Source organism: Pinus tabuliformis, chromosome 9, assembly GCF_031772625.1.
Source record: "Pinus tabuliformis cultivar Carrire ecotype Pingquan chromosome 9, CPIR1, whole genome shotgun sequence".
Classification (NCBI taxonomy): Eukaryota; Viridiplantae; Streptophyta; class Pinopsida; order Pinales; family Pinaceae; genus Pinus; species Pinus tabuliformis.
This window is the reverse complement of record NC_142307.1, coordinates 590,117,404-590,189,492: the sequence shown is the minus strand read 5'-3', so window position 1 is coordinate 590,189,492 and position 72,089 is coordinate 590,117,404.

Here is a 72,089-nt window from a genome sequence, read left to right as displayed (position 1 = left end):
GGTAGGTTTAGTAGATCTTGGATTATTTTTTGTTTTTCGTGCTTTTGGAATAGGACCGCACCCTCTGCTTGTAACACAGTGTGGACATCTCCGCACTTTTGCTTTACGCACAGAGCGGTACCGCACCTGGGTATACTGGGGGCCTACGGACCTTGTCAAAATTTTGAAAAACTTGAAATTTTCTCATTCAGTCAGCTTAGGATTTGTTTATGTGTTTTTAGCCTCTGCCCAGATCTGCACGTGACTTGTCAGAAACTTTTCATAGGTTAATTTCATTGGCATTTAGGTTTTAGGTGAAAGTCTTAGAAGTTTTGTGTGCCGGGCTTGATTTTCGTTTGGTCTTTGTAGTAACTCGGAGCTTAGAAGCCTTAGAAACCTCATATCACCTTGGTTTTTGCTGGCCTTCTTATAAGTCTGACCGTTTTTTAAAATTTGCCTTTGTTGAGGAATCCATCTTTTTTTTCTCCTTGCGAAGCTTCGAAAGAACTTGTGTTGAAAGTTTTGGATTTCATTTTTAGAAAAGAAAACAAAAGCTGGTTGCTTTTTGATTAATTTGTGATTCTAGACAAATTAGTCCTTAGTTTGCTCATAACTAAGTAAAACATCCTTGAAAGGAAATCTTGTAAGCTTTTACTTCAATTAGCTTTTTAGAATTTATAGATCTCAAGATTAGATTTTTCAATAGTTTAAGTGTTTTATAAAATAAAATAAAAAAATCTCTTTTGAAAAAGTTTGTTTTTGTAGTATTTGAGTGTTTGAAAAGAAAGGGAAATTTTCGTGAGCATAACTAGTTGTCTCATTTTTGAGTGTATTGAAAAAGACAAAAAGTTCTTCTTTTTATTTGTTTGTTAAGGAAAGATTTGTTTTTACAAGCATTTGCATTCTCAACTCTTTCTTTAGCTAGAAATTCATTGAATAAAAAGGATTGTTTTTCATCTTAAGTGCATTTTTAGTGATTTGGAGTCGAGTCTTCACACCATAAAGTTTCATCTCCGCACCTTTTGACTTAAGAAAAAACCAATAAAAATAACGCTTAAAGTAAAATCTATCTAGTAATCTTTTTATTTCTAGGGCTCTTTATCACCAACATAGCTTAGGCTAGTATCTTGGAGTAGGGAGTAATTAACTCTCCAAGATAGCAAAACAAACAAGTAGTTGTATCTTACAATAGGAGATAAATTCCAATTGTTACATCTATGTTCTGGGAAGCTCCTTTTATAGGAGTCAAGCACGAGATCGTGTCCGAACCAGTGGGGTAATCAATCCTTCCTCATTGGGAACGATACAAGATATACACGTATTAAAAACGGTAAACCTCGGATTAACCATTGTCGAGGAGCCTGGGGTCACTTGTTGGTAAACCTTGGATTATGTCAAGGAGCCTTCAAGGGGATTGAGCTTGCTACTCTGCCCTTGCGTGTGTATTAGATCACAGACTGTTCCCCCAGGTATATTTGCTTCCGTTGGTAACCATAGTGACCATATTATATAGGATTCTTTCCTAAGGTGACAGTGGAGGGAAGATCCCACTGTACCTAGAGCAGACGTCTGCTAGACTCACTTGGATTTTCTGGGGGGTTCTCTTCACTCGAGACAGTTTAGTGGAGAAACTTGTGCCAGTCTATTCATTAAGCAGGTTACTTGGGTAACTGTTCCAACCGCCATTTCTGTATTGAATTCTACAACATTGGATTTCATCACCAACTAGTGTTTTCGGTATGGAAAGTTACTGTTTGTGTGTGGTTTGACCTCCTAGATTCTTTAGGCGTGTGATTCAAAATTGTTTGGTTCTTTAGAGACTTTAGGTGGTTTTCATTGAGATTTTTCTTTGTTTGCGTGTGAAGTAGTTAAAATATTTAATCATGGATGAATTACTGAGGAAGTCCTGTAGACTTCGGGGCCAACCTCCTGAGTTTTCATCGAGCCAGCTTGGAGGGCTTGGAGCCCTTGTAACTCCTAGTGACAGTAGAGTTGGGTCACCTGAAGAAGGAGAGTCTTCTTTGGTTGTGCATCCTGATTACCAAGTGCAAGCACCAGAGTATATTTTAGAACCTGTTTCTTTTTCCGAAGTTACTGGTAGTTTTTCTTCTACTAGTGAATTAGCCGAGGAACCTGAAATATCTAAACCTGAAACTGAACTTGCCGCTACTCCAACATTAGGATTTGCCTCTCCAACTTCCAGTGGTCCTGGTTCACCCAGGGTAGAAAGAGTCATTACCCAAAATCTTCCTTCTGGACTTATTGGTATTGAAGAACTTGTTACTCCAGAAGAAGGTATACCTATCCCTGAAAATCAACTAGCTATAGAACTTAGGGAGCGTGAAGCGATCGTTTACAGTCCACCTAGGAGGGACACTTGGTATATTTCATTGACCAATTTTTTGGAAAACCCGGGATTAAGTTTTTCACCACCTCACATTCCTTTTCACCCAACACCTAGGGGTTATTATCCTCCTTTAAATATGTCAAGACAGTCGTCCATGTTTTCTCAATCTCCAGAAACCTTTTTATATGGCGGTCCTTCTGTTCCCTTTGGGTATCACTCTCTTACTGGTACTTTTTTGGGAGCATCTCGTCAACCTATTGAACAAGGGTTATTAACTGGTAATAACGAAACTAAGTTATTGAGTGTAGAATATATTCTTATGATGTCAGGTACCATTCCAAATCTGAAACCTCAAGGTGTCCAGTTACCACCTGGGGGGTAGCCTCAAGGTCCTCAATTATTGCCTGGGGGTCAACCTCAAGGTACCCAGTTACCGCCCGGGGGGCAACCTCAAGGACAGTACATACCTATGGGATAGTACATTCCTCAAGGTCAACCCCAGACTCAATATGTACCTCAAGGTCAACCCCAGTATCAATATGTACCTCAAGGTCAACCCCAGTATCAGTACGTGCCTCAAGGTTATCAACCTCAAGGTCAGTACCCAACCCAAGGTTTCCAACCACCTTCTGGTCAGTCCTTTGTCCAAGGAGCTGGAAATGTACCTTTGAATTATCAACCCTACCCTCAACCTGGTTATGGTCCTCAATTCACTCACCCTTCTATGGGTTCGTACCCCGGAATGAACTTAGTGTGGGATCCATCTCAATCACAATAGATCTTGCAACCGAATGTGGAGTTGTCATCTCAGTCTGGACAACCCTTGGTTTCTGGTTCAACCCAGCAACCTGTCCAGCCTACTATTCAAACTTCTGCACCTTCTGTAGTTTCTCAGCCTGGGCCTAGTTCACCTTGAAATCCACCTCAAATGACTACTACAACTACTACAACATCTGTTCCTTCTACCCCACCTACTTCTGGCGTATCGATAGCTCCGGTTTCTACTGTTCCTGTATCAATTCCTCAAGCATCTTTACATTAGTCTGGACCCATAATTCAAACCTTGGTTCAAATGCCTGTATGACAACTTGGTCCAAGTACGGTTGTCACAAGTCAGCCTCAATTTACTTATCTACCATACCAGGGATAGTACCAATTCGGTCCTGCTGTGCAGTAGCCATTCTATCAGTATCAACCGTACCCTGGATATACTTATCAGAAACAACCCTAGTACGGTCCGGTTAATCCTGGTTTTCCAAGAGGATATAATCTCCCAAATGCATTTCCAATTCCTAGTTATCCTGGATATCCTCCTCCTGGGGCTAGTCTCATGACCCAGGGTTTTAGGGACCCTAATTGTCAGTTACTGTTCATTGAAACTTTGGACTTTCCTAATTTGTCGCGCCTTACGAACAATCCAATTAATTATCTTCCGTTTTGGCCGCCAATGCCGAATAAGTTTCCTAGTGACATTCCTAAGTTTGAAGGTAAATCAGGAGAGGATCCGTTGAACCATGTGATGACTTATCACCTCTGGTGTGCATCTAACTCCATTTCAGATGATTCAATTCAGTTACGGCTTTTTCAATGCACTCTAATTGGTCTTGTGGCCAAATGGTACATTGAGTTACCGCAAGCCACTTTTTATAACTTTAGTCAGTTAGCTACTTCGTTTTTAACTCATTTTTAGTTTCCAGTCAGATATGACAATGGCATGGAATTATTAACTTCATTAAAACAGTCAATTTCCACTTACATTTCAGATCACATTCATGAATGGAGATGTCGACGGCGTTTAGTGAAAGTTTTTATTCCGGATCAGATCTTAGCTGAATGATTTGTCAAATCTTTATTACCGAAAATCACTGAGGATGTAGCTAAGGCAGGAGTCGTTACTGAAGAGAAAGTAATTGCTCAAGCTCAGTACCTTGACCTAGTTTATACGCAGTCAGGTACGTTACACGAGAAAATCCCCAACCTTCCTAAACAAAATCAAATAACTGCAGCTCCTTCAGGGTCTCATGCCGCTGATGGTATGATTGGTACAGTTAATACCAAAAGTAAGAAGAAATCTTTCAAGAATTCTTCTCCTATCATAACTTTACCAGATTCCCCGACAGGAGATTCTTCCGCGGAAATTTCTACCGATATTCATGTTGTAGAGTCATCTACAGCCAAATCAAAATCCAGCGGTAAAAAGAAAGGGAAGAAGAAAAATAAAACAGATAAAAATTCAAAAGAGAAACTAGAAAAAACGGAATCTACTGATGAGAAACGCAAACGTCATTATCCTTGTCTCATTTGTGACGAAGAGCATTTTACAAGAGACTGCCCTCATTGCGCTGAGGTTGCGAAAATCATCAAAGGTTCCCAAACGCCTGTTGTTTTGAAGGATCCTTTTCCTAGTCAAGACAGTAGGATGATAGGTTCTTCCTCAAATGCCTCCGAAGAACCCATAATGATGATGTCCCATGTTAGGATTGCGACACGATCGCAAGATTATGGAAATAAAAGTCCTGTTAGTGGTAAGGAAGCAGAATCTTCTAATTCGAACCCATCAACTTCAACTCCTAGTTCCGATCCACTACAGATCGAGAAACCTAACCCAGACTTAGAAATCAAACACCCCGCCAAGGGTATACTTCGAAAGTCAGCATTCAATCCACATGCGAGAGCTGCTCAGAACTATAACATTGTTGAAGATTTTGCTATTTCACCTTCAGCAATGTTGGCTTTGGAGGTGCTACAATCATGTCCAGCATAGCGTAAATTGCTATTGTCGGCTATAAGAGCTGTTGACATTCAGGACTCGAACCTTATAATTTTTGATCTAGAAAATAGTACACCTCGCTTACCTCATCAAATGGCTTTCCAGATTCCAGTGTTAGTCAAAAATAGACCTTGCTATAGGATTGTGATTGATGAGGGAGCCTCAACGTGTATTATCTCAATTGAATGTTGTAGATCACTTGGTTCTCCTACACTTAATCAATCCTCGACAATTCTAAAGGCCTTTGATGGCCATGGGTTCCATCCTTTTGGAATTCTACAGGATTTACCTATAGGGGTTGAAGGAAAAACAGTTAATCTAGATGTGGAGGTGGTTGATGCCGCTCTAGATTACAACCTTCTCTTGGGTCGTAGTTGGTCTTAGGCTATGAAAGTTGTTGTTTTATCGGTCTTTCAGCTTATAAAGTTCCCTCATAATGGAAAGATCATAACTATAGACCAGCTAACTTACTTTTCATCCGACCCAACCTCTTCTGAAAGTATCCAGCATGACGGCAAATCAACTATCCCTTATAAGGATGTTGGAGTAGGACTAGTTAAATATTCTGGTTTACCGAGAACTTTTTCTTTTCCTCCTCCTAACGTATCGCCTTCTACTGCAACCATTCATATGATTTCATCAGACACTGTTGTTTATGATGATCCTTGGATCGTACCTTCCGAATCTAAGATAGATTCATTTGGTGATGCTATACCTTTGAGTCCATATGAAATTGCGTATCAGGCCGTACAGTCGTTTTCCGACCCTTCTTCAACCGAAATTGACTTAATGAATGTGGTCCATGATGAATCAATTTCAACATCAAACTCAGATTCAACAACGTTTTCCGAACTTGTTCACACTGATGAGCAAATTCGTGAAATCTTGTGTGTTGATGATTTACCATGGGAAGATCTTCATCATAGATCTTCGTTTTTACCTGAGATTGATCGTTTTGAAAATCATTTTTCATCTATTTTTACGACTGATTATGTCAAGGAACCTCAGAATCCAAAGAAAAATCCTGATTCTAAGTTAAATTTGGGAAATATTTCTCGAACTATTCCTATTGATATTTTGGTTAAGCCTGGAATTGTTGAAAACATTCATATAGGTGCCTCTTGTATAGAAGATGAAATTCAAACATATAAGGTCCTATTTCAAGAATTATGTGACGTGTTTTCCTAGTTATATGAGGAAATGCCAGGAATTGACCCAGCGATTGTTGTTCATGAAATCAAAACTTACCTGGATGCTAAACCCGTCCGGCAACGTTTGTGTCAGATCCACCCGCGAAAAGTTGTTGCTATTAAAGCAGAAGTTGAAAAATTACTTAAAGCAGGTTTCATTTATCCAATTCCCTTAACGGATTGGGTATCGAATATTGTTCCTGTTAACAAAAAGCAAGGAACAATAAGAATATGTATCGATTATAGGGATATTAATCGAGCCTGTCCAAAAGACAATTACCCAACTCCTTATATCGATCAAATCATTGATGATTGTGCCGGCAGTGAAATATTCTCCTTCATGGATGGCTTTTCCGAATACAATCAAATAAATATTCTACTTGCTGATCAACCAAAAACGGCTTTCATTTGTCCATGGGGGACATTTGCTTACTGCAAATTACCTTTTGGGCTCAAGAATGCCGGTGCAACTTTTCAAAGAGCCATGTCTTACGCATTTCATGACATCAAGCACATTGTGCAACCCTATCTCGATGATTTACCTGCTCATTCATTACATCGAGCCGATCATCTCATCCGTTTACAAGCAATCTTTATGAGGTGTAGGCATTATCGAATTAGGTTGAATCCACATAAGTGTGTTTTCTGTATAGAAATGGGTTGGTTACTGGTGTTTGTTGTTTCGAAAGCCGGCATTCGCGTCGATCCCTCGAAGGTTGAAGCTATTGTCAAATTTCCTCCTCCTTCGAGTTTTCACCAACTCCAAAGTTTGCAAGGGAAAGCAAACTTTTTACGTCGATTCATTCCTAACTACGTCGAGATCACAAAGGGTTTTACCCGGTTGTTGAAGTAGAATACTTCGTTCTTTTGGGATGAGATAGCTGACAAATCTTTTGATGCATTAAAACACGTGTTGACCCATGCACCGTTATTGCATCCTCCCAACTACAACCAGGACTGCTTCTTATATCTTGCCGCCTTGTATTCCACCATCGGAATGGTGTTAGTTTAGGAAGATGAATTCGGTAGTGAACATGTGATATATTACCTTAGTCGAACCTTAAATCCAACTGAGCTAAAATATTCACATGTGGAGAAATTGGCTTTGGCAGCTGTTCAAGCTGTCCAACGTTTTCATCATTACATTTTACTACGCAAAACTACAGTAATTTCCAATTTCAACCCTATGATCTTGTTGTGGTCACCAACAACCCCCCCTCCTTGCTCGATATTAGCAATAACGTCGAGCAAAGGGGGGACCTTGAAAGAAAAATCCCAAAAATATTTTTTAAATTTTTGTATTTTTCTCCCTAAGGCTTAAATCGCATCGCAAGGGAAGGCTGAAGCATTACCCAAGCACGGAAAACAAAACTGCGAAAGAGCGATGCAAAATTCATCGCATCGCATGCATCCCAAGCGCTCTCTAAAAAAGAAGATCTTCAAGAAATGCCGATCGCCGATATGCGACATCGCACATCGCAAACGTCGCACTAGGCGGCATAAACCATTGAATAAAATCTGCGATCAGCGATCTGCGATGACAGCGATCTGTGATTTGCGATATCGGCGAACCACGATCTGCGATCTGCGATCTGCGATATGAAAAGACTCATCGCACGAATTCTCCGACATACCCGATAGACCCAAGATTAAGCGCGCGCCTTAAAGGAAATTAATGACCGCATGCTTGAGTATCAAGGAATGATTGCATCGCATTTTTCGAAGAGTCAAGTCATGATGAATGTCAGGATTATGCATTCATTAGAGTTTAATGCTTTCATGTCAATCTTTTCATTTCCCTTCTTCTTTGCGTAGACTGCAAGACACGCAACTAATATAAATCTATATGCAGGAAATATCTAAAGGAAAAGGGAAAGTGCCAATCAGACAGCAGAGAGAAGATGCCTCCACAAATGGATGCCGCATGCAGCAGGACCGCGGATTCCAGACTATAAGCCAACCGACACTGATGAAATTAGACTATCCAGGACTCAGAGTCAAAGGCACACAAAAGCAGCGTGTTCACAAAAGATCCTGAAGCTCAGACTTGGTAAAGCAGAGGAAGAAGCGCATGAGAAGGAAGACGCTCCAGAAAAGCCTGGAACAAAGAGTGGAAACAATTCTCGAAACAGGGGATTGTCCATACAGCACGACTCCTAACCCACTCAGTCATTCGCACGACCGGAAACCGGAATAGCAACAGCAAAATCAGTTCGAGAAGAACCTGGGTTGTGCTAAGTATACACGCGGCGAATACACCTAGCTAGAGAAAGGCTTTCAAAAATATCTTTTGGTCTGTCAGAAGGAAGTGACAGCTCTTGTTATTTCCACTTTTATCTCCCGAGCAAAAGAAGAAGGCGGCCGGCCGACTGTTCCCAGGAAAACGTTGCGTTGTTGACAGCACTAAAGAGAATATACAGAAACGGTCAGAAATTAGATTTAAAGTTTTAGAAATAAATTTGCTTTTAGTAAAGGGCGGTCATTTGAAGCCGATTCCCTAATTTCGTGTAATTAAGATTAATTAGTTAGTAGTATTTAACCCTTATCATGTCATTTGGAGAAGGGTCCGGAAATCTGTCAAAAAACTTGTCCTCAGAACATGCACTTCTGCACCCTCAGAGGAGGTTTTTGATGAATGGATGGATCGAGATTTATTTATGTTTGCATTTTAATGTTTGTTACTGATGTTGCACTTCTGTACTCTTAGCAGATATTAGAACAAGTACGAATAAACCATTATTGCTTGAAGCTTATTAGTGAAATCAGTCATAAATGGTACTTTTATCTCTTGACTAAATTCTGCTAGTATCCCTAAAGTAATACACAGCTAAGTTCTTTATATGTTACTGTATGAATGTCTGTATTACCATTTGGCACTTCTGTACGGTGGGGTCATTTATTTATGCTTGACATATAGAAAACTGATTATGCGATATGTTGTTCACAACTACTCTGCCTAACTTCTTATGCAGAATGGTTTATCTTTATCGATTTATATTCTGATAATAGTTGAATGATCTTTATTACCAGCTGTTGTTTGAAATCTTTCTAGATCGCATAACAAAAGAAAACACCCCGGGTTAGCGTAGACTAGATGTACTGTTTCTCTTCATTAGATTATATTAGCATAGAGTTAGTTTAGCAGTTAAGATTAAGACTAGTTTAGAGAAACCTTTAGATTAATACCATCAAACTCTACACACACACGCACACCCTTCACATTGGGAAACTGGTCCCATTACCCCCAGTCGGACCTGCTACTCCAAATGGGCAATGAGCCGCCAACCAGGTTCCAGACCGGGTGGGTATCCCCCTTGTTGTCGACCCGACTTCGGGGCCCTCAACATTTCTGGCGCTAGAAGGAGGGCCGAGCTATGAATGGCGCATAATTCAAAATCCAAGTACCATTCTGAGAGCAAATCACCCTCACCAACTTCCCCGACTTCCCCGGTACGACTAATCTCAGAACTAGAAGTCGCTCGGACATCTACCGCTGCTATACATACTGACACATCAGACCAACTTATTATCGATCCCCTTGAAGTTCAAACTTTGATCCGTAAACTCCAGGGATTCTCTATTTTTACCCAGAAGTCTGATAAATCTAAAGGCAACCTGACTTCGCAGTACAATCCTGCTCATCCCCTGACCCGATTGAAGAGTTAAAAGTTTGGCGTCCAGCCAATTGAAATCCCTCTCCCCACTAGGAAAAGAGCAAGGAAAACACTCCCAGAGTCTGACAGAGAGACTCTTTCATCCACTTCGTCCATTTCAACTCCCTCTCCGCGAAGTCAACCACCCACATCTCCACCTCAAGTCACTCATCCATCTTCCACAACCCTTCCTCCGCAATCGTCGAAGATCATAACATCTCCATCTTCTCAACATCAAAGACCATCTCCTACACTTTTGTTGACTAGCAACTCAGCGATGGCCCAATCTCCATGGAACAATCCTGGGGCGGTTTTAATGCCTCCACCCCTAAGTCCAATACCTGCCCATCCCGAGAAATGGCTACCAAAGTTCAATCCAGAAACAAGAATGCTAGCTGAAGAACATATCAATAATTTCATGCTTTCTGTTAATCTCAATGGAGTTACCAACGAAGATGCCGTGGTCCGACTTTTCCCCTATACAATGCAAGGAACAGTCGGGTCATGGTACCTTTCGCTGCCCTCCGGATCTATCACCAGCTGGGACATTTTTCAAAATTAATTTCTCACCAAATTCGGCGATGATAGATCGACAGCGACACTGATCAACGATTTATCCAATCTTAAAGCTGCGGATAGGGAACCCATTAAGGATTTTAACTTACGATTCAACAAGATCCTCAACAAAATCCCCGCTGCTTCTCAACCCAGCGAGGAAGTAAGATGTGAGTGGTACATCACGGCCTTACCTTCAAACTTGGCCATCTCCGTAGATAGGGCGAGCAAGACAACCTTAGTCGAAAATTTGGCTGAGGCGTTAGCAGTTGAAAGACGCGTAGTAGCCCTAGAAAAGAGATCTACAATCGAAGAGCGTAAATCTAAGAAAATCTCTTTCAAAGAAGACACCAAGAAGAAGCAAACGAAAGATCCTTTCGACATGGAAGGACTACAAAAGGTATTAAAGGCCATGTCTAACGAGATGATTGACATAAGAAAACAAGTAGCAGAATCTTCCCCAAGAAAGCCTTTTAGGAATTTCAAAAGAAACCCTCCCATGGAGATGAAGCCACCCAACGTGGTCTCAAATGTGGAATCTGAAGAAGAAGAAGAGGAGAGCACCATCGAAACGCAGACCGACGATGAAGAAGTGGTGGAACTGCAAGTAATGTGGGATTTCATCCTCCCACAAGAGGAAGATCAAGAAGCACTTCCGGTTAGCACACGAAGCAGAAATCAACTTGATCCTCCCCAGAATACCCCAAAACAGAAGGGCGCAAGCCTTGCAGCAAAAGAAAAGGTTGCACCAAAGAAAACAATTGCTAAAACGACCTCATTTAGCCCTGTCCAATCAGAGCAACCACCTCCATCAAAGACACTAATAGTGTCGGATGAAATGGAGTATAACATCATCGATGACATGAAAAAGACTAGGGCTAATATCACTCTGTACGAGTTGAGCAAATTGAAACACCAACAGAAAATCATGATGAAAGAGTTACACGCCGTACCTACTACACCTTTACCTACAGCTGTAGCTTCCCATAATATAGGAAGACCTCCAATCAACACGATCAATAAAATCAATCCAAATGACATCGCTCTGATTGGAGGGAGATCTAGATCTCATACTCCTCCTTTCCTCCTCACTTATGAAATCTTTAACAGAAACGTGCACAACTGCTTGGTCGATTCTGGTGCTTCAACCAATATTCTACCCAAGTCAATATGTGCCAAACTTAATGTTCAACCGCAAAAATCCGCAGTGCGCATAGTTCAACTTGATCGATCGCAAGCCGAAGTGATAGGCAAACTTAATCAAGTGACCATAAGACTGTCGTCTAACCCCAAGGTATGTCAGGTTATCGACATTCTAGTGGCTGACATCCTTGAATTTTATGGTCTAATTCTTTGCAGGGACTGGTCCGAGAAACTCCACGGATACTTTTCAACCGACTGGTCGCACATGTGGTTACCCTTCAACGGGAAACCAAATCAAATAAAGATTGAACGGGAATTGCACCAAAAATACATAGTGACGGATTTGGAAGGAGAGAACGAAGCCATAGCATACAACAACAGCATCATAGGCAACTACTCGGTAGACTCTTTCCTCGGAAATTTCAATGCTCACATATCACCATATTTAGAAAATTCAGTTTTGTCCCAAGTTGAAAACTTTTCCCAGACTGATGATTCAAAATGTGTTAGTTTCTTAGATAACCCTGTAAATACTTCTTTATTTTGGAAATTATATTTTGATGGCTCTAAATCCAACGAGGGAGCGGGAGCAGGATGCGTTTTGATCAGCCCAAACGGAAATAAGACCATGCTCACATGCAGACTAGAGTTCAATTGCACGAACAACACAGCGGAATACGAAGCCTTGGTGCAAGGCCTATACAAAGCAATCGGCTGCAACGTCAAATATCTTCAAGTCTTTGGAGATTCTGAGATCGTTGTCAAACAGGTACGTAACACCATACACTGCCTGTCTAATCATTTAAAGCACTATCAATCTTTAGTACAAGATCTCACTGCACATTTTATAGCGTTCAATATTTCATCAATCCCGACACTTCACAATGCAAATGCAGACTTGTTAGCTAACGTAGCCTCCAGACTCATCCTCTCCGAAGACTTTAGTCTAGATAGGTTTTCGATAGAATTGATTTTTAAACCATCTATCCCTGACAACATCACCAACTGGAGAGTATTCAACGACGACCCAGACATCGTAAGTTTCCTCACCTCCGAAGGATCCTACTCAAACCAGATAATCGACGAAGACTGTCATGATCACCAGATACAACAAAATAGCACTGATAATGCTATACCCAAATCGGTGGTCAAACTAGAAGACTTATACCACTTGAAAAGTCGGTTCAAAAGGTCAGCTAACGCCAAACTCTATAGTTCAAATCTGAACTACGAATCAGTGAACCTAGGAACCGATGAGAAGCCGCAAAACGTTAATCTAGGTCAAGGCCCAGCTCCTGAAGAAAAATCAGCATATACCCGTCTCCTACGACAGTACAAAAACGTCTTTGCCTGGAATTACGATGAGCTGAAGACTTACAACACTTCTATCATTCAACACACTATCCCTATGATTGACAATGAGAAACCTGTCCAACAGAAGCTCAGAAAAATCCACCCCAACTTGGAAAATCAGATAAAAACTGAGCTGAATAAATTGTTGAGAGCCAGAATAATCTTCCCGGTCAGACATTCCAAATGGGTATCCAACATGGTACCTGTTAGGAAGAAAAACAGAGATATTAGAATTTGCATCGACTTCCGGAATCTCAACAAAGCCTGTCAGAAAGACAATTTTCCCCTCCCACCTATGGAGCAAATATTACAGGCAGCCGCAGGCTCAGAGTTAATGTCTTTCCTGGACGGATTTTCAGGATATAATCAAGTGTTGGTACACCTAGATGATCAGTTAAAAACCACCTTCCGAACTAAATGGGGTACCTACGCGTATCGGAAAATGCCGTTCGGTCTGATCAACGCCGGCGCCACTTTTCAGAGAGCCATGGACATTGCGTTTAAAGGTTTAGTCAATAAATCGGTAGTGATCTACCTGGATGATATAACTGTATACTCCAAGAACCGAAACGACCACCTCAAAGATTTGAAGCAAATCTTTCAAAGATGTTTAAGGTATGGGATCTCGCTTAACCCGAAGAAATCTTTTTTCGCGTTAAGTGAAGGAAAATTGCTAGGATTCATAGTGTCCAAATCTGGCATTCACATTGAACCTGACAGAATCAAAGAAATTTCCGAGATATCCATGCCTCATAACAAAAAGACCATTCAATCTTTCCTAGGACAGATCAATTTTGTGAAAAGATTTCTTCCAGATTTTTCACGTATTATTTCTCCTTTACAAAAAATGATAAAAAAGAATTCAAACTTTAAATGGGGTCTAGACGAGCACGAAGCATTTAACTTAATCAAACAAGCCATCATCAATGCTCCATCTCTAGCAACCCCAAATTTTTCAGAGCCCTTTGTCTTATACACGTTTGCCTCAGAGAATTCTTATGCTGCGATCTTGACTCAAGCGAATAAAGAAAAGGTAGAAGCTCCGATCGCATTCTTTATCTCAAACTTACAAGGTGCTGAGCTGAAATATTCGGACATAGAGAAACAGACATACGCCGTTTTCAAAGCAATTAAATATTTCAGACCTTTCTTGCTAAAGGCCCATACCAAGGTCATAGTACCATTCCCAGCGGTAAGAAACCTCCTAATACAGAAAGATGTGGGCGAAAAGAGAGCGAATTGGATCACCGCCTTGCAAGAATACGACCTGGAGATCAAGCCGGCACACATCATAAGAGGCCAAGGCTTCTGCAAGATGTTAGCTGGAGCATCGCAATTCCCCGAAAAATCATCTGAAGGGGTACACACGTATGAGGTAAGCCTAAACGACGCACAATCATTATATGCTGACACCATTTATTTCCTGAAAAACGGGCATGCTCCATTTCACCTGGATCACATCAAGAAGAGAGCCCTGAGATTAAAAGCTAAACAATACCAGCTCGTAAATGATGTCCTGTTTAAAAGGAATTATGATTCTGTGCTTCTTAGATGTCTTGAGAAAACTGAAGCCGAAAAGGTTTTTCAGGAACTCCACGATGGACCAGCAGGTGGACACTATGCTGGAGAAGCCACCGCACACAAAATCTTACGTGCAGGATACTACTGGCCCACGCTGTTCAAAGACTCGTACCATCACGTAAGGAAATGCCAAGTCTGCCAAACTGCTGCAGGAAAACAAAAGAAGTCATCCATGCCACTGCAGCCGGTTAACATCGAACAGCCGTTCAGCCAATGGGGCCTGGACATAATAGGTGAGATCGTTCCTCACTCCTCTAAACAGCATAGGTATATCCTCACGGCAACTGACTATTTTACTAAATGGGTAGAGGCAGTTCCTCTCAAGGCAGCTAATTCTGAAAACATTATTGAATTCATAGATCAGTTTATCATTACTAGGTTTGGATTGCCAACGGCCTTAATATTTGATAATGCTTCATATTTTTCTGGAAATACCATGAGTGAGTTCGTGCTCAAAAGAGGGTTCAAACTGAAGTATTCTGCCAACTACTATCCGCAAGGTAATGGGCTGGCTGAATCAACGAACAAGAACCTAATCAGGATTATCAAAAAGACAGTCGACCAAAACCAAAAGAATTGGCATAAAGCGCTGGTAAACGCCTTATGGGCAGACAAAATTACAAAGAAAGCCTCTATCGGCACTTCTCCCTTTAATTTAGTTTACGGGAGAGAAGCAGTTCTTCCTACTCACTTAGTCATTCCCTCCTTGTCCTTAGTACAATACATTGATGAAGTATCTACTTCTGCCTTACAGCTAAGGCAAATGGAAATAATCAAGCTAGAAGAACAACGAGAACAGGCCAAGAAAACCCATGCTCACCACCAAGCACTGATAAAATCCTCTTTTGATTCGAACATAATGACCAGAAAAAACTTTCAGATGGGAGATTTAGTTTTGAAATGGGATAAGGCTCACGAAGAAAAGGGCAAACATACGAAATTCCAGAAGCTATGGCTTGGTCCTTTTCAGATCGTAGAGGTCATAGGCCCGTCGACTTTTGTGTTGCAGGACTTGACAGGCAGGAGAGATTCTCTGCCTGTGAATGGACAAATCCTCAAAATGTATTTTCCATAGAAGGTCATCCTTCTATTTTTGTAGGATAATTTTAGTTTTTTTTTTTTTTTTTTTTTTTTTTTTTTAGTTTTTATTTCTTATAAATAAGGTTGGTTGTGAATGATCATAAATTATATTCATGAAGAAACATACCATTTCTCTATCATATTTTGATTTCACTTGTATAAATAGTAAAACTTTTCGGAAAAAATCTGACTTTTATTATTGACAGATAGAGTTAACTTTAGCCTGAATATGATGTTAGTTTCAACTTCACAAAGAAATCTGGGATGAAAGTAACTTTTGGCAAAAAATTGTTTTATGCCAACGCAATGAAAAGTATCATCAATAGCAAAATAATTATTCTCTGCAAAACTGCTGTTCTTAAACTCTATTATTGTCGTCCAGAGCTTTCTTAAGGAAAAACAATGACTTCCTCCCTGTTAAGGAAATCGCAGCATCCAGAGAAAAAATCCAAGAAAACACTATATCTCAAAGAATGAGAGGTCTCATCACGAGCCGGCTTATCATGATCACAGATATTATAACTTGCTGACTTTGCCACTACTGTCTACCAAAACAGGGCAACGACTCAAGATTGTTGCAATCAAAAGACAAGGGGTATCATCACGAGCCAGCGTGTTCAGCAAAAGTGTAAATCAAGTGAATGACTGTGTCATAATTTGGCCACTAAACCAAGACACTGTTCTTTAGAGAATAAAAAATAAAAAAATAAAAAAGAAAGAAAAAGTGTCAAAAGGATTTTTCTCTGCTATGTTGTAAATAACCTTAAACAGGAAAAAGGATCATTGCTGGATAACATGGTAACCCTGTCGAGGCTATGGACGCTTGCGGGCATCAGAGGCTCTACCTACGACAAATGAGCATATTTTACAAAGCCAGTACGCAGAGAAGACCTTATTTTGTCTTTGAAAAGCACTGAGTAATGTCTAGGTGTGAATACAAGAAATAACCCAGAGGGGGCAAACAATCGGAATGAAATAAAAGTTGTGACGAAACATCATTGACGGGATAAGGGGTAACACTCTATCTGTCCATAACAAAATTTAGGCATAAGAAAATTTTTTCTGTTTTGGAAGTGAAAATGCAATAGAACAAGCAGAGATAACTGGTTCTTCACAGTGAATCGCCATTGTTGTGGTCACCAACAACCCCCCCTCCTTGCTCGATATTAGCAATAACATCGAGCAAAGGGGGGACCCTGAAAGAAAAATCCCAAAAATATTTTTTAAATTTTTGTATTTTTCTCCCTAAGGCTTAAATCGCATCGCAAGGGAAGGCTGAAGCATTACCCAAGCGCGGAAAACAAAACTGTGAAAGAGCGATGCGAAATTCATCGCATCGCATGCATCCCAAGCGCTCTCTAAAAAAGAAGATCTTCAAGAAATGCCGATCGCCGATATGCGACATCGCTCATCGCAAACGTCGCACTAGGCGGCATAAACCATTGAATAAGATCTGCAATCAACGATCTACGATTTGCGATATCGGCGAACCGCGATCTGCGATATGAAAAGACTCATCGCACGAATTCTCCGACATACCCGATAGACCCAAGATTAAGCGCGCGCCTCAAAGGAAATTAATGACCGCATGCTTGAGTATCAAGGAATGATTGCATCACATTTTTCGAAGAGTCAAGTCATGATGAATGTTAGGATTATGCATTCATTAGAGTTTAATGCTTTCATGTCAATCTTTTCATTTCCCTTCTTCTTTGCGTAGACTGTAAGACACGCAACTAATATAAATCTATATGCAGGAAATATCTAAAGGAAAAGGGAAAGCGCCAATCAGACAGCAGAGAGAAGATGCCTCCACAAATGGATGCCGCATGCAGCAGGAACGTGGATTCCAGACTATAAGCCAACTGGCACTGATGAAATTAGACTATCCAGGATTCAGAGTCAAAGGCGCACAAAAGCAGTGTGTTCACAAAAGATCCTGAAGCTCAGACTTGGTAAAGCAGAGGAAGAAGCGAATGAGAAGGAAGACGCTCCAGAAAAGCCTGGAACAAAGAGCGGAAACAATTCTCGAAACAGGGGATTGTCCATACAACACGACTCCTAACCCACTCAGTCATTCGCATGACCGGAAACCAGAATAGCAACAACAAAATCAGTTCGAGAAGAACCTGGGTTGTGCTAAGTATACACGCGGCGAATACACCTAGCTAGAGAAAGGTTTTCGAAAATATCTTCGGGTCTGTCAGAAGGAAGTGCCAGCTCTTGTTATTTCCACTTTTATCTCCCGAGCAAAAGAAGAAGGCGGCCAGCCAACTGTTCCCAGGAAAACGTTGCACCATTGACAGCACTAAAGAGAATATACAGAAACGGTCAGAAATTAGATTTAAAGTTTTAGAAATAAATTTGCTTTTAGTAAAGGGCGGTCATTTGAAGCCGATTCCCTAATTTCGTGTAATTAAGATTAATTAGTTAGTAGTATTTAACCCTTCTCATGGCATTTGGAGGAGGGTCCAGAAATCTGTCAAAAAACTTGTCCTCAGAACATGCACTTCTGCACCCTCAGAGGAGGTTTTTGATGAATGGATGGATCAAGATTTATTTATGTTTGCATTTTAATGTTTGTTACTGATGTTTCACTTCTGTACTCTTAGCAGATATTAGAACAAGTACGAATAAATCATTATTGCTTGAAGTTTATTAGTGAAATCAGTCATAAATGGTACTTTTATCTCTTGACTAAATTCTGCTAGTATCCCTAAAGTAATACACAGCTGAGTTCTTTATATGTTACTGTATGAATGTCTGTATTACCATTTGGCACTTCTGTACGGTGGGGTCATTTATTTATGCTTGACATATAGAAAACTAATTATGCGATATGTTGTTCACAACTACTCTGCCTAACTTCTTATGCAGAATGGTTTATCTTTATCGATTTATATTCTGATAACAGTTGAATGATCTTTATTACCAGCTGTTGTTTGAAATCTTTCTAGATCGCATAACAAAAGAAAACACCCCAGGTTAGGGTAGACTAGATGTACTGTTTCTCTTCATTAGATTATATTAGCATAGAGTTAGTTTAGCAGTTAAGATTAAGACTAGTTTAGAGAAACCTTTAGATTAATACCATCAAACTCTACACACACACGCACACCCTTCACATTGGGAAACTGGTCCCATTACCCCCAGTCGGACCCGCTACTCCAAACGGGCAAGGAGCCGCCAACCAGGTTCCGGACCGGGTGGGTATCCCCCTTGTTGTCGACCCGACCTCGGGGCCCTCAACAGATCTATATTTTGACCAAAAAATTGCTAGGGGGCAAGTACTCCAAATGGATTGTGATCCTACAGGAGTTTGACTTAGAATTTGAAAATTCTAAGTCAAAGAAATCTTTAGTTTTTGTGGAGTTGATGTGTGACTTCCCGCGTGCCGATACTGAAACTGTGGCGGAAGAGCCCATTGCGGACGAATCTTTGTTTCTAATCAGCACTTTAGATCCATGATATGGGGATATCATAGTTTCTCTCCAAACCCAATCCTTTCGGCCTGAGACTTCAAGATTAGAGAATCAAAAAATACAATTCCAGTCCCAACAATTCAAAATTATTGGAGATACACTTTATCGTCGTGGGGCGGACTCTATTTTCCGACGTTGTTTAATTCATGAAGAAGCTGAAAGGGTTCTAAATGACTGTCACTCTGGAGCATGTGGCGGCCATATGTCTGGGTTTTCCACAGCCCAAAAGATATTGCGCGCTGGCTATTTCTGGCCGTCTTTGTTTAAAGACTGTATTAGCGCGGTCCGAAAATGCCACAACTGCCAAATTTTTGATCGAAAGATGCACGCTCCACCTGCTCCTCTCCACCCTATAATTGTCGTTGGTCCTTTTGCGAAATCATCCTTGCAGTAGATTATTTTACCAAGTGGGCCAAGGCGATGCCTACATTTGAGGCAGACAGCAAAACTGCTGTGATTTTCGTGTTCAATCATATGATTGCTAGGTTTGGTGTTCCATAAGCGATTATCACTAATCATGGGTGTTATTTTCGAAACATTATGATGACTGAAATTACAGACCAACTTGGCTTGCGTCACGATAGTTCAACTCCATATTATCCATAGGCTAATGGTCTGGTTGAAGCCATCAACAAAGTTCTAGTCATCATGATCCGACGAATCATTGGGATTCATAGGTCGAATTGGCATAACATGCTATTTTCAGTGCTTCGGGCATATCGAACCTTAGTAAAAACGTCAACTGGTTTCACTCCTTTCCAACTAGTTTATGGTTTGGAAGATGTGTTACCCATTGAATGCGAAATCCCGTCATTGCAAATGGCCATAGAATTACTTCCAGCCACTTCCGAAGAGGAAAAACGTTTGTTGTACTTGGCTCAGCTAGATGAGAATCGATGTAATGCTGCACTAGCAATCGAAGCTCATGCCAAATGTATTAAAGCTCAGTATGATCAAAATGTTACACCTCGTAATTTTTTAGAAGGAGACCTAGTCTTACTATACGATCAAGCAAATGATAAATTAGGCGCTGCAACCATTCATATGATTTCATCAGACACTGTTGTTTATGATGATCCTTGGATCGTACCTTCCAAATCTGAGATAGATTCATTTGGTGATGCTATGCCTTTAAGTCCATATGAAATTGCGTATCAGGCTGTATAGTCGTTTTCTGAACTCCCTAGTATCTAATGATATCTAGCGACAAGCAAACCAAATAAATTCCATCTTTCTGTAAATATGCAATTTATAAATAAAGGCAAACAGGTGTTTTAGGCCTACCTGGGGTGCAGTGCTAGTTTGTGGAAGCCACGCTCCATTGATTCAAATGAGCTCCCTTGTAAGGAATCTGCAAACACAAACAAGCACACACATCAAATAGCATCTAAAAAGCCAATATAATAAACCATATTTATCATGACGATCAAGGAATTCATGAAATAGATCATCCAAGACAATTTATTGAGAAAAATGAATCTGATTGTATAAACTTTAATCAAAGAAGAACTTTAAAACCTTGGTGCCTTGATGCTGTACAAGCTCCTCCCAGGGTCCAGCAAGAATCTCCTCTACTTTGACAAGTTTCACTTTCTTCCCAAAGAAGCCAAAAGGTATGTAATCTCTCCTCTCAAGCTTAACTAGGAAGTCTCAATTCCAACAACATTTACCCTAAAAAATGTTCAGCTTCTAACCTCCCTAGCAACCAGCCCAATGCCTTAATTTATAGTGCAATGGAGGGAAGTTACTAGGTCCACCTTCAAAGGGATAAAGCCTTCCTTCAAAGGGATAAGCTCCTCTCATCAAGGGATTAGCTCCTTTAGTTATGGGATGCATGAACCACCTAGGAGCTAACCATCCACATCAAGATTCCTTCTAGAAGCATCCAAAATTAATAGAAAGTGAGTTTTTAATAATAAACTTGCGCCTTTTTGACTTTCACAAGGGTCCGCACCTACTCCTTTAGAGACAGAGCGGGAAGTTCCGTGGGTAACATGAAGAAGGGGTGAGGGACCGCAAGTAATGGTAAGAGAAAGTGTGGAACCAAAGCTTTATTGATTTTCAAGGACTTTCTCTCATTGTTAAAGCTTGACATGAAGAGCTAATGTTTGAGACTTGCAAAGGAGGATAGTATGAGTGGTGATAGACTCACACTGACTGCAGAAAGTCACGGTGACAATATTTTGTGTAACAGATTGCCCCCTAAAGTGCGAAGTCTATAGTAGATGAGGATTTCATTTATCATCTAAGAAGAGTGAAGTACTTTATCATTTCAAGGATCATCTTGTGGAGAGCCCGGTTGGAACCTTTAAAAACATTCAATACAAAATATATATATGAGATCATATCATCGCTAAGGTAGGCATTCCCATACTCAGATCAAAACTGACTATAAAACTAACTAAACTGCTCTGATATAGTAATGATCTTGTAATACATCACAAGTATAGATACATGTAGACATAGTATGGACGCAGCCATCTGTTTATGAATAGTCTACTGTATAATGAATACAAAATTCCTCGCAGCCTGGATGGTGGAAACTAGATCCAAGGTCTTGATTTCTACTTCTCGAAATAGTACGATTCTATCCATGTGAATGAATGTGTTGAAGTCGAACATGGTAGAAACCACTTGATTACTAGTCAATGATGTAAACTATTAACAAGTGTGAGAGAAACCACCAGTAATGTCAATGGCTCTCAAAGTACTCAATACAATCCATGAGATGTGAATAGATGCGTTGATGTCGAACATGTCACGGAATCCTTTGATCAAAGGTCAATGATGCAACCTATCATCGAAGGCGAGAAACCTGCCATTGAGGCATGCAGATCACAAGGTACTGACGATTTCTAGATCATCTTTCTAGATAATGAGCTGAGGTCGATAGAAAGCGATCCGTCGTATGCAAGCCCACAACACGAAATCATAGATCAAGTTTGAAGAAATATAGTTGCAAGGACTGACTCAAGGATGGTCAAGATGGGTGACAGATATTTTGCAGATGAATGGTTTATTTGCACTGACCTCTTGAACACATAACGACACAACATATGGCTTGGTGACAATTGATCCAAAGTTAATACCCAGAAACCGGCTGAAGACATTCAATATGGTTTGATCAACTGTTAGGAAAAGGATTTCCCAACCCAGGTGAATAAAAAGTGTCATGTTCAAGAGTGGTTAAATGTTTTTCTGAGACACAAAGTATGACAAACAGGTTCATTTTTCTCTCTTTTCCCCCACCATTTCTGGCAAGTACCTCTTTATTTTTAACAAGCTTGAGGAGGATAACATTTGCTTGATTATAAGCTCATCCTTCGGATGAGTCCAACTTAGTTTAAATTCGAACCCTAAGAAGGAGTGGTCCGTTCATGTTTGTAATTGAACAGGTCCTTTACTGTTAAATTTTAACGAGTCAAGTATAGGAGAAACTCGGCGTTTTTCAATTTTAGGGAGTCTGAAAAAACTTAAGAAAACTCCATGGTTGTCATTTTTCATAAATTTGTGTCTCCCAAGCCCGAAAAAGTATAAAATAATACTTGAGAGAACCGCTTAATCATTACAACCAAGGAGTACTTTTCATAATTAGTGCCTCTTATCCGAAAAAGTAAAAAAGCGACCAATGACACATCATTTTATAACCAATATCGAATTTGAAACGATAAAAATCCAGCAATCTTTTCATGTTTTTACGGTCAGAAAAGGGCTGTAAGTGGACCGTCTTTTTAGTTCTGTTTTAACGAGCTTAAAAAGAAAAACTCGACAATCTTCTCATATTTTAGGAGTCATAAAAGAGCTTAAAGGTGACTCTAATGTTTTTTGTCAAAAATGACCAGTTTTGCCTGAAAAATCCGTTATCCTGCACAAAAACTCAAACATTACTCATACCTGTTTAAAATAGATAAAAATGCTTCAAAAATTACCTCTTTAAAGTGAAAAATAAACAAATTAAAAATTCATTTATTCAAAAAAGCTTATAAAAAGGGCTTTTGTAAATTCATTTTTACCGTTTGACTTCAGAGTGAGAAAAGAGATCTTTTGGTAAGAAAATTCCCATGAAGATTGCGGAAAATCCATCCGTTGGAATCGAATCCACATCATCTTACTCTTTCATTTCATCCGTTTGAAAATTGTTTTTGGGGTTTTATTTTGATTTTTAGGAAAGATTTAGGTTAAAAACCCGCGCGCGGGGGTCCGCAGGCGTAGTATAGGAAACCTGCGGACCCCGAATTTTTCGTAAAAGGAAAAAAGTCAGGGGCCCGCACCTACCATTAAGGGAGAGTGTGGACTTGTGCATTGTCTCTAACATAGAGGGTGCGGTCCCCAAAGCATAGGTTTTCAAATTTCACCCCAAAAACTTTCATTTAAATGTTTTAATTCGCCTTTTTATTGAATGTAGGGTATACATCATGCTTGACTGGCGGGAATAGGAGCACAAGGATGTGGATCTTGCCATGATTAATCATCAACCTTCGATTGATGCATTGAAGGCATGCGGTTTATTCAAATTCTGGGCCATACCTGGCATGAGGGCCCAGGTGGAATTTTTGCAGTGGCTGGTAGACAGGTGGAATATACAGGACCAATGTTTCTTTATTGGTGGCCACCAGCTCGAAATGGAGCTGGAAGAAATTTACTTTTTGACTAGTTTGCCTAAGAGAGGTGAACATTTGACTCTATTCGGGACTAGGCCAGGTGGCCAGTCTGTTGATAGCCTCCGGCTAGAGTTTTGAAACGACCAAACTAGAGACAAAGGGATTGATATCAAAACCATCTCCCATCCTGAACTCAAAGTGATTTCATTTACTATTACCAAGCTCTGTGGAAGCGCAACACTACATGTGGCCACTGGATCCCAAATGCGAATGGCAGTAGACTGCTTTCGAGGCACCATCTTCAACTGGTGCGAGGCTGTGTTGGCTAATGTAAAAGGTAAACTGATTAGAGCAAAGAACGGAAAACTGAAGAACTTTGGATACGGTGCTTTAGTTGTGAGCTTTGGTCTAGAGAGGGTCCCAATGTTGGTCCCACAGCATCTTACCATTGGAGCTGGACTTCCCCGAGAGCCCAAACTGATGCGTTGGGTTGTAGTTATGGCCCGTCATCCTGAGGAGGGAACAGAAGTCATTCGATTTCCTCCTGAGTATTTTCATTAGTTGGAGAACCAAGTTTTTGCTACTCAGGATTTGCCTTATGCTGGGATGGATTATCGTGGTGACCCAGACATGGATATTCCACCAGGAGAGCAATGGGATGACTCAGGTAAAATCATTTTCAACATTTTCTATTTAATTTTTTATTTTTTTTTAAATCGTCCCAAAATTGATAGTAAAAGTTTCAAATGCAGATGTAGGTCCACTGCGACCAGCCACTCTCCGGCCCTATGAGAGGAAACAGCCAGCTGCAGCAGCACCAGCCCCACAGGATGAATCTACAGAGACCTTGGCCGAATTGGAAAACCATCTAGACCATTTGACAGCAGACATTCTAGAGACCAGCATAGATGACATTTCTCTTAGGCTACAACGCTATGTGATTGGGGTCCCAGGACCTTTCAGGAGGTTCCTTTGTAGGGTGGCCTGTAAAGTGGTTTCTTATCGTGATCATCACCAGTGATAGGATGATCGCCTGTTGCAGACTCATATGACATTTTTGCTTTTTGTACTATCATTTTTGCTGATCATCAGGTGTTTTTCAACCTATGATCGAAGACGATGTATATATGACACACTTCTATGCTATGCTATATCACTATTACCGGCTATCTTGTAAAACATGTTATGGAATGTTTTTAAATTTACTTTCTTGATTACTGCAAATGTCTACTTAACATTCGAGAAGCAATTGCATCTGCTAATGTATTTAAATATCTTGGAATATGCTGATATTCAATATAATCAAATTCACGTTCCAAGAGATGAACTCTCAAAAATAATCTCAATAACACTGGATTTCTAATGGCATACACTCTATTAAGCTGTAATACAACGAGTTCGGAATCTAACCTCACAATCAAACTCCGAATCCCAAATGAGATGGATTCAGATAATAACTCAATCACTACACTATACTCTGCAATGTTGTTCATTGTTTGACCGAGGCTTACCCCATGCATAGATACCAACTCATCAGAGGGCGAATAGATGACCCAAGCTGCGGAAGAAATGTTCTGTGTATTATGACAAGCACCATCAGCAAAACCAATGTATGTTTGGAGAAACGTCGACATCTGCAATATCAAGAGTAAAATCAAGATAAGCAAGAATAATGACAAAAACACTCTCTAAGCTAAGCACACTTTTTAATCTAAAACACACCAACTAGAAAGAAAACTAAGCTAACTAAAATCTCCACACCCTGATTTAAGCATAATATCTCTTCAGGTAAAGACCATTTCTGGGCTTACCTAAAGAGACTCCGTCAAAGTCTACCAATTCATAGGCCCCTTTTGCCAGCTTTTTCTTAACAACATAAGGACCATGCCACATGGGTACGAATTTTCCAGCACCTAATTTATCATTTGCTTGATCGTACAGTAAGATTAGGTATCCTTCCGAAAAATTACGAGGTCTAACATTTCGATCATACTGAGCTTTAATACGTTTGGCATGAGCTTTGATTGCTGGTGCAGCATTATGTCGATTCTCATCTAGCTAAGCCAAGTACAACAAACGTTTTTCCTCTTCGGAAGTGGTTGGAAGTAATTCTATGGCCATTTGGAATGATAGGATTTCGCATTCAATGGGTAACATAGCTTCCAAACCATAAACTAGTTGGAAAGGAGTGAAACCGGTTGACGTTTTTACTGAGGTTCGATATGCCCAAAGCACTGAAAATAGCATGTTATGCCAATTCGACCTATGAATCTCAATGATTCATCGGATCATGATGACTAGAACTTTGTTCATGGCTTCAACCAGACCATTAGCCTGTGGATAATATGGAGTTGAACTATCATGACGCAAGCCAAGTTGGTCTGTAAGTTCAATCATCATAATGTTTTGAAAATGACGCCCATGATCAGTGATAATCACTTGTGGAACACCAGGCCTAGCAATTATATGATTGAACATGAAAATCGCAGCAGTTTTTCCATCTGCCTCAAATGTAGGCATCACCTCGGCCCACTTGGTAAAATAATCTTCCGCAAGGATGATATATGCATCCCCCCCGGCCGAGTTAGGGTTACATGTAATAAAATCGATACCCCATTTCGCAAAAGGACCGACGACAATTATAGGGTGGAGAGGAGCAGGTGGAGCGCGCATCTTTCGATCAAATATTTGGTAGTTGTGGCATTTTCAGACCGCGTTAATACAGTCTTTAAAAAAAGACGGCCAAAAATAGCCAACACGCAATATCTTTTGGACTGTGGCAAACCCAAACATATGACCGCCACATGCTCCAAAGTGACAGTCATTTAGAACCCTTTCAGCTTCCTCGTGAATTAAACAACGTCGAAAAACAGAGTCCGCCCCACGACGATAAAGTGTATCTCCAATAATTTTGAATTGTTGGGACTGGAATCGTATTTTTCGATTCTCTGACCTTGAAGTTTCAGGCCGAAAGGATTGGGTTTGGAGATAAACTATGATATCCCCATACCATGGATCTAAAGTGCTGATTAGAAACAAAGATTCGTCTGCAATGGGCTCTTCTGCCACAGTTTCAGTATCAGCACGTGGGAAGTCACACATCAACTCTGCAAAAACTAAAGATTTCTTTGACTTAGACTTTTCAAATTCCAAGTCAAACTCTTGCAAGATAACAATCCATTTGGAGTACTTGCCCCCTAGCAATTGTTTGGTCAAAATATAGATCATAGGCTTGCAATCGGAAATTACGGTAGCTTTGCGTAGTAAAATGTAATGACGAAAATGTTGGATAGCTTGAACAGCTACTAGAGCCAATTTCTCCACATGTGAATATTTTAGTTCAATTGGATTTAAGGTTCGACTAAGGTAATATGTCACAGATGCCTACGAAAATAATTTCACTTACTCTAGAATGGATAAAATGGTAAGAAATTATTGCTAGAATATATTTATTAATTATCAACATCTAGTACAATGTCTGGAAGAAAATGGTAACTTGGTAATCAAGTTAGATCCTTGGGCACTCTGATGCAAGAAGGAAAATTTGAATGGAGATGGATCATGAGGATGTTGATGATGAGAAAGTTGTCATGATGAGGTAAGTTTGATGTTAATATTTTGTTGGTTATCTAGTCAACATAGTATTTTTCTACCTTGAAAGATGTTGCAAGAATACATGATAACAATTGAGGCAAGTTCAACAGTATGGATAATGTTGAGGGAAGATCAATATCTGATACTTGGAAACTATAAAGGATATACTCATATTGGGATTGAAAGTTAGTAGTGCAAGAAGATAACCAGAAGGTCAAATAAGATCACTTTCATGAGGAAGCTATAATCAGCTTGAAGTATGGGAAGGCTCAATATAATGTCTTCATTTATGATGACAAGATGAAAGTGATGTGCAAGACTGATGACTTGGAACCTGTCACAGATTAAGGAGGAAGATGGCTCCATGATACCCAGAAAGGAAGAAAGCTCGATATAATGAGATGTGAAGGAAAGAGGGAGCCATTCAACTATCACAAACATGTAGTTGATACTCTGATGGAAGAAAGATTGAAATCTTGTATGACTTATCAAGTAGTAAAGGAAGTCAAGAATCTCCTTTGGATTTGAGAGGGAGCAAAGGAGTCTCCTTGACTAGGAGCATGGATCTATTATCTGATTAAAAGGAGAATAGGTAATATCCTTTATGGGAGAGAGGGAGTGATGTTTTTTTTTCCAAAGAAAAAATCGAACTTTTTATTAAAATAAAAAGTTACAAAGTATATGCTTTAAGCATTCAATTTGGCTGTGTGTGTTAGCACCTAAATCTGCCTTAGGCTGAAGAAGGAAAAAATTAGGGTAACCACAAACCACGCTCAGTCTCGTAGCTAGCCCTACGGGAGCAGGAGAGGGCTCTCTCCGAGTCACACTCAGCGAATGGACAAGCAAAATGGTCTGAGATGACTTACAATGCGATGTTTACCTTAGGCTAGTAAGTGAAAAAGGATTTTGGAAAAGATTTTTGAAGTTACTAAACTTCTGAGATGTATATGGGATTAGCGCTTAGCGAAGAGATAAAGAATTGAGAATGAAGGCACATATTATTCCGTGAGGCAAGGTAGGCGGGAAGTGCAGAAATTTTAGTTTTAAGATATGGTGGAATGGAGAGATTGATTAAGGAAGTGAAAAGGGCATGGACAACATGAATCCTTTTCAATAGAAGAATGAACACTGTACATGAAATTTTCCCACAGGTAGAGCAATAAAATTGAATTCTACCTAATCTCATTCGAAAAATTTCACCAGAAATGAATATGAAATGAAATATGGAACATAAAAAGATACATATGAAACATAATAGACACACTTGTTACACTCACAACCACAAGAATCTCATGAAACAGAGCCGCTGCCTTTCATTAATTCTCTGTAAAAATATACAATGCAGAGACAAAGTTTCTTTCCCACAGTCTCAGAAAAGTTACAAGCCAGCCAACCCTTTGCAAATAAAAATGTATACAATATATAGAATGTGTGGAGAAGAGGTGGAACACCCATGGGTTGGGAAGTTACTCAAATAATTTTGAAATGGAAATGGAGAGCCAACCATCAGCTACAGGTGCAGCGCTCTCAATCATGACATTTGGCGTGTGGTGACCCTTTGCATTCTTTGCCACTTGGATAGATGCCCATCTAGGGAGGAAACTCTTTAAAAGCCACCTTTGGTGCCAAAAAACCGAAGAGTGGATGACCGGGCCCACTTGAAGAAGTCGCGACCCGAAATTTCGCGAAACAGGAGCAAACTGGGCAAAATTTCCTCTGTGCGCCGCGCGCTTTTCTCTGTGCATTGCGCTACTTTGGGGCCTGTTTTGGGGCATTTTCAGGTGTCCAAAATGTTCCCAACTGGTCTAGTTGGAAATCTCGGCCTGTATACTTTCTAACCCCACTAGAATTTCTGAATTTTAAGCTCATTTGCCGCTCCAAAACATCATTCTCCCAAGACTGCTTCCTGTGTGTCCAAAACGTGGCAGAGAGGCCATTTTTGGGTGTTTTTTTACCTTTCAGAGACCCAAAACCTATCAAAATTTCTTGCCCAGACACGAGTAGATGTATTTTTTGATTCTAAATCCAAATATGTAAGCCGTTTGTCGATCTGAGGTCTAGAATTTTACCGCCGCGCAGGGTGCGCGGTGCACAGGGAGAAAATCCCTATTTTTCGCCCAAAAAATTTCCCTGTGACCAAGATTTACCCAAATTTTTTGAGATTTGGGCTAGAAGTCCTCTATGGGGTGCCTTTTTGAGCGAAGGAAGCCTCAGCCAAGATTCTGAGCCTATCTTGCTCTTTTTCCCTTTTTGCCCTTTTTGCCCTTTTTGTGGCTTTCCTCAGTTTTCCTTTCAAACTCCTTATTTGGGCTCTCAAACTCAAGTTCCGTGCCCTGTAATGACGAGGCATGTGTTGTCGTCATCGGCCTTGTTCATCATGTTGTCCAGGTGCATGTTAACTCTCTCAAGAACAGACTCACGATTCTCCATAACCTGTTTCTCCAATGAAGTGAATTTAATCCTCCTTTGCTGGGCAGTTAGGTGATCCTCACAGATGTTCTGCAGCTCCATGATCACATGCTGGTCTTCCAGCTATTTGTTCCTCTGCTCCAAATACCTGATGTTACATTTGGTCATCTCCAACTTGAGTGTCAAGGAGTGAATCTCTGCCTCTTGTTCCTAGAAGATCTCTTTCAGGTGTGCATTTTGTGGACGTGTATCTGTATCATCATCATCACGAAGAAGAATGAGTCTGGTCTTTCATTCACCTGGTGGCACACCTGAAGGCCCCTCCTCATGCTTGGGTTTCTTGCCCTTGTCCCGTACCTATGCCTGTACTGCCGATGTAGGAAGCGAGGCCCCTTCCACCCCGGGTGGAGATAACACTCGCTTTGCTGCCGCAAACAAAGGCCTGGTGCCTTTCGGATAGCCTCTCTGATATGTGATGGAAAATGGCACCACAATGGTCTCATGGCACTCATGCTGATGAGAAGGACCACCTACCTCATGCTTGACCTCTGATACTACCTGTGGAGCGCTGAAGAAGTCACGGGAGATGAAGTCCTCCCAAGCAATGCACTGCAATCCCAAATGATGGTCCACCAAAATTTGGATAAGGGCAAAGTGATATACATTGTTGAGCTGCTGTCGAGGGGTCTTGTGCTGCATGAACTTCCTCATCCTCTCTATGTTCCCGCAAATGAAAAATGGGAGGTTCATCATATGCACCCTGGTAAAGTGCATGAGCAACCTAATGTGATATGCATAAAGGCGAGAAAACCTCCCCTCACAAATGAAGTATTTCATGATCAATCTCATGAGCGGGGCATAATCATCTCTCAAAAATCTGAATGGGAAAACTCTCGTGACCTGACTCAAACAACTGGCCTTTATGTAAGGCTCATAAAGTTCCCTCTCCACCTTTGTCTTCTTGTGCCACTTTTCTCCAACATTCGGTATGCCTGTTGCCACTGATATGGTTTCAGGTGTCAATGTGAAAGTGACCCCTGCCAAGATTGACTGTCCTCCATGTAGGTGAAGTGCAAAAATATGGGCCAACTCATGATGAATTCTGACTTTTGCCACCCTCTGACAAAATTCGAAACATGCTAAGTGCTGGAAACAAGACATAGCGAGAGGGCATGCCTGCAACTCAGTGAGGGTGTTTGGTTCATCCCTGACATGTCTGCCATTCCTAGGCCTCCGGGGAGCCTGTTCTCCTGAAGCTGCGTCACTGTGAGTTTCCCCCTCATAGTCTGATGAAGTTCTAGATGCCATTTCTGTTGCTTGTACTCTGAATTTGTTCGCCGCCCTCTGAACCCACTGAACTGATAGATGCCCTGCAAATCTATCACCAAGGGGACAATAAAATAGGGAGTATCAGGAGGGGAATGATGAAATAGGGATAGGGATTAAGAGGAGAAAGTTATCAGGGATTTAGGAATATTTTGGGTATAGGGTTGATGGGGTAGGTTTTGAATTCTGAGCCATAGAAATGTAGGGGGAAAAGGAATATGATTATAGTGATGTTAGGGTGATGATTAGGGGAAAATGCTATAGGGGAATTAGATGATAGGGGTGTGGTAGAAAGATACTTTGGCAACACTTGTTACTGTAGCAAAACCCTACTTTCTCGATTTTCTTTGTGTCTCCCTTTGTTTATTTTCAAAATTTTTTGCATTCGGTTCACAGCCTCGAAATCATGGTGTTCTTCTCAAGATTTATGCCAAGAGTGAAGGTAGTTTGGTCTACCTCTTAAGTTTGATAGGCATTCATACAATTTTAGGCAAATTGGTACATTTTCAGTCTTGTAAGTCTGTGCACCGTGTGCACTGCCCAGTGCGCCATGCGCTCTAAGTGTGCCGCGCCAGTGGCAAATTTAGACTGAGAAACGGCTTCTAGTGCGCCGCGCACAATGACTGCGCCGCGCCACCATGTGTGTGCGTTGCGCACTGTCAAAGTCACCCAAGTTTGCTTGAGAAACAGGAAAGAGGGTTTAGGGAAGTTTTAGGGTGGTTCTCTTCGGGAGGCAAGGTGGAATAAAGGTGACTATGACGAGGAGTGAGGGGACAAGGGGGAGGGGAAACAAAACCTTGGTGGCATCATTGCAAACTTGCAATCACATTCATTGTTTTTCTTGGTGATTGTTTTCATGGATGGCCAAATGCGCCTTGGATATTATTCCACCTCTTCACAAATAGCTAAACATAGACCAAATTGATGGAGAAGAGGGGTCATAAAGCCTACCTTTTGTTCTACTAGCCTTCCCCAAGAGTTGAAGCGGTTTGCAATGTTTTTTATGCTTCTGGACTGTGTGCATCGCTCGCTCTTCCCAGTGCACCGCGCGACTTGTATGAGTCGCGCCTGTGGTGATTTTACATTGCGGGTTGGCTGCCAGTGTGCCGCGCGACCTGGTGTATGTGCCGCGCTTACCAAATCGCCTCCCAACTCACTCAAATGCTCACCAATCTCACTCTCCTACCTTTTTCACTGTCCTTCCAAGTCTTCAATGGCACAATGGCTTTGCCTTGGGCCACAATATGTATTTATAGGCTTGAGAGAAAATGGATTGATTTTTTCTTCTATGAAAACCCACTTTATAATGTTTTTGTTTTGCACTTTTTTATTGACATTTAATCACACTGATTTTCACTTTTTCCTTGAAATTTTGGCTCAAATTATGAAATATTTGGCACAAATTTGCAGGGACTATATGACGGAGCATCTGGATTTGAAATCCTTGACTGCATTTGAAAATGTCAATTGTCGATTTTTTGGAAAAATTTTCATAGTTGACCTTGTTTGACTTTTATGTCTCTTGCGGTGATGATGACGCTTTCTGCACTGTAGGTGTATAAGATCTCCCTCTAGCCTGCATGGCTTGTTTCTGGACATGTTTTTCAAAGACTGAACTGATGAATTTCTAGATCCAAACCATAAAAATGACTTTGTCCTGTAACAGGACCAGACCTTGACTATCATGAATTTGATTGATTTTGGACCAAGACCTGAACCAGCAGAGGCCCAACATGAGGGGAAATGAGTAGCATGAATTTCTCCGTCAGATCATGACATGTCCCTAGCGAAATGCAACTGAGTGAATGAAGCGGGACACCTAAAATTGAAATGCACAAAGAGCTTTGATCTCTGACGGAGGGCTGACCAGACCGACTCTAACATTGGCTCCAATGGGGGATGGTAGCTCCTTGGAGGTGCCAAGAACAACAGATCTCTGGAGGAGCTAGACAGTGCCTCTTGGTCCATTGGGCTATGGAGTCATCATTTGATAAACAGCACAAGACTCTGACTTATTTACAAAACTGAAGTAACCAAGAAATTGACTCAAACTTGACAATTGGAATAACTCAAAAACTGACTGTACATACTGAAACCAAACTGAAAATAAAAATGGTATTTACAATGACAGTGGAAGCAGCGTTGATAGATCAACAATGATACCGCTTGAGCAACCGACCATTGATCGGCCCTCCAGGACAGTCTTCCCCGTTCATTTCCTTCAGAAGAAAGGCATTTTGACCGCTATATGCTGCAATTTTGAAAGGACCCTTCCACAGATTTTCGAACTTTCCGTGCTTGCCTTTCTCTTCATTCCTTGCATCCCACTTCAGCACCACATCATCCAACTGAAATTTGTCCGCTTTAGCTTTTCTGTCATAGATTTTCTTTATCTTCTCCTGCAACTTGGATATGTTTTGGAAAACTTCTTCTCTTGTTTGCTGCAAGTGGATCATTTGATTCAGCCTTCTCTGCACGGGATCTTCCTCACTGCCTACCTCCTGAAGAAGTTTGACCACCGGGGCAGCAAGGGTGGCTGGGAATGCTGCGTCTACTCCATAAACCAGCTCAAACGGTGACATACCAATAGACCTTTTCTGATTGATTCGATCTGCCCAAAGTGCATGAACCAACCTCTTGTTCCAGCTCTTCTTGTTAATTTCCAGCAGCTTCTTGATGATTTTAACCAAAGATTTATTCGAAGATTCAGCCAATCCATTGCCTTGTGGATGATAGGCAGTTGAATGACCTAAAATGATGTGATATTGGTGACAAAATTCTACCATCCTTTTCGATTTGAAAGCTGCTGCATTATCGGTGATTATTTTGTTTGGACAACCAAAGCGAGACAAGATGTTATTTTCGAGAAATGAGATGATTACCGTGTCCATCGCTTGTCTGGTAGGTGCTGCCTCAATCCATTTTGTGAAGTAGTTCATGGCTGTAAGGATCCATCTATGCTATCCAGAAGATGTGGGATGAATTTCCCCAATGAAATCCAACCCCCACTGCTGAAAAGGAGCGCTCACTTCGATAGGCTTGAGTGGCAAAGGCTGTAATTTCTATTTCCCCTCGAAAATTTGACACTTATGACAGCGCTTTACCATCTTATGCACATCAGCAAACAACGTAGGCCAGTAGTACCCTGCTCTAAAAATTTTGTTAGCTGTTGATTTCCAAAAAAGATGACCACCACACTCTCCTCCGTGGAAATCTTCCATGGCTTTCTTTGGCTCCTCTTCCACCAGACAGTTTGACAAAATTACATTGGGATCTTTCCAATACAATGCAGAATTCAAGATACAAAACTTGGAAGCTTTCAATTTAAGTGTTCTCGCTTTGTTTCTAGCCATGCCGGGCGCTGGTGACAGATTTTTCAGCACATATATTATATCAGAATACCATGGGGACAAAACGAACATTTCAGATACCTGAACTGAAGTTCCTTCCTCATTCTCATCGGACATGGCATTGATCAGATTTATGTCTAATGCATGCAACTTTGATTCAGCCATTAGTTTCGCCAACCCCTGTCCTTTGACCAGCTTTGTAGGCTTTATCTCCACATCGTATTCTAGCAAGGCCATGATCCATTTGCCTCTTCTCCCTTTCGGATCAGTCTGCACCAAAACATCTTTTACAACAGTATTAGGAACATAGGCCAGAATGTGAGAGTGTAGAATGTATACCCAGAAATCCTTCAATGCTTTCACCAATGTTAGAGCTTGTTTTTCAATGATGTTGTACTTTAACGTTGCATCCCTTATAGCTCTTCTGAAGAATGCAATGGGTATTTCATGATCATCCCTTTTCTGCAATAATACTACTGCCATAGTGTGTTCAGAAGCGAATGAAAACAAGATGAAATCTTGAATGTAATCCGGGCTGACTAGAACTGGAGCTGAAGAAAGGGCCAATTTGACCATGTTGAAAGATTTTAAAGCCTCATCCGTCCATTTTAATTGGCTGTCCTTCTTAAGCATGTTGGTCATTTCTTTCAAGTGTTCCACGAGATTAGGTACAAAGAGACGCAGAAAATTCATCTTACCATTGAATGACTGTATCTCCTTTTTGTTCCTAGGCAGATCGATTTGCTGAATTGCTTGGACACGTGCTGGATCTATGCGGATGCCATCTTTTGAAATGATATGCCCAAGTAATTTTCCTTCCTTCATGGTGAACAAGATCTTCTTAGGATTCAGCGATAAACCATATTTCCTGCATTTTTGAAAGACAATTTTTAGGTGATGCATGTGCTCTTCATCTGATTTTGAAAACACCGTCAAGTCATCCAAGTACACCACCAAAAACACATCCTTCTCATTTACAAATGCCAAGTCCATTGCACGCTGAAATGTGGCACCTGCATTTTTCAAACCGAATGGCATTTTGGCATAGTGAAATGTTCCCCATGGAGTTGTGAACGTTGTCTTATCTCTATCATCTTCATGGACAGAAATTTGGTTATATCCGGAATAACCATCAAGCAGCAACATACGAGATGCCCCCACTACTCACTGAAGTATATGGTCCATCTTGGGCAGCGGATAGTTTTCCTTCAATGAGACGTTGTTTAGATTTCTGAAATCGATGCATAGGCGGATCTCACCGGTCTTCTTTCTTACGGGTACCAAATTAGAAATCCAATTTCAAAATTTGATGGGCACAATGATACTTGACTTGTACAACCTATTTACCTCCTTTTCAATGGATGGCAGCATCTTTGGATTGATCCTTCTCAGCTTTTGTCTAAATGGTTTTTGATTGGGCTTGATAGGTATTGTGTGCTGAATGATATTTGTATCATAGGTCTTCAAATCTGAACAATCCCAAGAAAATACATCTGCAAATGAAGCCATCAAATTGATATATTTGTCCTTGATTTTTGGTGGTAGTGTCTTGGACAATTTTACCAATTTTGGATTTGTTGTTGTACCAATGTTGACTTCTTCTACACCTTTCTCCGTGGGCTGCAAAGTTGGCTTGCGGGCAACATCATCCTGATCGAAAAGTTCTTCAAGGGGTGTCAAGCCTTTAGGAATGATGTTATTCTTCAGCTGTAATACGTCCATTTGATTGATATTCACTTCTTCTGTACCATTACCTTTGATTTCATCATTTTCCACATCAATTAAGGTTTCTTTAAACTTGCCTCGATTGAGCAGAAAATCCTTAATCTCTTCATCATCTTGGAACACTTGCCAATGTCGTTGATTGTCAGGAATGGTTGGACGGTGCTTGACATGGATCTCAAATTTGTTGTTGGAGTTCATGGGGCTCTTCAAGCTGCTTGCTACCTTGGCAAGATCATCAACAATACTATTTTGGATTCTTGGCACACATGTTAAGGTGTATTCGGAAAATAGTTTCAATATGTCCAAAACTGCATTTCGATAGGCCCGCATCCTAGGATGTGTTGCTTGATATTCACCTCTGACCTATTTTATTACTAAATCGGAGTTGCCATATATTGAAATCTTCTTTGCATTCAGCTTTCTAAGAATTTTCAGGCCAGCAATCAGAGCTTCATATTCAGCCTCATTATTGGAACATTCGAAGGCTAGCTTGTAGGAGCAAACTCTCACGCTGCTAGGTACTTTGTTTGGGGCGGAGAAAGGACTGCATACCCAAATGCCAATACCAGCTCCATCATTCCCTACTGCTCCATGAAAATCCATGGTCCATAAGCCTTCTTCTTCTTCTTACAAGTGCTGAAAATCCTTTTGCTGTCCATTGTTTGTTTTCCGTCCATTGTTTTCAACTGATTGCCCAAGCTTTTGTTGCTTTTCTTGTCTTTCTTTTTTCAAAATCTCTCTAAAATTTTCTGTTATCTCTGGAATGTCATCTACTTCTACTATCTGACTATCTATTTCATTTAAACTATCTGAAAACAAAACAAAAGACTCTAAATCTGTATGTACATAGTTTACAGGATGATTGATTGGTTTCTCCTTGCTTGTGATCATATACTTCATCTTTTGTTCCTGATATAGTTTCCTCATCTGCCCAAACACCGGGATTGTCGCATAGGAGAAATCCAGCTGTAGTGTCCCCTTCAATTTCGCCACCCAAGACCTGGAAAGAAGCATGCCAAACCTTGGAGGAATGTCTGCTACCACTACGTCCATCAGCACATTTTTCATAGGAAGCTGATCCAAACTCACAACTAAGTCTTTGATGAGCCCTATACACCTTACTCTGCTAGAATCGAATGAATAGAGATCTTGATATTGCCGGGTGATGTCTACACCAAGCTTGTCCATGATAGACTTGGGCATGAGATTGTGAGAGGCTCCGGAATCGAACATGGCATTATGTAGCACAAAGTCATGCAATCGTAAACTGAAGTAGAAGGGTGGCACCTCGCTTTCGGGAGAATCGCCATTTGTTGCTGGCCCAAAAATCATTTCAGGCTGATCATCTTCCACATTTACCATGTCGGATGTTGGGTCCAGGTTCAACATTTTGGAAATCTGTCCTTTATAACTACTGTTTTTCATGATTTCAGTCAAAGGGATGGATATTTTTAACTGAGAAACTTCATTCTCTAAGCTGAAAGTGGGAGTCTTTTCTACCTCTTTGACTGGAGTCTCTTTCTTTTCCTTTTCTTTTGATGTAGCTTGCTGCTGTGATTGTTCTGTTGATTTCGATTTGCTGCTCTCCGAGACCACTGCCTCCTTTCCCTTTCTTTGTGTAGCTGATGGATCCTTCTTTTTTGTTTCATCCTCCTTCTTTTTCTGAATTGTTTTGACCAGTACATCTCTATTCCTCAGTGAATATCGCTGTCGTTGGGTGGATAGAGCATTCATATATCCTCTTTGGTATTCTTCTGACTCTTCTTCCAACACGGTTTCATTAGCTAGAATAAAATCAGTGTCTCGGTGTGTAGCTAAATTTACTGCACATTCTTCTTCTTCGGTAATGTAAGTGGGCAGCTCATCTGGAGTAAAAAGATGGTTCTCTTCACCTCTTATGTTCCATTCCTCATCTGATTCCAGTCCATGCACAAAATTTTGTTGCAAGGGTGTTTGTATGGGCTGCTGTGCTGCCTGTTCCTGGTTTCGCTGATCTCTTTGTCTTATCCTATACTGTGGCTGCTGCTACTGGCCACGAAAGTTAGGATTCCTAACTTGTGGCTCAGGCTTGTCAATTTTCACTCTTTCAAGCATTTGCTCCACCTTTTTGAGCAGCTGATCCATTGAAGAAGATCCTTCTTTCACCGTGGTTTTCTTCTCTGCTTTCACCCTTGCTCTTTTGGAAAGTAGGTTAGCCTCAACGCTGACTGCAATTTTCTGCATATCTTCCATTGTAGCCAGTTCTCTCTCTCTCAATTGGTACACCATGTCAGTATCGAAACCATCTGGAAACTTCATCATTGCTAGTTCCACAGGTGGCTTTAGATGATCTGTGATGTCATTGTAGACTGCATTAAATCTAACACAGTAATCTTGGATCGACTCACCTGCATTCCTTTTGATTTGCTCATACTCAGCTAGAATTTGAAGGGGATTCTTTTTCACTTCCCACCTGTTCAAGAACTGTCTTTGTAGCTCAGCTAAGGTTGTGATACTTGTAGCTGTCAAACCTCTGAACCATTTCCTCACATCACCTACAAATGTTTGTACCAAGAGCCTCATTGCCACATTCTCCGCATCGATCTCATGAAGTTCATAGAAGTCTGCCATTTTGTCTAGATGTTGTTGAGCTGTAACACCGTTAGGAGTGCCATCAAAAAACAGAATCTTACTTTGATAATCATTTGGCATGTCATCTAGGACTTGGGGGAGAACAAGAGGAGCGAAACGGGTAGCCATCATTCTGGGTGGATTTGGCCTTGGAGGTGTTGGAGGAATGTGCAGAGTCTGCAAGGGTCTTGCACTTGGAGTTTGGGGCTGTGTGGCAATATAACTATCAATTAATCTATTAGCTCTTTTTGTCTTAAGGTCTACAAGAAATTTAGGATCGGGGGCGGTGTAATCAACAGCCATTTCAGATTTAGATTCAAACAAAGATATCTCAAATCCTTCGTCAAACTCAAACTCTTCAAGGTATTCAAAAATGTTGGGACATGAAGGGGATTTGAATACGGGAGTGAAGGTACTTTCTTGACGAAGGAGTTTTGGGATCAAATTGGGACTTTCGTAAATCTGAGGAGGATCCAGATCTGGATTCGCTCTCGTATATCGTCTTGAAGCCAGCATGCTATTAAGAAGAATTACAGGACACAACCAAGTTACTCAGCCTTTCCAATCCTAAGCCCATCATCCGGGAGCCTAGAATTCTTATGAAACAAGGGGATTTGATTTTCAGCTTGATTTCCCCAGTATGGTCGCCACTATGTTAGCACCTAAATCTACCTTAGGCTGAAGAAGGCAAAAATTAGGGTAACCACAAACCATGCTCAGTCTCGTAGCTAGCCCTACGAGAGCAAGAGAGGGCTCTCTCCGAGTCACACTCAACGAATAGATAAGAAAAATGGTCTGAGATGACCTACAATGCGATGTTTACCTTAGGCTAGTAAGTGAAAAAGGATTTTGGAAAAGATTTTCGAAGTGACTGAACTTCTGAGATGTATATGGGACTAGCGCTTAGCGAAGAGACAGAGAATTGAGAATGAAGGCACAGATTATTCCGTGAGGCAAGGTAGGCGGGAAGTGCAGCAACTTTAGTTTTAAGATATTGCGGAATGGAGAGATTGATTAGGAAAGTGAAAAGGGCATGGACAACATGAATCCTTTTCAACATGAGAATGAACACTGTACATGAAATTTTCCCATAAGTAGAGCAATAAAATTGAATTCTATGTAATATCATTCGAAAAATTTCACCAGAAATGAATATGAAATGAAATATGGAACATAACAAGATACATATGAAACATAAGAGACACACTTTCTACACTCACAACCATAGGAATCTCATGAAATAGAGCCACTGCCTTTCATTAATTCTCTGTAAAAATATACAATGCAGAAACAAAGTATCTTTCCCACAATCTCCCAGAAGTTACAAGCTAGCCAACCCTTTGCAAATAAAAATGTATACAATATATAGAATGTGTGGAGAAGAGGTGGAATGCCCAAGGGTTGGGAAGTTACTCAAATAATTTCAAAATGGAAATGGAGAGCCAACCATCAGGTACAGGTGCAGCGCTCTCAAGCATGACATTTGGCGTGTGGTGACCCTTTGCATTCTTTGCCACTTGGATAGATGCCCATCTGGGGAGGAAACTCTTTAAAAGCTGCCTTTGGTGCCAAAAAACTAAAGAGTGGATGACCGGGCCCACTTGGGGAAGTCGCAACCCGAAATTTCGCGGAACGGGAGCAAACTAGGCAAAATTTCCTCTGTGCGTCGCGCGCTTTTCTCTGTGTGTCGCGCTACTTTGGGGCCTGTTTTGGGGCCCTTTTGGGTGTCCAAAATGTTTCCAAGTGGGCTAGTTGGAAAGCTTGGCCTGTCTGCTTTCTAACCCCACTGGAATTTCTAAATTTGAAGCTCATTTTCCCCTCCGAAACTTCATTCTCCCAAGACTTCTTTCTATGTGTCCAAAACGTGGCAGAGAGGCTATTTTTGGGTGTTTTTTGACGTTTAGGAGACCCAAAAATTATCAAATTTCTTGCCCGGACACCAGTAGATGTATTTTTCGATGTTGAATCCAAATATGTAAGCCGCTCCTCGATCTGAGGTCTAGAATTTTAGCGCCGCACACAGGGAGAAAATCCCTGTTTTTCGCCCAAAAAATTTCCCTGTGACCAAAATTTGCCCAAATTTTTTGAGATTTCGGCTGGAAGTCCTTTATGGGGTGCCTTGCTAAGCCAAGGAATCCTCAGCCAAGATTTTGAGCCTATCTTTCTCTTTTGCCCTTTTTGCCCTTTTTGTGGCTTTCCTCAGTTTTGCTTTCAAACTCCTTATTCGGGCTCTCAAACTCAAGTAACGTGCCCTGTAATGACGAACCATGTGCCTCAGTAGTGTGTTTTCATCATCAGCCTTGTTCAGCATGTTGTTTAGGTGCATGTTAACTCTCTCAAGAACAGACTCACGATTCTCCATAACCTGTTGCTCCAATGAAGTGAATTCAATCCTCCTTTGCTGGGCAGTTAGGCGATCCTCATGGATGTTCTACAGCTCCATGATCACATGCTGGTCTTCCAGCTGTTTGTTCCTCTGCTCCAAATACCTGATGTTCCATTTGGCCATCTCTAACTTGAGTGTCAAGGAGTGAATCTCTCCCTCTTGCTCCTGGAAGATCTCTTTTAGCTGTGCATTTTGTGGATGTGTATCTGTATCATCATCATCACAAAGGAGAATGAGTCTGGTCTTTCGTTCACCTGGTGGCACACCTAAAGGCCCCTCCTCATGCTTGGGCTTATTGCACTTGTCCTGTACCTATGCCTGTACTGCCGATGTAGGAAGCGAGGCCCCTTCCACCCTGGGTGGAGATAACACTCGCTTTGCCGCCACAAACAAAGGCCTAGTGCCTTTCGGGTGGCCTCTCTGATATGTGATGGAAAATGGCACCACAATGGTCTCATGGCACTCATGCTGATGAGAAGGACCACCTACCTCATGCTTGACCTCCGATACTACCTGTGGAGCGCTGAAGAAGTCACGGGAGATGAAGTCCTCCCAAGCAATGCCCTACAATCGCAACTGATGGTCCACCAAAATCTGGATAAGGGCAAAGTGATATATGCTGTTGAGCTACTGCTGAGGGGTCTTGTGCTGCATGAACTTCCTCATCCTCTCTATGTTCCCGCAAATGAAAAATGGGAGGTTCATCGTACGCACCCTGGTAAAGTGCATGAGCAACCTGATGTGATATGCATAAAGGCGAGAAAACCTCCCCTCACAACTGAAGTATTTCATGATCAATCTCATGAGCGAGGCATAATCATCTCTCAGAAATATAAATGGGAAAACTCTCATGAGCTGACTCAAACAACTGTCCTTTATGTAAGGCTCATAAAGTTCCCTCTCCACCTTCATATTCTTATGCCACTTTTCTCCAACATTCGGTATGCCTATTGCCACTGATATGGTTTCGGGTGTCAATGTGAAAGTGACCCCTACCAAGATTGACTGTCCTCCATGTAGGTGAAGTGCAAAAATACGGGCCAACTCATGATGAATTCTGACATTTTCCACCCTCTGACAAAATTCGAAACATGCTAAGTGCTGGAAACAAGACATAGCGAGAGGGCATGCCTGCAACTCAGTGAGGGTGTTTGCTTCATCCCTGACATCTCTACCACTCCTAGGTCTTTAGGGAGCTTGTTCTCCTGAAGCTGTGTCACTGTGAGTTTCCCCCTCATAGTCTGATGAAGTTCCTGATGCCATTTCTGCTGCTTGTACTCTGAATTTCTTCCCCGCCCTCTGAACCCACTGGACTGATACATGCCTTGCAAATCTGTCACCAAGGGGACAATAAAATAGGGAGTATCAGGAGGAGAATGATGAAATCGGGATAGGGATTAAGAGGGGAAAGTTATCAATGATTTAGGAATATTTTGGGTATAGGGTTGATGGGGTAGGGTTTGAGTTCTGAGCCATAGGAATGCAAGGGGAAAAGGAATATGATTAAAGTGATGTTAGGGTGATGATTAGGGGAAAATGCTACAGGGGAATTAGATGATAGGGGTGTGGTAGAAAGATACTTTGGAAACACTGGTTACTATAGCAAAACCCTATTTTCTCGATTTTCTTTGTGTCTCCCTTTGTTTATTTTCAAAAAAATTTGCATTCGGTTCACAGCCTCCAAATCATGGTATTCTTCTCGAGATTTATGCCAAGAGTGAAGGTAGTTTGGTCTACCACTTAAGTTCGATAGGCATTCATACAAGTTTAGGCAAATTGGTACATTTTCGGTCTTGTAAGTCTGTGCGCCGCGCGCACTGCCCAGTGCGTCTTGCCAGTGGAAAATTTAGACTGCGAAACGGCTTCCAGTGCGCCGCGCACAATGAGTGCGCTGTGCCACCATGTGTGTGCGCCGCGCACTGTCAAAGTCACCCAAGTTTGCTTGAGAAATAGGAAAGAGGGTTTAGGGTAGTTTTAGGGTGGTTCTCTTTGGGAGGCAAGGTGGAATAGAGGTGACTATGACGAGGAGTGAGGGGACAAGGGGGAGGGGAAACAAAACCTTGGTGGCATCATTGCAAACTTGCAACCACATTCATTGTTTTTCTTGGTGATTGTTTTCATGGATGGCCAAATGCGCCTTGGATATTATTCAACCTCTTCACAAATAGCTAAACATAGACCAAATTGATGGAGAAGAGGGGTCATAAAGCCTACCTCTTGTTCTGCTAGCCTTCCCCAAGATTTGAAGCAGTTTGCAATGTTTTTTATGCTTCTGGACTGTGTGCGCTGCGCGCTCTTCCCAGTGCACCGCGCGCCTTGTATGCACCGCGCTTGTGGTGATTTTACACTGCGGGTTGGCTGCCAGTGCGCCGCGCGCTGTGTGTGCGCCGCACGACCTGGTGTATGCGCCACGCTTACCAAATCGCCTCCCAACTCAATCAAACGCTCACCAATCTCACTCTCCCACATTTTTCACTGTCCTTCCAAGTCTTCAATGGCACAATGGCTTTTCTTTGGGCCACAATATGTATTTATAGGCTTGAGAGAAACTGGATTGATTTTTTCTTCTATGAAAACCCAGTTTATAATGTTTTTGTTTTGCACTTTTTTATTGACCTTTAAACACACTGATTTTCACTTTTTCCTTGAAATTTTGGCTCAAATGACGAAATCTTTGGCACAACTTTGCAGGGACTGTATGACGGAGCATCTGGCTTTGAAATCCTTGACTGCATTTGAAAATGTCAATTGTCGATTTTTTGGAAAAATTTTCATAGTTGACCTTGTTTGACTTTTCTTCAAAACAAAGTTTTGAGGAAAAGTCGATGTCTCTTGTGGTGATGATGAAGGTTTCTGCACTGTAGGTGTATAAGATCTCCCTCTGGCCTGCATGGCTTGTTTTAGGACATGCTTTTGAAAGACCAAACTGATGAATTTCTAGATCCAAACCATAAAAATGACTCTGTCCTGTAACAGGACCAGACCTTGACTATCATGAATTTGATTGATTTTGGACCAAGACCTGAACCAGCAGAGGCCCAACATGAGGGGAAATGAGTAGCATGACTTTCTCCGTCAGATCATGACATGTCCCTAGAGAAATGCAACTGAGTGAATGAAGCGGGACACCTAAAATTGAAATGCATAAGAGCTTTGATCTCTAACGGAGCGCTGACCAGACCGACTCTAATAGTGTGAAAGAATATCATACAGCCCACACTATACAGTCCTGCCTAAAAGCAGAAAAAGAAAGAGCTGCTCCTATTTTCTGGAGTGCATCCCAAAAAAGAAACCCAGCTAGCCTAAGTCTTTCTGCCCTTCTTTTTCTCCAGTTTTCGCCAACCATCCATGTTGGGAGTGGAGTCAATAATAGCTTGCTAGTTTTCCATTGTACTCATTGGTTGCTCCTTATCTAAATCCGATCCTTCAGGACTGTGACTTCGTTTATTACCACTTATTTCCAGCTGGAGCTCTTGTTCCTTTTCCTCATTAATCTCCTTATCCTTATTGTCCTGATCTTTATCCTTTGTTGTATTTTGTTCTTCTTTCTTTGCTGTAGTTGCCTTCTTATATGCAGCATCTATGTTCTGCCATCCTTTCGGCTTCCTTTGTTGTTGCTTGCTCTTGTTGAGGCTTGGACATGCATTGTATAGATGACATGTTTGTTGACATCCCCGGCATATGAAAGCTATATTCTCATAGTCCAAAGGTTGTTTCCACTATGTATTATTGAAATTCAGGATGATGCTCTCAGGTAGTCCTCGGCTGAGATCTACCTCGACACATATTCTGGCAAAAGTAAATATTCCTTTTATATGTCTCTCTCCGTCTATCTTTAACATTCTCCCCAAGGTATTTCCAATTGCTATTAGAACCTTTGAATGCCAAAAATGTAAAGGAAGATTATGCATCCTAACCCATACTGGCATCCTTGATACCACCATGGTGTTGGCATCAAAATCAGGAAACCAAGGGGTAATAAAAAGTCCAGCACTGCCCCAGAACCATGGCCCTTGGTTGAGAACTGTTTCCTTTTCTTCTTCTGTGCCAAAACATACTATAAAAAACCCCTTAGGGTATAGGTAGATTTGGCAATTTTTTGTCCAAACCGAGTGGATCCATTGATACAATGCATCAGTTCTAGGCCAAAAGCCATTAAATCTACAAATAACTGCATTTTTTTGTAGATCTGAATATATATTATTTACCTCTGGTATTTCGATGGAGATGGATGGGCTCTCCACCATTTTATCTACAATGTACTGCCCCGGAGGTTCAGTGACTGCTGAGGGTTTTTTCCCTTTGCCCTTCACTGCTTCCTTAAAAGACCCTTTGCTTTGCGAGCTAGTTCTAGTGTTTTCAGCTCCTCCTCGTAATCTCATATTGAGAATGATTGTAGAGCCTGGCTTGATGTTGTATTCTTACATGGTTCTGCATTCCTGCAACGATCTGCCCTCATTTAGCAAGTGTTGTTCCTCAGCCGGGTAGCCAGTCTGATTGGCGATATTGTTCTTCAGATCTAAAACCCTATCGCTGTCATAAGTCCAGATCACGATTGTGTTTCCTCTTGGCGTCTTTACAAAAATTTGGAAACCGGACCTGGCAATCTGGGGTGGCTCGATTCTTGTCAGATATGCGCCATCCAACTTCGTATTCGAGAGGGTTGTCTAGGGCATAAATGCCTTCTCTGTCGAGATGTCAGCCACACCCATCTGCCCAGATGTGAATAGGGGAGCCTCAAGCCACACAGGACCCGGTCCCAAACTCCCGCCCCATGCTTGAGTGTCAACCATACTTGTAAAAGAATGCCATAGGGTGGCGATTTAGGCTTCCCTTAGGAGACCGAAAGGGGGCGAACTGATCTCCTTGACAGCAACCGCTCGGTGCACGCGGATGACAAAACCCACTTCTATTTTGCCAAGGTCTCCCGCATTTGTTCCCCTTAAATTGCACAGGTGGATCTGTGTTCCGGTTGTCGTCCATTCCCGTGGGTGAATCGCAGGAACAGTGGCGAGATTTGCACTGAGTTTACCCTTTCTTGTGCCTTCCTGGTGGGGAAATCTGCGTAGAGGCCACACATGTGCATTTGGAAAACTCAGATCTGCTGCTCCTAGCGAGGTTTGGGGTGGTCCAGTCTCTGTGCATGCAGTGTAAACCCTAGCGAGAAAAGCCATGGCAAATCCAAACCCTCGCGTCCGATCCTCTTCCATTGAAGGGCATTCCTGACTGGCCTGCGATAAATCTTCGTCAATGGTTCCTGCGAGAAGTTTAAGAACCTCATCAAAGCCATCATCAAGTTTCAGGGAATCGTGAAAGTTCTGGTCCTCGACCTGCACCATCCCGCCAACTTCCTGTAAACTAATGGAGTTCGCCATTGTCCCTTAGATTATTCTCTGTTCCAAGAGGGAGTGATGTTGTACATCACATAAGCATTATATTCTTCATGTGTCACACACTTGACCAGGACTAATCATAACAATTATAAGTGAAGACCTTTGAGAGAGAATGGTGGAGGATTGGATAAGAATTTGTGGTTTCCTTGAGGATAGAACATCCAAGAAAGGACATGGATCGACACACTTTGAGGATAGGACATATGTCCAAGATAAGGGTGGTCAGAGAGGATCGATATTGTTTAAGGATTCAAGTTTGGAAATCCAAGATAATAATAGTCCTAAAAGGACATACCAGGTGAACATCCAGATGGGGTATGTGCCTTAGAGGTAATGTGGTATCACATGTAAAGCCTCCCAACATAATTCTCTCAAATGAAGTTGAGATTGTCTAGTTAGGCCTAATAGACAGTATTGGTCGATCATAATTTTGATGCATAAAGATGGTTTTCCAATCCAACTCTTCTTATGAGAACTTTTCAAAGGGAGTATTGTCCTTGTACTAATTGGACAATTATGAATACATCCCTAGTTAAGCAAGATTGTTGGAAAATGTAAATAGTTTCGGTCTTTGTAATTGTCATTTGACTCATGTGTATATCAAATGGAGAAGGAAAATAATGCAAGAACAAAAGAAAAAATTATTTTTGTAAAATCACGGGTTTCATGCTAAAAATATTTATCATTAGGTCTCCTAGGGTTTACATGAGTCAAAGTGTCATTGTCATAATGTAAAAGACCCTTCGAGGTATTTGTATAAAGACAAGAAAAAATATTTTATATTTGGAAGTGTCTTGAAGGCTCCCAATACCAAGTCGTCCAACCAAGAAGAATTCATCCTAGAGAGGGCTAATGGGGCCTCTTGGAAAGGCTATAAAAAGAAGAGCTTCAACGTCATTTAAAGAGAACAAGAAAGCATCTCTTGGTTCGATATGCAATTGAAGGAGACATGCGAAAGTGTTAGGAAGGCTAGAAGAACCTAACAAAGGAGTCAAGCTCTATTATGTTTAGAAATATGTATTATCTTTGTAGAAGCTCACACGTGCAAGAGGGCTAGGTTTCTGGTCATGCAACGGGTTTGAAAACTTCAAGAAGGTGTTGTAGACTTTGTTGATGAGATGTAAAGGCTATTCTGCTTTGCTTTCTTTAAAGAACGAGAAAGGTTGGTTGCCTTGGTTCTTGGTGGTATCCTTAGTCTAGGATTTGGTCCTAGAAGTCTCCTTTGAAGACGTTGATTCTTTAAGAAGATAAGTTATTTATAGGTTATCCCCTTGCAGGGGTTTTACCTTGGATTGGAGCCGATATCTTATATTCATTTTTGAATGGTTGTGATATTTATTGTTTTGGCATTTATTTGATGATCAAAACATAAAATAATCAAGAACAATAAGAATATAATATCACAAGTAAATATCATGTAAGGAAAAGTTAATTAAATGCTTTTCTAATGGATTCTCCAACACTTAGGTCGCAACTACTGAAGTTATAAGTTAAGCGTGCCAGTTACCTCAAGACTCACATTACTTAACAAACAAAAAGTAATAATAATTTTAAAATATTTGATATTAATATTAAAATTGATAAAACATATTTAAAGCAATTTTTTAATTAGTCTTCTCATACATATATAAAACCAACATTGTTATTACAATTTTTTTTTAAGTGTTTAAAAATTAATGATTATTAAAACAAAGAAAATTGTAATTTGTCTACCATAATAACAATTTGGAAGTTCATATTTATAGTTTTTTGAATTTTATATATGTTATGTGAGTATTGTAATATAATTGTTTCTCAAATGTACAATGTCATTTGATTATATATGTAGAAGATAAAGATCACTAAACTTATTGATATATTATTTGAGTTCATTAGATAAGCAAAAGATGAGAGAACTAAACATATTGGTTTGGTAAATGATTTGAAATGATGAGGTTAAAGTTATAAAAGTAAATTATAATTATTTTCACTATATTATTTCATTAAAATAAGATTGATAAATTGAAAAATAAATATAATGTTTTTTTTTCAAAAGGATCATTAAGAAAAGATATTAGTTTAATTAATATTTATGTTAATTCTTTTATGATTTGGATTTCTTCACACAAATAAATTATGTTAAATTACTTTTAGTATTTAAACTAGATTAATGAAAAGAAGTGCATATCATCTTTCCCTCTCCCCTTTAATAAATGTAAGAAGACATGTTTTTATTTATAGAAGACAAAGTTCATTGTTCTTTAAAGTTCAATGAGGCCTCAAGAAATTAAATCTAATTAAGTTTGTTGGGGTTACATGTGAAATGTACAAGGTTGATTCAAACATAATAGTTGTTGAGTTAACCATGCTAAACTTGTTTAACAATTCTCCAATGTATTTCTTTGGGGAGATGAATATCTACTTTGGATGTTGAGTCACTTCAATGCCCAAGTAATAGTGAATATGTCTGAATTTTTTTATCTGAAACCCTTTCTTCATCTCTTTTTTTATGGATGTAATATGACTTTCATTGTTCCCTATCATAAAAAAATATTCTACATACACTACAAGATATATAATATTTTTCAAACTTTCTTGACAAATAGAGTTGTGTCATCAAGTTTAAAGTTCATGAAATTTAATTTCATAAGATACTCAATTAATTTTTCATATGAGGCTCACAATGTTTGTTTCAAGCCATATAAGGATTCAATGAGTTTACATAATTTTCATTTTCATCCCTTCAAAATTGAAAAATATTTCAATTGAGAAATGAATACATTCTCTTTCAAATATTCAAGAAAGTAGTCTTTAGATCCATTTGATAAAATTTCTATCCATTCTATATTGCCAAGGTAAAGAGAGTATGGATGGTTTCCCAATTTTATATGGGGAAAATGTCTCATAATAAACATCTCATCTCTTTTGAAAATCCTTTCCCGTGACTATACTTTATTTCTTTTAAGTAAACCATCTATTTTACACTTGTTCTTATTGGCCCATTTGTAGCCAATAGATTGGGTTCAAATAGAGGTTTCATAAACTTCCATGTCCCATTTTTTATGAGAGCATCATACTTGTTAATTTTTTTTTTTCCACTCATCATGTGAAGAATCTTCTCCAAATTGGTTTAAAATTAGTAGATAAATTCAATTCACAATCATATGAAACATCCATGTCATCTACATCACTTGAATAAAAATTATCTACATCACCTCCATCTTGTCTATTGGAGGTTATGATTTGTTTCTAACCTCATTGTTATTAACACTTTTGAGGGTTTTGATGAGCCATTTTGGTGGACCTTTATGATTGAATGGAATAGGTTTCTCCATTAATTCAGATGGTGCTACATTTCACAAGAATAGTGGACAACCAAATAGGATAAACATGATTACATTTCTATTAACAAAGATGCACATTAATATTAAATTCTTGTGACCCTTGGTCTTCATACACCAAGTGGTCTTTTGGACTCCAGTGATTGTTCACTTTCCACACCAACTCTTAGAGGATTAGGCTTCCAAATTCCTCCACTTAATCTGAAGGGGTATATATGAGTCGAAGAAGAGAGCTCTAATACAAAAATACAATAATGCATGACAACAAATAAGCTAAATGTGATCTCTAAGATGATGGCATAAGGTGGGAGAAATCGAGGTCTCAACCTGTCGTGTTTTAAAAATGACCACCAACACTAGAAGGCTTGGTGGAGTTCCCATAACTCTTCCAAATCTGGCAAAAGGTTGAACTCTTCTGCTAGAGAAAGTGTCCCTAATGCTTTGAAGAGGGAGACATTCAACCTGCAAAAAAAGGGAGGTCTACAACCTGTGGTGGATTCGAGAAGGCCACCAACCAAAGGAACGCTTAGTTTGATTCCTGAAACTCTTCCAAATATGGCAAGAAGCTAAAGTATTTTGCTAGAGGAATTTCTCCTTAATGTTTTGGAGAGGGAGACCTTCAACCTGGGAAAGGGAGGTCTGCAACCTGCGGTGGTTTAAGGAAGGCCACCAGCCAAAGGCATGCTTAGGGGCTTCTCTACCTCTAGCTACAATTGTGAATATGGGCATTGTTGTCTTCAGTTGTAGGCTTAGACAATAAGTTTAGGTTGTGGCTCAGATTCGCTTAATTTATCTTTGGAACTTATAGATGATGATCAATTCCCCCCTACCAGATACAAGGTGAGAAGATAAAGAGAACTCAACTACAAGCCTTTTCAATACTCTAGAACAAATCCTCTTGTATGAGCAAAATATCTTCTTGGTTGTTGAAGACCATTTCCAAGAAGTGATCCATCCAAGGTGAATTTTTGTTCTTGCAATAGGCTTTCTTTTGAAGCATTTGTTTGAACAATGAGTGTGTTGACCACAATGCTTGCATGGGTGAAGATCAAAATAGTGATATTTCATATGATCAACTCATTCACAATGTTGGCATTTCACAATCTGTTGTTGTGGAGGAGGAGCAAGAACAGGTGAATATGAACTATCATGCAAAAACCCAATACTATGAAACCGAGTGGGTTTGGAGTAGTATGGAGTGTGAAGATAAACCTCCTTGTCATATCCAAGACTGGTTCTATTTATGTTGTCAATAATCTCTTCCTAAGGTTTGATAATGGGCTTGTGAAGTGCAACCTGATGTTCTGCATATTTATGTTAAAATGCTCCTAAAATTGGCACTTGATGGGGATCAACCTTAGCTTTACTTATTTGATCACTTGTTGACTGATGATGGGAGTCAATTTCATCCTCAAATAGAGGATTGTTCTAAATAAAAACAAGTTTAGAATGATGCTTACATTGTTGTAGCTCTTCTTGTTGTAACTTTGTCTCAAGCAGCAAAAACTCAATTTTATCTTGTACATTTTGCTTCGCTTGCTTTAAAGGAGGAAGCTTGGTTAGATTGGTTCTTGGTGGTAGCCTTGGTCTAGGATTTGGTCCTGGAAGTCTCCTTTGAAGATGTTGATTCTATAACAAGAGAAGTTCTTTATAGGTTTTTCCCTTGCAGGGGTTTTTCCTTGGCTTGGAGCCTATATCTTGTATTCATTTTTGTATGGATATGATATTTATTGTTTTGGAATTTATTTGATGACAAAAACATAAACATAATCAAGAACGATAAGAATATAATATCACAAGTAAATATCAAGTAAAGAAAAGTGAATTAAATGCTTCTCTAATAGATTTTCCAACACTTAGGTCACAAATATTCAAGTTATAAGTTAAGCGTTCCAATTATCTCAGGACTCACATTACTTAACAAACAAAAAGTAATAAATTTTCTTAAATATTTAATATTAATACTAAATTTAATCAAACTTATTTAAAGCAATTTTTAAAATAATCTTCTCATACATATATAATACCTTGTTACAATTTTTTATAAGTGTTTAAAAATTAGTGATTATTAAAACAAAACAAATTGTATTTTGTCTACCATAATAACAATTTGGAAGTTCAAATTTATAGTTGTGTGAATTTGATATATTTTATGTGAATATTGTAATATTTTTTTTTCCAAGTGTTCAAAGTCATTTGATTATATATGTAGAAGATAAAGATCACTAAATTTATTGATATATTATTTGAGTTCATTAGATAAGGAAAATATGAGAGAACTAAACACATTGTTTTGGTAAATGATTTCATTAAATATGTAGGAAATGATGAGGTTAAACTTATAAAAGTAAATTACAATTATTTTCACTACATTATTTTATAAAATAATATTGACAAATTAAAATTAGATATAATTTATTTTTTTTCAAAAGATAATTAACAAAGGGTATTAGTGTAATTAATATTTATGTTAATTCTTTTATGATTTGGATTTCTTCACACAAATAAATTATTTTAAATTATCTTTAGTATTTAAAATAAATTAATGGAAAGAAGTATCTACCATATTTCCCTCACCCCTTTGATAAATGTAAGAAGACATGTTTTTGCTTATTGAATACAAAGTTCCTTGTTCTTTCTTGTCACAAGTGTGATTTTTTCTCAATATATTTGATATATTTATCACTTTAGTGATTCTATAAGGTTGTGAGGTTTGGGTTGTAGTTATTATAGGGAAATTTGGGATCCTCAATGGCTAGTTTAATTGGTAGATTCTCTTATCCTAAAGTTCAATGAGGCCTCAACAAATTAAATCTAATTAAGTTTGTTGGGGTTAGATGTGAAATGTACAAGGTTGATTCAAACATAATAGTTGTTGATTTAACCATGCTAAACTTGTTCAACAATTATCCAATGTATTTCTTTGGGGAGATGAATATGTAATTTGGATATTGAGTCACTTCAATGCCCAAGTAGTAGTGAATATCTCCAAATTTTTTCATCTTAAACCCTTTCTTCATATCTTTTTTTATGGATGCAATATTGCCTTCATTGTTGCCTATCATCAAAAAATAATCTACATACACTACAAGGTATATAATATTTTTTCAATCTTTCTTGACAAATAGAGTTGCATCATCAAGTTTAAAGTTCATGAAATTTAATTTCAGAAGATACTCAATTAATTTTTCATATGAGGCTCACAATGTTTGCTTCAAGCTATATAAGGATTCAATGAGTTTACATAATTGTTATTTTCGTCCCTTCAAAATAGTAGTCTTCACATCCATTTGACAAAATTTCTATCCATTTTATGTTGCCAAGGAAAAGAGATTATGGATGGCCCATTTTGCTATGGGGAAAATGTCTCATAATCAATAACTCACTTCTTTTGAAAATCCTTTTCCCATGACTGTTCCTTTATTTATTTTAAGTGAATCATATATTTTATACTTGTTCTTATTGACCCACTTGCAGCTAATTAGATTGGGTTCAAATAGAGGTGCCATAAACTTCCATGTCCCATTTTTTATGAGAGCATCATACTTGTGCATTTATTTTTTCCACTCATCATGTGAAGTAGCTTCTTCAAATTGTTTTAAAATTAGTAGATAAATTCAATTCACAATCATATGAAACATCCATATCATCTACATCATTTGAATAAAAATTATCTACATAATCTCCATGTTGTCTATTGGAGGTTGTGACTTCTTTGTTTCTAATCTCATTGATATTAAGACTTTTGAGTGTTTTGATGATCCATTTTGGTGGACCTTTATGGTCGAATGGAATAGGTTGCTCCATTAATTAAGATTGAGCTACATTTCACAAGAATAGTGGACAACCAAATAGGATAAACATGAATACATTTCTATTAACAAATATGTACACTAATATTACATTCTTCTGACCCTTTGTCTTCATATACCAAGTGGTCTCTTGGACTCCGATGACTTTTCACATTCCACACTAACCCTTAGAGGATTAGGTGTCCAACATTCCCCCCCTTAATCTGAATGGGTATATATGAATCGAAGAAGAAATATCTACTACAAAAATACAATAATGCATGATAACAATAAGCTAAATTTTCTCTCTAAGATGATGGCATAAGGTGGGAGAACTCGATTTCTCAATCGATCATGGTTTGAGGATGACCACCAACACTGGAATGCTTAGTGCAGTTCCTGGAACTCTTCCAAATTTGGCAAGAAGCTGAAATCTTCTGTTAGAGGAAGTGTCCCTAATGCTTTGAAGAGGGAGACCTTCAACCTGCAAAAAAAGGGAGGTCTACAATGTACAACGCTTTAAGGAAGTCCAGCAACCAAAGGAATGCTTAGTGTGATTCCTGAAACTCTTACAAATATGGCAAAAGCTAAAGTCTTCTGCTAGAGGAAGTGCTCCTTAATGTTTTGGAGAGGGAGACCTTCAACCGAGAAAAGGGAGGTATGAAACATGCAGTGGTTTAAGGAAGGCCACCAACCAAAGGCATGCTTAGGGGCTTCTCTGCCTCTGGCTATAACTCTGAATCTGGGTATGGTTGTCTCCAATTGTAGGCTAAGGCTACAAGTTCAAGTTATGGCCCAAGCTCACTTGATTTATCTTTGAAAACTATAGATGACCACCAATTCCCCCCCTGTCAGATACAAGGTGAGAAGATAAAGAGAACTGAAATGCAATACTTTTCAATACTCTAGAACAAATTTTGTTATAAGAGCAAAATATCTTCTTGGCTATTGAAGCCCATTGCCAATAAGTGATCCATCCAAGGTGAATTTGTGTTCTTGCAGGAGGCTTGTTCTTGAAGCATTTGTTTGAAGAAAGAGTGTGTTGACCACAATTCTTACATGGGTGAAGATCAAAATAGTGATCTTTCATATGACCAACTCATTCACAATGTTGGTATTTCACAATCTATTGTTGTGGAGGAGGAGAAGGAACATGTGAATATGAATTATCATGAAAAAACCCAGTACTATGAAACTGGAAGGGCTTGGAGTGGTATGGAGTGTGAAGAGAAACCTCCTTGTCATATCCAAGACTCATTCTATTTCTTTTATTGATAATCTCTTCCAAAGGTCTAATAATGGGCTTGGGAAGTGCAACCTGATGTTCTGCATCTTTATGTAAAAATGGTCCTAAATTTGGAACTTGATGGGGATCAACCTTAGCTTTACTGACTTGATCGCTTGTTGACTGATGACAGGAGTCAATTTCAACCTCAAATATAGGATTTTTCTAAACAAAAACAAGTTCATAATGATACTTACATTGTTGTATCTCTTCTTGTTGTAACTATGTCTCAAGCTGCAAAAACTCAATTTTATCTTGTACATTTTTCTTTGCTTGCTTTAAAGGAGGAAGGTTGGTTGGCTTGGTTCTTGGTGGTAGCCTTGGTCTAGGATTTGGTCCTGGAAGTCTCCTTTGAAGACATTGATTATATAAGAAGAGAATTTCTTTATAGGGTTTCCCCTTGCAGGGGTTTTGCCTTGGCTTGGAGCCTATATCTTGTATTCATTTTTGTATGGCTATGATATTTATTGTTTTGCCATTTATTTGATGATAAAAACATAAACATAATGAAGAAAAATAAAAATATAATGTCACAAGTAAATATTATGTAAGGAAAAGTGAATTAAATGCTTCTCTAATGGATTTTCCAACACTTAGGTCACAACTACTCAAGTTATAAGTTAAGCATTCGAGTTATATCGAAACTCGCATTACTTAACAAACAAAAAATAATAATAATTTTAATATATTTAATGTTAATATTAAATTTGATAAAACATATTTAAAGCAATTTTAAAAATAATATTCTCATACATAGATAAAACCAACATTGTTGTTACAATTTTTTTATAATCGTTTAAAATTTAGTGATTACTAAAACAAAACAAATTGTATTTTGTCTACCATAGTAACAATTTGGAAGTTCATATTTATAGTTTTTTGAATTGTATAAATGTTATGTGAATATTGTAATATAATTTGTTCCCTATTTGATTTCATTAGATCAGCAAAAGATGAGAGAACTAAACACATTGGTTTGGTAAATGATTTCATTAAATATGTTGGAAATGATGAGGTTAAACTTATAAAAGGTAAATTACAATTATTCCCACTGTATTATTTCATTAAAATAAGATTGCCAAATTGAAATATATATATATATATATATTCAGAAGGATAATTAAGAAAAGATATTAGTGTAATTAGTATTTATGTTAATTATTTTATGATTTGGATTTCTTCACACAAATAAATTATGTTAAAGTACTTTTAGTATTTAAAATAAATTAATGGAAAGAAGTGCATACCATCTTTCCCTCTCCCCTTTAGTAAATGTAAGAAGACATGTTTTTATTTATTGAATACAAAGTGCATTGTTCTTTCTTGTCATGAGTGTGATCTTTTCTTTATTCATTTTATTTATATCTTTGATATCTTTATCACTTTAGTGATTCTATAAGGTTGTGAGGTTGGGTTGTAGTTATTTTAGGGAAATTTAGGAGCCTCAATGGCTAGTTTAATTGGTAGATTCCCTTATGCTAAAGTTCAATGAGGCCTCAAGAAATTAAATCTAATTAAGTTTGTTGGGGTTACATGTGAAAAGTACAAGGTTGATTCAAACATAATAGTTGTTGAGTTAACCATGCTAAACTTGTTCAACAATTCTCCAATGTATTTCTTTGGGGAGGTGAATATGTACTTTGGATGTTGAGTCACTTCATTGCCCAAGTAGTAGTGAATATCTCCAAAAAAAATTCATCTGAAACCCTTTCTTCATCTCTTTTTTTATGGATGCAATATGGATTTCATTGTTCCCTATCATCAAAAAACCATATGAATACACTACAAGGTATACAATAGTTTTTCAAACTTTCTTGACAAATAGAGTTGCATCATCAAGTTTAAAGTTCATAAAATTTAATTTCAGAAGATACTCAATTAATTTTTCATATGAGGCTCACAATGTTTGTTTCAAGCCATATAAGGATTCAATGAGTCTAGATAAATTTTATTTTCATCCCTTCACAATTGAAAAATATTTGAACTTAGACATGATGACCTTCTCTTTCAAATATTCAAGAAAGTAGTCTTCACATCCATTTGATAAAATTTCTATCCATTCTATGTTGCCAAGGAAAAGAGAGTATGGATGGTCACCCATTTTTCTATGGGGATAATGTCTCATAATAAACAACTCATTTCTTTTGAAAATTATTTTCCATGATTGTTGCTTTATTTCTTTTAAGTGAACCATCTATTTTATACTTGTTCTTATTGACCCACTTGAAGTGAATTAGATTGGGTTCAAATAGAGGTTTCATAAACTTCCATGTCCCATTTTTTATGAGAGCATCATACTTGTGCATTTATTTTTTCCACTCATCATGTGAGAGAATTCTTGAAATTGGTTTAAAATTAGTAGATAAATTCAATTCATGATAATATGAAACATCTATATCATCCTCATCATTTGAATAAAAATTATCTACACCACCTCCATCTTGTATATTGGAGGTTATGACATGCTTGTTTCTAACCTCATTGATATTAACACTTTTGAGTGTTTTGATGAGCCATTTTGGTGGACCTTTCTGATTGAATGAAATAGGTTGCTCCATTAATTGAGATGGTGCCACATTTCACAAGAATAATGGAAAACCAAATAGGATAAACATGAATACATTTCTATTAAAAAAGATGTACATTAATATTACATTCTTGTGACTCTTGGTCTTCATATATCAAGCGGTCTCTTGCAATCCAGTGACTATTCACATTGCAATCACGTTTTTCATGTATTTCTCAGTTTTCGTGTAGCAAGGTCCATCGAAAGTATGCAACATGGGTACTCCTTGGATGAGGAATCAAATTATGCATCCAACGAGTGTTTGTGCTCAAAATTTGAGTAAACCCACGGGGAGATAAGTTGAAAATATGAGTTGAAAAAATAGTTTTTTCTTTTTTCCCTCTAAAATTTGATGATGTCATTTAATATTATTTTATTATTTCCACTCTTAGTTTATAATTTCCTTAGGAGGCCCATTTTAGACCTCAAAAATCCCATAGTTCTTGCCTCTGTAATTATCCCGAGTTCCTGTACCCTTATCTGAGCTCCTTCACCGAGCTTGTCTCTGTAATTAGTCATCCGAATTTCAGAGGGTGATACGAATTGCTTGACTATGAAATAGGTTGAGCTACCTATTTATAGTAGTATGTCCATGTGTATTATCCAACATGATAGTTTAAAAATTGTGTCTCCATTTTAGGTGAAGCCAACATGAGTTCTTCATTTCATCTTGAGGCCAACTTGAAGAGGGATAACTTGTGCTTGTCTTTGAGGGCTACTTGACAATCTTAATGACTTATACATAAGTGTAATATGACCAAGAAGGGTCCTTCATACATACATAGACTCAAATTGATTTTATGACCAATCCTAAGAACTCACAATGGGAGTCATACTAAAATAAAATTTCTTTCTCATGAAACCCATGAGACAAGCATAATAATAATTTTATTTTTCTTATTTTCATCAATTACATAAAATCACAATTACACATGTCATTATGAAGACTGAACCTAGTTACTTTCCAACACTCTTCTCCACCCAATAGGATTCCGACTACTTGAATTTCCTTAGATCCTAACCCTATGCTTTACCTACACTTTATTCACCCAATATTTTGAGAATACCTTCATATCATCTCCCAATGGTCAACTCCTCACTTGGATCCAATACATCTATAACAATCTCTAGTTTGCAACTTCACCTACACTAGACCCAATCGCTCCCTTTGCATGTTGAAAATAGTTCAGGGGTATTGTCCTACAATGTAAGACAACATGACCTATTATCTTCTCTTCATAACACACTCAATATATTATTTGCAGCTAAGATCTATCCCTCTAACACCTCCCATTATGCAAGCTCACTCCATCTAGTCCTGACACCCTTCATTTTTTGTCTATGCTCATAGTCATTTGCTTCTACAGTGATCATTCTCTGTGTGATCCCATTCTACAAAAATTCCTTATGCATTATCATCCTCAAATTTTCCTGCTACGTAGCCTTGCACCACCATTCACACACAACATGTGTAAGGCAATTATCCTTAGTGATAGGTTTGGCAACCTTGGGTCATTTAAAAACATTAGATGGGCCTCTTTATGGCCCACTCAACTACCTCACTTTTTTTAATTTAATTTCATTATTTTTCTTATCCATTGTACAACACGATCTTTTTCCTGCAAAATAATTTTCCTTGGCCACCATATACTGTGCGACCTTCGTATGGCCTAATTTTTATTAAATATGCACGTCGTATGATCCGAACTTGACTCCAACTATTTTTGTACAAACTTGGCACCTTGAGATCAACTTCTTATAGTTTTCGCTCTAATACCATGTTAAATTCTATACCTAGCACATAGTAATTTTTTCCTAGAAAATTATTAGAGATCTGCTATTTATAAACACAACTAGGTTCTTAACATGATTATTCAGAGGAAGCACAATTTTTCAACCAATCTCAATCACATGTAACACATAGTTCTTCATTCAAATAATAATATGAACCTGCTTGGGCTTTTGTTTTAGGATAATGGCCCAATTAAGGAATATAAAAATTAAACATGCCATGGATCTAATCTAGATGATTGGGTCCTAGATCTATCCTCGATCTACATGATTGATCTAGATTTCCAATATTGTACTCATGCACATTCCTCATACCTGAGAAACTAAAGTATCTCACTCCTCACTTGACAAAATTTATTTCTTAATGGCTTGTTCCACTATATTACGTGTCCTTCTCCTCTCGTGAATCTTTCTTTTTTAACCTTTCATTGACATAAATCCCTCAATATAATCTCTAAGGTGATGGATACCCAAGATTATATATCACGTGCTTGAAATCAACGATTTAGATCAAACATTATCACTAAAGAAAATACTTTACTTTTCCTAAGTTATTTTGTTCAATAGCCAATATAATTAATTATGTGCTTTACATAAGTTAGACTTAGGCTAAGTTGCAATAACAACTTACTCAGTACTTTCGAAAGTGTCCTAAGGAGACTTTGTGTGATTTCTACATGCTAGACACTTAGTCCTATGTAAAAGTAGCTATTTGAGCTACAAACATCAACATGTAACTACTTTAAGTTTTAGCATTACAATATCATCCTTCTTATCAAAGGAGATGATATAGAAAAACATGGAAAATAAGAAAACACAAATTCCTTGTTTAAAAGAGGATGATCCCATAATAGAAATAAAAGTAATTCTTCAAATGGGATATCTTAATCTATAGGAATATCTAAGTCTCGATGAAAATATATAAAGGTACATTGGATATGTGGAAAAGAATAGAGCTATAAGAAAGATTATTGTTACAGGCCATTTTGCCACATCCACTCAAAAGGCTTGAAAATCAGATCAATCAACATCCTTGAACACTTTGGCATTTCCCTTTGCAAAGCTCTAAGCATAACCTCTCCAAAAAGTCTAAGTTTTTGGGTCAATCAGCTTTAAAAATTTGGTTTTAGCCCCAGCACACCCTACATGCTTGTCCACCTGCAATGGTTGCAAGTTTCATAACTGAGCACCTGCACTGATAGATGCATGTTTCTCTACTCTACAGGTGCGATGGTTCTAGAATTTTAGGAAAATTAAAAAATATTTTCAAAAATTCTCCTTACAAAAGCTTCTAAGGTGGTTTTAACTATTTACCATGGATAGAGATCTCTAATTCCTTCTCTAAAGGCCTTATCTCTTATCCTTTGAGCTTATCCCCCATCATTAGTGGATCTCAAGCCTAGATTGGTAAATCCTAAACTACCATGTTTACCCTATAAATTTATTGACTCCCATTGAGTTTGGATTGGCTTTTGGAGATTATTAGTGCCCTCGTGCTACTACTTTGAGCTTAAGGAATCATCATCCACTTACATTACGATTGAGTGTGTAGGTTTTATTTGTGGTAAGGAAGGACAAAACAATTGGGGAGATATCTACAAAGTCAAATTCTATATATGGTTGTAACTCCCTCCATTATTTATTAATACAAAAGGCACTATGTTTTCCTATACTTGTGTCATGTTTATACTTATGTATTTCAATGCCATGTTGACTCATTTATTAGGGACATTGGATTATGCTATGTGGATATTGTAGTTCCTTTGCTTGTTTTATTCATTATTGCAGGTTCCATTTATAGTGTGTGGAGCTAGAGTTGGAACTTACAAGTGAGGAGAAGAGGAGGACTTACTACGGATTCTAGGTAGGTTTCTTTTCCGTATTCTAATCTCTCTAAGGAAAAATTACATCTTTTTTTACTCTGTTGTTCTAGATCAAACCACTAGATATAGGGAGTTCATTTTTGTCTGCAAAAGTGACTTTTCCATATAAAAAATTGGTGAATCCACTAGGGATCGATATTTCCCTTAGTGGTTTCCTTGGCCTTAGCATTTTTTCACTTTTCAAAGTGACCTTAATCGACTTATTATGACAGTAATTGACCTTAAGAAAACACATTTTTGAGCTTGGTAGGGTTTCTTGTGTCATGTTTTTACCAAATTAGCACCAAAACAATCTATGTTATGAAATGGAGCGACCCAGCGCAGCCTCTCCTCTCTAGCTATGCAATGATGCGCATTGGTGCCTGATCTTCCCTTGCAATGATCCTTTAGGATGAAAAAATTTGCATTCATTTTCCTTGCTCTACATTCTACTTTGGTCTAGGAGGTTTTCTTGACTTTCCAAGTTTGTTTGTGTCTCTAAAAAGCCATCATAGTGTTTACATTTTATTTTATTAGCCTTTGATGAGAATTTCTTTGGTTTTTTCTTCCTTCTTATTAATTAGGTCTTTTCTAAACATTTTGGCTTGATTGTTGATTGGCTTGGAGAAAATTATATTATAGTCTTATTCTATGTGATTTATTTTTAATCAATGATTTAGTTGCATCTTAGTTTTCATTGCATTTGAAAATTAAGAGGAAAGAAAAGAAAAAATTTCATTATTCACATCATATATAGGGTTTTGAATTTAAATTGGAGCATTTGCATTAAAAGATATACTTAGGGAGTTTTGTTTGTTGCATTCTTGATTGTTGCATCATTATTTGTTTCTTCCCACTCATAGATAGATTTTCATTGAAAATTAAAGAATTATTATTATCATGCTAGATTGCATTATAGGGAATTCAGGTGAACTCGTATCATGAGCCTTGAAATTGAAACATAATTGAAGATCAACTTATAGAATTTACTCAATCAATATAAGGAGCATTTTGAACATTAGAGACACAAATAGAGGTCTAGGCTAAAGACGTGTTCCGTCATCCTTAAACGTAGGAGTTGTCATTTCTTGTCTATGTTACATTCTGGGGGTAGTCGGCATCCCACATACATAAGTATATCAGATCGTTCTCCCGTAACCTTGGGTATATTGGATGATGCTCCACATATGAAAAGTATATCAGAATGCTTCCTATAATACAAGACGCATAAGAAAACACTACCATGGACTGCACTTCTACATACCTCCGGGTATATTTTGGAAGTCCCCAATAGGTTGAGCCTACCAAGATGTTTTGGAAGGCGCAAAGCATCTATTGAGATACCTCAGAGGCACATCTCAGTATGGATTATGGTACAGATGGACAAAGGGAGTGAAGCTATAGGTCTTTACTGATGCAGATTGGGTAGGGAGTCCATTAGATCGGAAGAGCACATCAGGAGGTATTTTCAACCTTGGGTAAGTGGCAGTTTCATGGTACAATAGGAAACAAAGGTCAGTTGCACTCATATAGGCAGAGGCAGAATACATGGCTGCAAGTTAGGCAGTGTGCGAGGCCATATGGATGCGGAAAATCCTAGTTGGTTTGTTTGATAATCAGAGTTGTATCAAACTCTCTGAGAATCCAGTATTTCATGATAGGTCCAAGCACATCGACATTCGGTATCATCATCTCAGAGACTGTGTAGTGAGGAGGATCATGTTGCTGCAGTATATTTCGATAGGGGAGCAAGATGTTGACATTTTGACAAAGGCATTGTCAAAGTGTAAATTTGAGTTCCATAGAGACAGGATAGGGGTGGCAGATAATCCCTTTCTTATTGAGAGGGAGTGTTGAAATATGGCAACAAGAATATTCCAATTTAATTTTTCCTTGAATTAAATTGTGAATTAAAATTGAATTTAGTCTTAACAACTACTTGGAAATAATTAATTTATTTATTTTAAAAAATATTAGTTGGAGAAATTCAAGTTAGAAGTCTTTCTGAAGTCATGCAAGAGTTATCCCTTAAATTAAGGAGATAAGATTGAGTTATATTTGAGTTGTAATTAGTTAACTTAGTTTACTGATTTAAGTCCAGTTAAATTAGTTCCAAACTGTTTGAGGAACTAATAGTGAGTTAATAGTCAATTGATGCATAATGCACTCAACTAGTGCTACTCCAGTTAACTGAAAATTCCCTCATCAGGAACTCATGCATGTCTATTCTGAGAAAGACCCGGTTGAGATTAATGTTCAAGGACAGTCTATTATCAGTTGCATGTGTTTTCTCTTGGAGAAAACTCCTGCATGCAGTCAAGGATTCATCCATGAGGATTGCACAGTTTTGAAGGCTAGTTTTCCACTTGGTAAGAGGTTAATCATCCATAAGGAACACCACAAGGAAATAGGAGCTTGGAGGGAAAATAGGAAGGCTGGAGAGAAGCCAAGATTACCTGTGAGCATCTGTGAGGATTGTACTAAGAGTTGGCTAGCTGTGAGAGCTAAGGCTTTGTATAATTCCTATGTATTTCCACCATGTATAATAATACAATAGTGTGGGGTTTTTATCTGAGGATTTCCCCAAAATTATTTTCATGTGTATTGTTCCATTGATTCTTCCTCTTTTGGTTATATTGTTCAACTCTTTCTTTAAGCTTCCAAAAATTGATAGTAGTAGTAGGTTATAGTATTTTGCTTTGATTTATATTGCATTATCGGGTTAACCTATCACAGATTTTCTACATGGTATTAGAGATGTGAATAGTATAATGAGAAGAGAATTTGAAGTTTGAAGTTCTAGGTTGTAGGTACAAATCAAATTCATATCATACTTCAAGGATGGCCAATAGCGTTCTATGGCTTGAGACTTGAGTATGCCTTGGAAGGTAGCTCAAATTACATATCATGGAAAGATAGAATGGAGGTTGTATTAGAAGACAATGGCTTGAAGGAATTCATTGATCAAGAAATCCCAAAGCCAACTTCAACTAATGCACAAGAGTTGGCGGAGTGGAAGAAGTGTGTGGCAAAGGTGAGATGGCTCATCCTTGAGGGAGTTCGAGACCATATTGTCTCGAGTCTCCATGGGAAGGATACTCCATTTTTAATGTGGAAGACATTGAAGGACCTCTACCAGAACAGTAGCAACCAGAGGAAACTGGAACTCAAGGATAAGCTTTGAAGAATCAAGATGGAAAAGGGCGATACTATTTCCACATATATGAACAAGCTTACCAACTGTAGAGATGAGCTTGGCAGTGTGGGAATAACTACTGCTGATGATGATATGGTGAACCTTACTCTCCTTGGCCTTCCAAAGAGTTGGAATAGCTACCAGGACTCTATGAATGAACGGGAGAAACTGTTAGATTGGGAATGATTATGGTCAGATCTTATGCAGGAGGAGATCAAAAGGAGCACACGAGATGGTTCTTCATCCAAGAATGATTATGTAGAAAATATGGCCTTAGCAAGTAAGGCAAGGAAAGGGAAGGGGAAGGCTTCCCATTTCAAATCAAATTCTTCTCATAGATGGAAGAAGGGTGACATGTCTAAAGTAATATGCTTTAATTGTCACAATATGGGACATTATGTGACTAATTGCCCATCGCAGAAGTGAAAGAAGGAATCCTTGGAAGGATCGGAAGGTGAGGCATTAGCCTGTCAGTTTGAAATGGACTTTACACTCATCACATGCATGGATTTATCGATGATGGGTTGTGACTGGTGTCTTGACAATCGAGCCTCATTCCACATGACTGGTGATAAACATTTATTCAGTGCCTTGGAGGAGAAAGACCTCAAGATGCGCATAGAGATGGATGACGATGGAAGGTATAGTGTTTCAGAAGTGGGCACAATTGCTTTTCAGAGGGAGCATGGAGCTCCTCTCACCTTGACAGATGTGATGTATGTGCCTGGACTAAAGAAGAACTTGGTATTGGTCATGATGTTGGAGGACAATGGCTACGATGTTGTCTTTAGTAAAGGAAAGGCATTCCTAAGACACATAGCCATGGGTTGGACCAAGAGGATAGGGAGTTGGGTGAAGAATCTCTATAAACTAGAGGTAGATGATTGTGCAACATTTAGTACGAAAGCAAAATTGGTGCAAAGCCAAGACATTGGCAAGTTGTGGCATAGGCGGTTGGGCCATTTGCATCATGGGGCTTTGAAGATAATGTAGCAGATATCTACAGGACTTCCCAAAGGTAAACTTGAGCAACTTGACACATGCAAAGGTTGTACCTTGGGAAAGTACACCAACTCTTCCTTTCATGAGAGAGATAGTTGAGCAGAGGCTATCTAAGAGCAATTTCATACTGTTTTGTGTGGACCATTCTCGATGGCATCCACAGTGAAGCAAAAGGTATTATGTGATTTTCATTGATGACTATTCTCGTAAATACTGGATTTATTTCATGCAGAAGAAGGACCAAACCTTCACAAAGTTTTGTGATTTCAAAGCTTTGGTCGAGAAAGAGTAAGGGAAGAAGATCAAGGACTTGAGAAGCGACAACAATGGATAATATGTCTCTCAAGAGTTTAAGGACTTCTGTGTAGCGGAAGGAATTAAACGAGAGTTGACACCACCTCATAACCGACAATAGAATGGGGTGGCCAAGAGGAAGAACATAACTATTGTAGGGGGAGCACGGGCAATGACTGATGACCAAGGCCTACCACTTCACTTCTGGGCTGAGGCATGCAACACAACTGTCTATTTGCCGAATAGAAGCCCACATCCAATACTTGGGATGAATACACCAGAGGAAGCTTTCTCCAGTAAGAGACCAGATGTGGGTCACTTCAAGATCTTTGGCTCATCGGTATATTTCCATGTGACAAAGGATGCACAGAAGAAGCTTGTGCTGACAACAGAGTTGGGGATATTTGTGGGGTATACTGATACACCTCAAAACTATCGGGTGTACTTGCCTACCAGTCGGAGGACAGTGGTTCATAGACATGTCAATTTTGATGAGCAGAAGGCCATGTGAGTTTCCCTTTAGAGGGAACTCCAACTACAGTCTGTGGAGGAACTGTTGGTTCCTAAGGAGGAGGAGCCTCAGACTGATGTAAAGCAGCTGCATGCAGAGGTTCCAGGAGTGGAGACATCCACTGAAGCAGAGTCTTCCAGAGATGGACGAAAGAGCACAAGAGAAGTTGATAGATTGTTGGAGGATACGAGAGAATGTGGGAGCACCATCTTCTCAGCGGAGACAGGGGAGGTCACCTGAGAGGTACACTGGATACATGGCCCTTGCTAGGGAATGTGTTGAGACCAAGCCATCTTCCTTTGAGGAAGTAGTGCAACAGCCGATTTGGGTTGATGATATGGTGGAGGAGTATGACTCCATAGTTTGTAATGTTGTTTGGGACATGGTTCCGAGACCAGAGAACAAGTCAGTTGTGAGTTACTATTGGCTTTACAAGGTAAAGCAAGCTGCTAATGGTAGTGTGGAGAAGCATAAGGAAAGATTTGTTGCCCGTGGCTTTTCACAGGTCAAGGGGATTGACTATGATGAGACTTTTTATCCTATCGCAAGGTACTCATCTATCAGATCTATGTTGGCATTATCAGCACAGATGGGTTGGAAGATCCATCAGATGGATGTGAAGACTGCATTCCTCAATGGCCAGATTGAGGAAGAGGTGTACATAGAGTAGCCAGAAGGTTTTGAGACCTTCGATCGTGAGTCGCATGTATGCCAACTCAAGAGAGTGTTGTACGGGCTAAAGAAAGCACCTCGTGCTTGGTACACCAGGATAGACAACTACTTCACCAGGTTAGTCTTCACAAAGAGTGAAGTAGATGTGAACCTGTACCACATCGCAGTGAAAGGTAAGTTGTTGATCATCGTACTTTATGCTGATGATCTCATATTGACTCGTGATGATCAATTGATCATGTCTTGCAAGGAGGACCTTGCAAGAGAATTCGAGATGAAAGACATGGGTCTCATGCATTACTTCCTTGGCATGGAAGTGTGGCCAAAGGATGGGGATTTGTTTGTGTCTCAGGGAAAGTATGCCAACGAGATACTCAGAAGATTCCACATGAAGAAGTGCAAGCCCATGTAGACTCCTTTAGCAGGTAATTGGAGGAAGGAGGTTGCTACTTCAACAGAAGTGGTAGAGGCTACTATGTATAGGCAGCTTATGGGCTCACTGATGTACTTAATGAACGCACGACCAGATTTTGGCTATGCAGTGAACAACTGAGTCAAGTGATGGTTCAGCCTACCAAGATGTTTTGGAAGGAGGAAAAGCATGTATTGAGATACCTCAGAGGCACATCTCAGTATGGATTATGGTACAAATGGACAGAGAGAGTGAAGCTAAAGGGCTTCACTGATGCAGCTTGGGCAAGGAGTCCATCAGATTGGAAGAGCACATCAGGAGGGATTTTCAACCTTGGGTCAACAACAGTTTCTTGGTACAACATGAAATAGAGGTCGGTTGCACTCAGCTTGGCAGAGGCAGAATACATGGCTGCAAGTCAGGTAATGTGTGAGGCCATCTAGATGCAAAAAATCCTAGTTGGTTTGTTTGATTAGAGGATGGATCCAATTGTGATCTATTGTGATAATTAGAGTTGTATCAAACTCTCTAAGAATCCAGTATTTCATGATAGGTCCAAGCACATCGACATTTGGTATCATCATCTCAGAGACTGTGTAGTGAGGAGGATCATGTTGCTGCAGTATATTTCGACAGAGGAGCAAGATGTTGACATTTTGACAAAGGTATTGTCAAAGTGTAAATTAAAGTTCCATAGAGACAAGATCAGGGTGGTAGATAATCCCTTTCTTGTTGAGAGGGAGTGTTGAAATATGGCAACAAGAATATTCCAATTTAATTTGTGCTTGAATTAAATTGTGAATTAAAATTGAATTTAGTCTTAACAACTACTTGGAAATAATTAATTAATTTGTTTTAAACTAATTAGTCGGAGAAATTCATGTTAGAAGTCTTTCTAAAGTCATCCAAGAGTTATCCCTTAAATTAAGGAGATAAGATTGAGTTATATTTGAGTTGTAATTAGTTAACTCAATTTACTGAGTTAAGTCCAGTTAAATTAGTTCCGAACTGTTTGAGGAACTAATAGTGAGTTAACAGTCAATTGATGCATAATGCACTCAACTAGTGCTATTCCAGTTAACTGAAGATTCCCTCATCAGAAACTCATGCATGTCTATTCTGAGAAAGACCCAGTTGAGATTAATGTTCAAGGACAGTGTATTATCAGTTGCATGTGTTTTCTCATGGAGAAAATTCATGCATGTAGTCAAGGATTCATTCTTGAGGATTGCGCAGTTTTGAAGGCTGGTTTTCCACTTGGTAAGAGGCTGATCATCCACAATGAACAACGCAAGGAAATAGGAGCTTGGAGGGTAGAGAGGAAGACTAGAGAGAAGCCAAGATTTCCTGTGATCATCTACGAGGATTGCACTGAGAGCTGGCTAGCTGTGAGAGCTAAGGCTTTGTATAATTCCTATGTATTTCCTCCATGTATGATAATACAATAGTGTGGGGTTTTTATCTAAGGATTTCCCCAAAAGTATTTTCATGTGTATTGTGCCATTGATTCTTTTTCTTTTGGTTGGGAACAATGATTCTATAGCTAATCAACGATTCTGCAGTTGTATAGTGATTCCACAGCTAATCAACAATTCTGCAGCTGGAAAAACATTCTGCAGCTATGCATTTAACTCAATGATTTATTTTTCAGACAATGCATTCTAACCATAAATTCATGATCAACATGCCATTTCATCTGTTTACATCATCTTTCACTACAACATCATGTTCCCATGCCACATTTTACATGACAATTTCCAATGTTTCATAAAAAATTAAAAACAGTCTAACTTTCTCAGACGACATCAGAATTCAATGATTCAAGCATCGTTGGAAAGATCCCAATGAGATCTACAAAATGAGGAAGCTATTATCAGATTTTGAAACAATAAATAATGAAGAAATTGCTAAAAAGAAACAACAGGTAACTTGAGGCACTACTTTTGAAATCATGGGTTAGGAAAGTACATGATTAATTTATGAAAATGAAAATGGGTTAGGAATATACATGAGGAATTTGAATCTATCTGCAGAGAGACTCAGGTGATGACTGCACTGGGCACTATAGCGCAACTTATTGAAAATCAAAACTTGGATGTTTTGCACGAAGAGAAGGGCACTGAAGCATACAAAACTTCAGTAAATGATTTCAAACAAGTATTGACAAAGATAAATGTTTAAATTGAGTGAATTATAGTCAGTTTTAATGCTCAAAACTTCCAATCTTGGACCAGATGGGAAAATTTCTCATCGATTCATTTATGAAAATGGTGGCTAATGAAAGGTTATATGGTTATGGAGTTGCGACATGTGAGTGAAATGGTGGTGATAAAGGTGAAAGTGGATGTCATTTTAAAGACATTTTGGAGGCCCAACATACCCCCCAACTAGATTAACTGCATTTCCTCATGCAAATATTGCATTAATTCCTTTGAATTTCTTGCAACATCTTTGCTTTTGAATGAGCTGGGCTTATATCATATGTCCTTAAACTTTGCATTTGACAATTTTATTTATTTTTGCAAAGTATTCCTTGTCATACATTGAATTGCAACATGTTTGGTTGATTCTTGTGTTTCAACCAAATTCTAATTGGTATTGGTTCTTGTATTTCAATACCTTGTTTCTTTTTGTTGCAACAAGATTCATTGAACATATTTAAGAATGCATATTTAAAATCAGCCATATAGTGTGCTCATAATCTAGGCATTATTTTCAAATCATATAACTTTTTGAACCATAATGCAATCATAATTGATGAGGACAAGTATGTTAGGATCCCCCCAACTAAAGATATGACAATGTGAAAGAGGATGTGAGGAATTTCCAAAGTTACAATTTTAGTATTTTAAGGAATTGCATGACTAAAAATTAGAAAACCACATACCTTCACTTACCTTAAATGTGCATGAGTTATGGAAATTGTATACTGTGGCTTCTTCTGGATCATGGAATGAAATGTAGAATTCATTTCAATCTTGGTTGCATAAATGGTCGATGAGGTTGTGAAGTGGATTTTTTATTTCTTCTGCTAAATCTATTGTATCTGCTGCAAAATGCTGAAATGATATAGTCTTGAATCACTATAAAACCGACGGTACAACTCTAGTCATTCAAATAAATGTGTCGGTGTCAAGCATGAAGAGAGGTCATTGGATTACCAACCATTGATGAATGTTGTTAACCAATGCGAGGAAAACTCGTCATTAATGTCAACAAGTGCCAAGGTACCTAAGTACATCTTGCAAAGGGTGAATAAATGGGCTGATGTCGAGCCACTTGCAAGATCCAACAATCAAGGGACATTGATGTATTCCCATGACTGTTGGCGAGAGACCCTATCATTAAGGCATACAAGCTTCAAGGTATTAATGCGGACTCTAGCCCTGAACCTAGATAATGTGTCGATGTCGATAGGCCAAGGCTTGTTAGAAGGAAGGCCTTAAGGAATCCTCCATCATCTAACGCGAGCATGAAACAATGATTTTGAAGGACTATGAATGGAAAATTTTGCAGTGGATGAAGGTTTATTTAACGAAAAGGAAAATAACAAGTGAATGGAAAGTAAAAGGAAAAATCAGCATGTAAGCGAGCTGAATGTCTTTATGAAAATGGGTTACGAGTTAGTGAAAGCTACAGACAGACAAATGGAGTGAAGCTACAGGGTTTCATTGATGTAGATTGGTTAGGGATTCCATCGTATCGGAAGAGCACATCAAGAGTGATTTTCAACCTTGGGTCAGTGAAAGTTTCTTGGTACAATAGGAAATAGAGGTCGGTTGCACTCAGCTCGGCAGCAGCAAAATACATGGCTGCAAGTCAAGCATGGTGTGAGACCATCTGGATGCGGAAAATCCTAGTTGGTTTGTTTGATTAGAGGATGACTCCAACTGTGATCTATTGTAATAATCAGAGTTGTATCAAACTCTTTGAGAATCCAGTATTTCATGATAGGTCCAAGCACATCGACATTCAGTATCATCATCCTAGAGACTGTGTAGCGAGGAGGATCATGTTGCTACAATATATTTCGACAGAGGAGCAAGATGCTGACATTTTGACAAAGGCATTGTCAAAGTGAGAATTGGAGTTCCATAGAGACAGGATCGGGGTGGAAGATAATCCCTTTCTTATTAAGAGGGAGTGTTGAAATATGGCAACAAGAATATTCCAATTTAATTTGTCCTTGAATTAAATTTTGAATTAAAATCGAATTTAGTCTTAACAGCTACATGGAATTAATTAATCAATTTATTTTAAATTAATTAGTTGGAGAAATTCAAGTTAGAAGTCATTCTGAAGTCATGCAAGAGTTATCGCTTAAATTAAGGAGATAATATTGAGTTATATTTGAGTTGTAATTAGTTAGCTCAGTTTACTGAGTTAAGTCCAGTTAAATTAGTTCCAAACTGATTGAGGAACTAATAGTGAATTAACAGTTGGTTGATGCATTATTGCACTCAACTAGTGCTACTCCAGTTAACTGAAGATTCCCTTATCAGAAACTCATGCATGTCTATTTTGAGAAAGACCCAGTTGAGATTATGTTCAAGGACATTGTACTATCAGTTGCATGTGTTTATTCATGGAGAAAACTCATGCATGCAGTCAAGGATTCATCCTTGAGGATTGCACAGTTTTGAAGGCTGGTTTTCCACTTGGTAAGAGGATAATCATCCACAAGGAACAACACAAGGAAATAGGAGCTTGGAGGGTAGAGAGGAAGGCTGGAGAGAAGCCAAGATTGCCTATGAGCATCTATGAGGATTGTACTGAGAGCTGGTTAGCTGTGAGAGCTAAGGCTTTTTATAATTCCTATGTATTTCCACCATCTATGATAATACAATAGTGTGGGGTTTT